Here is a 72,089-nt window from a genome sequence, read left to right on the forward strand (position 1 = left end):
AGTCCCACTCAGCTGGACAATGGGGAGGCAGTTGAATGGATGGTCTCAATCTTAGGGACAAAGACATTCTTGAGTTTTGTTGGAGGTTAGGGCTGAGGGAGCAGGGGAAAGGGGTTTAAGAAGATGGTTGGTACTCCAGATAAGAAGCCAGGGGTTATTCCAGAGGAGAGCAGGGCCTGATAGTGATTGATGTGATCCAACATTTATCTCTCTACATTGCTACTATTGGACTAACAGATTTGTTCTTTTTTTGTTCTGGCAATTCTTGAATTCATAAATCATAACATTTTTATGCTGTTCTTGTGTTTCTCTCACATGTGTGGTCTGATGTACAGTGATATGGAATGGTTGGAATTGAATCCCACCAGTCATGTGGTTTTGATTAACTTGCTACATTCAAATGTCTAATAAAGTGTTTAATTTTTTTTAATTTTCTAAATTAAATAAAACCAGTAGAGAAAGAAATAAAATACTGTAGCCACTAAACTATTCAGTTACAGGGACTTAAATAATGGATTTTTATCTTTTTTTAAATATTGGACAGTTGCATTATGTAGAAATTACTCAATAAGAAAATGCAAAGTAATTAGGATTTTTAAGTCTTTCAAAAATAACATTCTACTTAGAAAATCTTTACAAAATCATTACGGTGCTGAAATGACACTGTGGAAGACCAGCCTAAGAACACTTCATGTGTTTGAAATTCTTCTCAGCACCGTCATAGCGGAGACATGAACTTGTTTATTTTAAACCAGTGAATGCCTCCGATAAAATGGCAAAAAAAGGAATTTGAACAATGGGTTAAACATTCTTTCTCTGATATCCCACAGTGCAACTTCAAGCCTTATACGGTAGAAATTCTCGTTGGCAATTTTACCATCTGAACTGTCCTTCTATCGAACTCCTCTCGCTGCTATTTTAATAGCGGCATTACCGGTTTATTTTAAATTGGTTAACAGCTCTCTTAAAATAGCAATGGAATTTGATCTGAGCATATTAAGCATTCTTATTATCACTGACAGTTATTCTACCCCTAATCTTCTATTCATGCCTTTTTAAAATAAACTGCCCATCAAGCAACATTATCTTTTGTTTGCCATACAATGTTCTTGAACTGATTTTAAACAAAATCGAATTTTAGGTGTAGTATGATGATTTTCACTTGCTAGGAGAAATTCAGATCCCACTTTCAGCTACATTTTGTTGATCCAATCTGGAATGCAGATCTTTTAGGCGAACACTGGTTCTGGTTATTTAAAGGGACGTGGCTGTAAGCTGTGGGTACTGCTTAAAATAAAGCCCAAATAAACTAGGTGCAAGTTTATACCTTCCATTAAATTATATTTTTATTGGTAGCTAGACAGGTTCCATTAGGCAAGTCTCTCCTGTGAAGCATCTTAAGCACTGTTACATTAAATGGCTGAACAATAAACAGTTTTACAATGCCTGCTATTTCAGCCTACCCTAATGAGGAAACAAGCTTTTGGGCACTGGCGCTGAACTTGCAGTGAACATAATTTTCATCACATGAGTGTACAAGTTGAATTTCGTATCCAGATGCCTCAGACATTACCCATACCTAAAAAAATGATTATAGTGAATTCACACTGAGCTCTGCTAGATTATCACCGGTTTCTGGTAAATTTGTACCAAACTATGTATTATACCAGGTTATAGTGAGTTGTGTTGAGTTCAGATAAATAATTATCATTTTGTGGTGAGTTACTGTCACATTTACTTTTCCCTTGCAATGTTTTAGATTCTCAAGAATTACATAGCAAATATGATTAACAAATTTGCTCCAGTGAAAATCTTTCTGGTGTGTATTGTTTTACAGAGTTCATGTAAACACATTATTTGATGGGGCAGCTTCATTTATATAAGTAGCTTAATTCTTTTCAATATTTGCAGACAAATACTTTATCAATTTCACTTACGGAAATTGTGAATAGGCAAGTCGGTAAGCTCGTAGCACTGATGTCAACACTGTGGAAGAAAAAACATTTCTCCTTTCATTTCCAGGTGATTTCACAGAATTGTTCCCCCCAAAAAATCTTTTCCATGGTTCCTGTGGCTAATCTCTATGATTAATTTGAAATTTCATGCTGGCTTTACTAAATCAATCACAACCCTTTGCACATTTCTGTCTGCCCCTCAAATCCTTTGTCCCTTTTCTTGTTAGTGACATTTGCCCCCAACTGTGTGGATGGACATCACTTTCTTCCCTTTTTTAATGCCATACAAGATTTGAATAAATTGATAAGATCAGATAAATAAGATTAGTATCCGCTTCTTTAAGCCGCTTTTACACGCTGCAAGCTTTATGAGTATTTGTGGTGTCACAACAAGAGATCTGCTGATACGGGTAATTTCTGCTTCTCTCCAGTAGAAACCAATATTTGTGCTTATTTATTAATGTTATATAGAAGTTGTGCATTAAAAAGCACAGAAAGATACAAAGCTATAACAGTGTACAATGATATTAAAAAACTACAGACTATTCTCAGGAAAGATAACAAGTCATGCTAATAACTGACAATCACAAACTGTTTGATTGTACATATGCCAGTTCACTGCAATGTTTGTATTAATACCCAGAGTGGGAAATTCACTCATAAAACCATTCTGGGACCAAGAGAAGGCACTTTTACCTGCAAGGTCCATTCCTGGAGAAATAACACGGTGACCCAGAAACTCCATGCCCTGTTTCTCCTGTTTACCTTTAATACTTGCTGCCACATCAGCTCACTGGTAAAAGAGAGGAAACACAGCTTTATGCATTGGGTTTTGAGTGGAGAGTCAATGGCAGCTGGCCAGACTCGCAAAAATGTTGGGCCCGATTTTGTGGATTGTGTGGGAAATGGTCGGATTCCCCAAATGTGGGGTTCTGACCCGAAAAAAAATGGGTCAGCCAGCTGCACGCAATTTTCCCTCAAGTGGCCAATTAATTTCCAGCGTGTGGACAGCCTTGCTAATTGTCCATTTCTAGTCAGAAAGCCCCACAGTATGATGTCATCATTCGTGGTGCTTTCAAGGTCCACAGCAAGCATTGCTTCCTCTGTTGTCTTCCAAACGAACCATACAGGATGGCAGAGGAGCCTGCAGCAGCTGTGGCCAGTGCCAGACCCCGAGCTGCCTCCAAATTTGACAAAGCTTCACTGCAGGCATTATTGGGTGGGGTTAGGGCCCACAGGGACATCCTCTTCCCTAGGTCAGGCAGGAAGAGGCCTACAACTGAGACCAATGCTGCATGGATGCAGGTGTCAGCAGATGTCAACTCGAATGTGCATGTAACCTTGGCATCACATCTCTAACTCCTTCCTCTACTCCCCCACAGGACCATCCAGAGCTCCCGTCCCCACTGTGGAGGAGGAAGAGGCTGTGCAGCCAGACTCCTCAGAGTAAGCTCCAACCTCTGAGGGCGCAGCGTCAGCAGAAGTAAGCGCACCCAGCACCAGCGCAGACACTCACACCTCGGGGGGACCTTCGGGACATAGAGTAGTGTTGTCACCTGGTGTTTCACAGCTCACAAGTGAGCCTCAGCAGATTCTGGAGACATGGACAGCAGTGGAGAGTCCTCGTCAGAGGGCGCAGGACTCTGCCAGCTCAGCTCAGCTGCACTGCATGTCGACCTTCTGCCTCTGGTCCATCTGCAAGAGAAGAGGTGATGGATCTCCATGCACAGATGCAGGAGTCTCTGGCAGGTTTTGTCTCCAGGGTCGCTGCGAGTGTGGAGCGAATGGAGGAGTCCATAGCGACCATGAGCAGAGCCTTTGTGGAGTCATTGGCGCATGAACGCATCACCATTGAAAGGTTGGCAACCTCCATGGAGGACATAACTCGCCAGGGTACGGAAAACATGGTGAGTGCTCATAAGAAAATGACATCTCTTGAGGAGCGTTGGCCATCTATTGAACAGAGAAACCAGACCATCATGGAAGTCCTTCTGAGTAGGACTGCCAGTGCAGATATGGGTCCCCATGGCCCCCTAAAGTGCCCCCTTCTGGCCTGTGCAGCTTCAGGTGAGTGAGCAGCAGCCTGGTACTCCTGGTGCTCATCCTGCTGTTCTTGGTTCTGCTGCTGCCGCCTCTGCTGCTGGAGATCCTCTAATGGCAAGAAGGGAATGAAAAAAAGGTGTCCCATGCTTCTGGTAGATGCCTCCGCTGAGGAAGCGCTGAGTGAGGGTGGCGAGAGGGGCTTCCCAGGAAATCATATTGGAGAAGTGTGTGAGGCTCCAACCTTCCACAGCTGTGCCTAAGCCTTGAAGAAGTAGCTCCAAGCCTGTAACAACAAGGCCCTTCAACATACAAATGCTCTCCGATTAAATCGCAGCTTTCCCGAATGACCTGCAGCTGAGAGCAAGCAAGCCGGCAAGCTTCACGCCAGGTTTCATCAGCAGGGTTCCCTGTAGGCGTCTTTAGCGTGGGGAACCCTTGAAAATTGCAAGGGCCCCTTAAAATGGCATTAAACATGCCAGTAATTGGTGATTAGGGTCCTGACGGCCAGCCCCGCCAGCGGCAGGCGGGACTGATTCGGGTCGCAGAGAAATGGTGGTCAGAAAGTTGGACGGGGCGGGGAACCAGGCGGGGTGGGGGGTCTCGACCCCCTATTTCTGTGATTTTCGGCCCCCGCCCGCCTGAAAACCCGCCCGACGGCTGGCAGAAAATCGGGGCCGTTGTCTCCATTGATGTTGGGTCTCACTAGTTTCTGCACCTGAAATTGCAGAGTATAATGGAAGAATTGTACATCTGTCATCCTGGCACTCTCCTAAGGCAAAACCGCCTTGAATTTATACCGCTGCAGATATTAATTCTTTCCAATGTCATTAAGCAAGCAGAGAGCAAGTCGCCATTGAGCTTACTATTCACGACCAACCTTCTGCCACCTGAGACATGTAGGGAAGATCATAGGCTGGCACTGTCATGAAACTACATCTCTGTTTATTTAACAGGAATCTCAAGACCTTATGCATGGCTCTCTCAGGGCAAACCCTAACCCCCTTTTTGTCCCCAAACTCAGAGCACTGAATATAATCGAATACAACAAAAGCAGTTTATTGTAGCACAGTAGCCAGGACCACTCAGCTCCAGACCTCATTACAGCCTTGGTCCAAACATGGACAAAAGAGCTGAATTCCAGAGGTGAGGTGAGAGTGACTGCCCTTGACATCAAGGCTGCATTTGACCAAGTGTGGCATCAAGGGGCCCTGGTAAAATTGAAGTCAATGGGAATCAGGGGAAAGATTCTACACTGGCTGGAGTCATACCTAGCACAAAGGAAGATGGTTGTGGTTGTTGGAGGCCAATTATCACAGCCCCAGGACATCGCTGCAGGAGTTCCTCAGGGCAGTGTCCAAGGCCCAACCATCATCAGCTGCTTCATCAATGACCTTCCCTCTATCATAAGGTCAGAAGTGGGGATGCTGACTGATGTTTGTACATGTTCAGTTCCATTCGCAACTCCTCAAATAATGAAGCAATCAATGCCCGCATGCAGCAAGACCCGGACGATGTTCAGGCTTGGGCTGATAAATGGCAGGTAACATTCGCGCAACACAAGTGCCAGGCAATTACTATCTCCAACAAAGGAGCGTCTAACCACTGCCCCTTGACATTCAATGGCATTACCATTGCCAAATCCCCCAACATCAACATCCTAGGGGTCACCATTGATCAGAAACTTAACTGGACCAGCCACTGTGGCTACAAGAGCAGGTCAGGGGCTGGGTATTTTGCAGTGAGTGTCTCACCTCCTGTCTCCCCAAAGGCTTTCCACCATCTACAAGGCACATGTCAGGAGTGTGATGGAATACTCTCCACTTGTCTGGATGAATGCAGCTCTAACAACACTCAAGAAGCTCAACACCATCAAGGACAAAGCAGCCCGCTTGATTGGCACCACATACACCACCTTAAACATTCATTCCCTTCACCACTGGAGCACCATGACTGCCCATCATTACCTTTTGGAACAGAACTCCATCAATGTTGTTAGATCCCACTTAATGCTTCCAAAACTCATCAACCCCTTTATTGCTCCTAGATTTAATTTATTCCTTAAGTGCTCCCTCAACCTAGGCCCACCAGTGCTCCCATGTTTCATCTATTCCCGGTACTCCTATGTCGCAGCCCACCTCACTGCTTCCATTGCTCCCCTAGTTTCACAGTCCCATGAGATGCCCCCAATGCACAAATCCCTTGCCTTGGTGCTCATAGGGCTCTTACCCAACTTGCAAATATTCCTGTATGCAAATCCCCTCCCCCTCATGAGTGTTTCCAGAGTCCAAAGTTCTCCCAGGCCTTAGATCACCATCTCGACTGAGACACAAATAATAGGGTAAAAATTCTGATGCACTGTTCCTTGGCACTCATCAGGAGCACATATGGCAAAATTACACACTACCAGCCCATAATTTTCCATTCATTAACTTTAATGGACAAAAATCACAGGCTGGAGCAATTTTGTGATATATACCCCCAGCATGCTCCTAGGGATGTGGCATCAGAACCTTTATCCCAAGGACAAAAAAGTTGGATCAGATTAGAGAGGTATAGACACCACAATAAGTAAAGTGTGTGAAATAAATATCACGTTGCAACTGTAAAAATGACATTAAACATTTGAAATTAATTTGCTTTCTTGAAAGTTAAATTGCTGCCTGCAACCTTTTAAACAGATAATGCATTTAAAATCCACGGCAGATGGATTTGATTTCTGATAGACCTGAAAGGCATCCTGTGCCATCTCCTAAATCATTCCAAACATTCCCATTAAAAGTTCTCACCAAAGTACACTTGTAAAGGCTGATTAAGGACGGCTGCTGCCCTAATCTGTAGAAAATGTTTGATTTACTCAAAGGAAGTTTTTATAAGAAGCCTTCTCCACCCCTTTTATAGGCTTTCCTCAATAAACATTTAGACAACAGTACAATGTTTGAAAATGGTGTGTTTTCTCCCCCCCTCACACCTCTCTGAAGTGCCTTGGGACATTTTCTATATTGAAGGCAGTATATAAAGGCAAATCATTGTGAAAGGAAGCCTGCTCGAGAGAAGGTGGAAGCCAAACAGGAAGACAATGAGATGGACAAAGAAAGAAATAGAGAGTGGGAAAGATGCTGAGACACAGGAAGAGAAGGTAAGTTTTAGATCACTGAAGAGAGCCATAGAAAATCTATTATAATACTACACGGTACAGTGCTTCTGTCATAAAATAATGTAGCCGGTGACTCATGAGCAATGCCATTAGAGATCCACTAGTGGGGGGAGTTTTCCACTTCTATGCTCCTCAGCCCATCAGTTTCTGCCCATTAAAATGGTGGGCTGGGAGGAGAGAAGCAAAAAATCCCAGCCGTAATTTTTAATTATATGTTACCTTGAACTTGGTCATGGTGGGACCAATAAATGCTCTGACTCTGGTCCTCCCTGCCCTGGAGCATTGGCTATTTGCACACAATTTCTCTCTTGCCTGACTCATATCCGTTACGGACTAGCAAACATGCTGTGGAATAAATTTATGGGTCTAGGCCTCACGGAGTTAGCACGCATCTATTTATTTTATAGGGGTATTTTTGTTGTATTTTCTACAGAAACAGCAGCAATTAATGCACAGTACACTTTTGTGGGGATAACCTTTTAGAGCTTAATTCAAACAAAGGTTCAACTATTTTTCTCTATTTTTCTCTAAGTTGAGGTTTAACACACCCATGGCTGTTGAATATAATTTTGGTCTGCTAGATATTCTGTGTGCGCCAATATTTGTGCATCCTATTAATCATCTTAATATGTAATAAATATATGGAGAATAGCCTGAGGTGACCCTACTTGGTTCACAGTTACATCTTAGATGGCACATTATTATGCACATGGCATGTGAATGACCAGCTGACTAGAAACCAACATAACATGCCTCACATTGAAATTGAGCAGAAACGTATAGTTCAGATGTTTAAAATGAATGGCAATTACTTAATTTTATATGAATATCATCAAAGCTATGTGATCAAACCTGGAGATCTTACAAAACACAGCATGTAACCTTGAATTAAAATTGTTTCAATATCTTTTTCTACTACCTTTGGTTCAAGTTATCAACCCTTAAGCAATAACCTTGACTATTTCTGTGTGTACAAGGTACAGTTCCCACCACTTATATCGGGCAAATTGGTGCTGGCCAGTTTGCTACTGGAATACATTACCAGCTGGTGTGCTGGGTATTGACTCTGTATGCCTTCAAGAGGTAGGTGGAGCAGTTCTTGATGGGGGCAGAAAGAAATTAAATGCCTTTATGGATATCACTTGGTCCATGTGATCTCCTGGAATGGTTTTGATCACCCAAGGGGGTCAGAGAGGAATTTTCCAGAGTATTTTTTCCATTATTGGCCCTGGTTTTTTTTTCATCTCCCAGGAAATGACATGGCTGCGGGGGCGGGGGTGATGGCTTAAAAATGGCTGGCCAGCAGTTGAATATACGGGGAGAGGGGCACCTCAGCCACCCCTTTGACACTCAAAGCCCGCCTGGTGTGATACTTAGGCGGGTTTGCAAATGGGCGACCAGCCTGACTGCCTAAAGCAGGCGTAAGGCTGCTTAAATATGCAAAACAGTGTGATTAGCGCCATTATTTTACCTCCAGCAAGCAAATGAGGCCTGCCCACCAAAATCGATTGGGCTCCCTGCCAACTGTTGTCACTCCGTCCACCGCCCGCCCGATGTGCACTCAAAGTTGCTGCTCGGGTGATTTGGGTGTCCTTGTGCAAGAAACACAGAAAGCTGGCATGCAGGTACAGCATGCAATAGGGAAGGCAAATGGCATGTTGACCTTCATTGCTGGGGGGTTGGAGTATAAGAGCAAAGAAGTCTTGCAACAGTTGTGCGGGGCCTTGGTGAGACCACACCTGGAGTACTGTGCAAAGGTTTGGTCACCTTATCTAAGGAAGGATATATTTGCCTTGGAGGCGGTGCGACGAAGGTTCACTGGATTGATTCCTGGGATGAGAAGGCTGTCCTATGATGAGAGATTGTGTGGGATGGGCCTATACTCTCTGGATTTCAGAAGAATGAGAGGTGATCTCATTGAAACGTACAAAATTCTGAGGGGGATTGACAGGGTAGATGCTGCGAGGTAGTTTCCCCTGGCTGGAGTGTCTAGAACTAGGGGGCATAGTCTCAGGATAAGGGGTAGGCCATTTAAGACTGAGATGAGAAGGAATTTCTTCACTCAGAGGGTTGTGAATCTTTGGAATTCTCTGCCCCAGAGGGCTGTGAATGCTGAGTCTTTGGGGGTGATTTTCATTCAGAAGTCAGGAAGGAGGCGGGACTACAACTTTCGGGGTTGTAGTCCTGCCTCCATCGAAATGCAGCCAATCCACGTGATTTTAACTTGATTGACCTTGTTGAGCCCGCCCAGCGGGCTCGGCAGGCCAATTAATGGCCACCCGGCAACAGGTGACATCACAGGCTGAAATTTCATCTGTCAAGACGTTTTGACAGATGAAATATCAGTGTTTCACAGCTGTTTGACTGACTGACAGTCTTACTTCAAACATGAGTCCTTCTACACAGACTCAGTTAGAAATCTCACCGGCACAGAAAGCTGCAGGCTGTCACTTTTGACAGTTCACAGCCATTCTACTTTAAGAACATAAGAACATAAGAAATAGGAGCAGGAGTAGGCCAATCGGCCCCTCGAGCCTGCTCCACCATTCAATAAGATCATGGCTGATCTGATCCTAACCTCAAATCTTCTATCACTCTCCATCCACCCGAACCCATGTGATCTCCCGGGAGAGGCGAAAAACCAGATAAAAAACCCAATGGCCAATTTGGGAGAAAAAATCTGGGAAATTCCTCTCCAACCCATCTAGGTGATCGAAACTCGTCCAGGAGATCACTCTGTCCCTATATTTTCTACAGTACTTACCTTCTGTAAAGGCGATCTCCACCCCAGCCAGGAACAGGAATAAAACCATCTCCTGAAATCTAACACAGAATTAGAACACAAGAAGTAGGAGCACCGGTGAGATGAGGGACTCCCCGAACCTAGAGGAAGGAAGGCTGAAAAGGTAAGTACAGGTAATTTAAACTTCTTTACACACTTTAGACACACCAAACACACTTACCGTTGCACTCATGCACCCATCACTCACCTGAACACCAACATCTTGACCCCTCCAAGTCCTTCAACCCGACGGCCAAACTCCTCTAACTTGGCGTGGTTTGGAGCAGTCGGGAATCCCACACTTCAAGCTTTAAAATAGGGATGAGGTTAAAAACTGCCTGTTAACTACCTGTTAACAGGCAGTTAATTGGCACTAATCCCTTCCCGCCTCGGGTAGGCAGGTCCCAGTGCGGGGCGGGTACCTGCCTCCTTTGAAACTTACATGGAGGCGGGTTGGGGGCGGGATGGTGTCGGGACCCCCGAATTCGGGACTTAAACCCCCCTCACGCCTCTAATCCCGACTCCATGGGTCAATGAAAATCGACCCCTTTGAGTCTATTCAAGGCTGAGATAGATAGATTTTTGGACTCTCGGGGAATCAAGGAATATGAGGATCGGGCGAGAAAGTGGAGTGGAGGTCGAAGATCAGCCATGATCTTATTGAATGGTGGAGCAGGCTCGAGTGGCCACATGGCTTACTCCTGCTCTTATTTCTTATGTTCTTGTGTTCAACACGAAGATCAAAACCATTGTAGGTTCCAGATATATGTTACGCATATTTAACTGGGTGTCCAAAAAGAGTGCAATTGCTCAGAACGTTAACAGCTGCTTTTGGAATTTAAGAATTCTCTTCTTTTCAATATGGTTACATTTATTTGTCAAAGAATTATAGAATCACTAGTTGATCTCTTGTGATGTTGCACACAGACATTATGATCAAATGCAGGATTAGACCTCCTTGTCCTGCCTACCCATCACCCCGGTTCTTGCCGACCTACATTGGCTCCTGATTCCTCAGTGCTTCAAATTAAAAATTCTCCTCCTTATGTTTAAATCCCTTTCATGGCCTCACCCCTTCCCTATTTCTGAAGCGGGATACTCTGGCAGGTAAGCTACTCATTGTTTTTCAAACTAGGTTCATCCTAGAGGCAACAAGGGGGAATGCCATATTAGATATAGTAATGAGCCAGATTTTGTTAACAGCCTAACTCTGAGTGAACATTTATCCAATAGCGATCATAATGTGATCGAGTTCAGCGAAGCATTTGAAAGGGAGAAACACAAAACAGCTACTAGGCCTGAATTTTGGCAGCGCTCAAGGGGCGGGCTTAGAGGCGGGACATCCAGAAAAATCGCAAAGATTGACAGCGGGTTGGAAACCCGCTCTCAACCCGACTTCAAGCAATCTTCCCAGGTGTCGGATCCCTGATTTGCGCATGGACCCGACACCTAGCGGCAGGAAGAGGATTATAGCCATTTAACGGCTTGTTAAGAGGTTGTTAAAAGGCAGTTAAGGGGCTTTTTGCAATTTTGACAGTTCTACTGTGGGCTTCCCAACGTCCAGAAACCACGCCAGGTAAGTGTGGTGTGCTGTGGGTCTACTGTAATGTTTCTGCATTGATGACAGCTGCAGAAGTGGTGTGAAGGATCCAATGGTGCACTAGTGAGTTTCAGAGGTAAGAAAATGTTGGGAAAATGCATTTACACTTTTCTGTAGATGACAAGTTTTGGATTGTAAGTGTAGTCCCATCTCATTGGGAGAACCTCTCTCACCAGTGACAGATCGCTTCTGTAACCTCACCTGCAGCTGCAATCTGTTCTAGCCTAAGGAGGGAGTCACTGGAGAGCCTGGGTGCAACGGCTCACCTTTGTACAGTGATTGTCAGTGTTTGCAGCACCTCAATGCTGTCAAACACGGAGAAATCAGCTGTCAAAGAAAATTGTGCATGGCCCCTTTAAGAAAACCGGCAGATGACGCGCAGTCAACTGATGTCATCTGACACTGGCTTCCTCTTAATTGGCCAGCAAGCCCACAGGATGGGCGTAACAAGGCCAATTGATGCAAAATCATGTCTGTGCATCTGATGTCATTGGGGGTGGTACTGGAACACGGAAGGCAGCTGTCCCGCCCGCAAGCCGCATCGGACCAAAAAATCGTGGCCTAAGAGTCTAGATTTAGGTATGGCTGACTTCAACAGGATGAAGCAGAGACTGTCCAAATTAAATTGGGCAAATCGGTTAATGAATAAAACATAGAAACATAGAAGATAGGAGCAGGCATAGGCTATTCGGCCCCTCGAGCCTGCTCCGCCATTTAATGAGATCATGGCTGATCATCCAAATTCAGTACCCTGTCCCTGCTTTCTCCCCATATTCCTTGATCCCCTTAGCCTTAAGAAATATATCTAACTCCTTCTTGAATATATTTAATGAATTGGCCTCAACTGCCTTCTGTGGTAGAGAATTCCACAGGTTCACCTCTCTCTGGGTGAAGAAATTCCTCCTCATCTCTGTCCTAAATGGCTTACCCCTTATCCTTAGACTGTGACCCCTGGTTCTGGACTCCCCACCATTGGGAACATCCTTCCTGCATCTAGTCTGTCTAGTCCTGTTAGAATCTTATAAGTTTCAATGAGATCCCCTCTCATTCTTCTAAACTCCAGCGAATACAGGTAGACTACCCTTTATCCGGACTTCCGAAAACCGAAACCCTCTAAAAACCGAAGGTTTTTTCGTTCAGCGTAAGTCGTGCGTACGACTTACGCTGAACGAAAAAACCTTCGGTTTTTAGAGGGTTCCGGTTACGGAAGTTCGGATAAAGGGTAAGTCGTGCGCATGATCCCCCCGCCGACCCCGCCAGCCCCGACAACCGCCGACCCCGCCAGCCCCGACAACCGCCGACCCCCCCGCGGACCCCGCCGGCCCCGACAACCGTCGACCCCGCCAGCCCCGACAACCGCCGACCCCCCGCGGACCCCGCCGGCCCCGACAACCGCCGACCCCGCCAGCCCCGACAACCGCCGACCCCCCCGCGGACCCCGCCGGCCCCGACAACCGCCGACCCCGCCAGCCCCGACAACCGCCGACCCCCCCGCGGACCCCGCCGGCCCCGACAACCGCCGACCCCGCCAGCCCCGACAACCGCCGACCCCCCCGCGGACCCCGCCAGCCCCGACAACCGCCGACCCCGCCAGCCCCGACCCCCCCGCGGACCCCGCCAGCCCCGACAACCGCCGACCCCCCCCGCGTACCCCGCCGGCCCCGACCCCCGCCGACCCCGACTGACTTACGCTGAGCGTCAGCGTAAGTCATGCGCACGACCCCCCGCCGACCCCCCCCGCGGACCCCCGCCGACCCACCTTCCGAAATCCGAAATTCTCCTTTATCCGAAACTCGGCTGGTCCCGAGGTTTTCGGATAAAGGATAGTCTACCTGTATAAGCCTAATCGACCCAATCTCTCCTCATACATCATTCCTGCCATCCCAGATATCAGTCTGGTGAATCTTCACTGCACTCCCTCCATGGCAAGAACATCTTTCATCAGATAAGGCGACCAAAACTACACACAATACTCAAGGTGTGGTCTCACCAAGGCCCTGTACAACTGCAGTAAGACATCCTTGCTCCTGTACTCGAATCCTCTCGCTATGAAGGCCAACATACAATTTGCCTTCTTAATAGCCTGCTGCACCTGCATGCTTACCTTCAGCGACTGGTGCACAAGGACACCCAGGTCTCATTGCACTTCCCCTTCTCCCAATCTATTGCCATTCAGATAATAATCTGCCTTCCTGCTTTTGCCACCAAAGTGGATAACCTCACATTTATCCACATTATACTGCATCTGCCATGCATCTGCCCAATCACCGAACCTGTCCAAATCATACTGGAGTGTCTCGGCATCCTCCTCACAACACATACGCCCACCCAACTTTGTTTCATCTGCAAACTTGGAGATATTACATCTAGTTCCCTTGTCTAGATCATTAATATATATTGTGAATAGCTGGGGTCCTAGCACCGATCCCTTCAGTACCCCACTAGTCACTGCCTGCCACTCGGAAAAAGACCCATTTATTCCAACTCTTTGCTTCCTGTCTGTCAACCAGTTCTCTATCCTAGTCAGTACCTTACCCCCAATCCCATGTGCTTTAACTTTGCACGCTAATCTCTTATGCGGGACCTTATCGAAAGCCTTCTGAAAGTCCAGATACACCACATCCACTGGTTCTCCCTTATCTATTCTACCATTTACATCCTCAAAAAATTCCAGTAGATTAGTCAAGCATGATTTATCTTTTGTAAATCCATGTTGACTTTGTCCGATCAACATCAGGACAGAAGATCAGTGGGAAATGTTAAAAAAAGAATTTAAGGTGATACAGAACCAGCTTATTCCCCTGAGGGCAAGAAAAACCCAGCCATGGACAACTAAAGAGCTAAGGGACAGCAGAAAACTAAAGGAAAAGGCATACAAAAAATAGCACAGATCCTGGCGAATGGGAAAGACACAAAGAACAGCAAAGGGTCACAAAACAGATAGTAAGAGCTACAAAAAGGGAGTATGAAAAGAAACTTGCAATGGATATCAAAATCAATATGAAGAATTTTTATCGTTACATTAGGAAAAAGAGGGTGGTCAGGAGCAATGTTGGCCCCTTAAAAACTGAAAGTGGTGATATTGTCAATGACAATGGGGAAATGGCAGACATGTTGAATAATTACTTTGCATCAGTATTTACAGTAGAAGAAGAGGATAGCATGCTGGAAATCCCAAAGAAACTAATATTAAATTGGGGACAGGCACTCAATAAAATAAACGTAGGTAAAATAACAGTAATAAAGAAAATAATGGCACTAAAGAGTAACAAATCCCCAGGGCCAGATGGTTTCTTTCCCAGGGTTTTGAAGGAAGTAGGTGAGCAGATTGCAGATGCCCAAACTATAATCTTCCAAAGTTCTCTAGATTCAGGAACCATCCCTTTAGATTGGAAAATTATGCATGTCACTCCATTATTTAAGAATGGCGAGAGAGGGAAAACAGGGAATTATAGACCGGTGAGACTAACATCTGTTGTCGGGAAATTGCTAGAGTCTATAATTAAGGATAGGGTGATTGAACACCTCAAACATTTTCAGTTGATCAAGAGAGAGCCAGCATGGATTTGCGAAAGGTAGGTCATGCCTGACAAACCTGATTGAATTTTTTGAAGAGGTGCCTAAAGTAGTGGACAGGGGAATGTCTATGGATGATGTTATTCATATGGATCCAGAAGTTATTTGATAAAGTCCCACATAAGAGACTGTTATCTAAGGTAGAAGCCCATGGAGTTGAGGGCAAATTATTGACCTGGTTAGGAAATTGTCTGAGCGGCAGGAGACAGAGAGTAGGGATAATAGGTAGGTACTCAGATTGGCAGGATGTGACTAGTGGTGTCCTGCAGGGATCTGTTTTGGGCCCTCAACTATTCACAATATGTATTAACGACTTGGATAATGGCATAGAAAGTCATATATCCTAATTTGCCAATGGCACAAAGATAGGCAGCATTGTAGGCAGTGTAGATGAAAGCATAACATTACAAAGGGATATTGATAGATTAAGTGTGTAAAGGAATAAGCCATATAACCTATTCAGAAAAATACACCATCTTATGAAAGAATTCTGGCCTTATTAAAACATGACAAACTGGGTTTGGAAATTTAGAAACCGAACTATGAAATAGCTCTGAAAGCATTCTGGCTATTGAGATAAGATAGTTGTTGACCCTGAATAAATAACCGTATTGAAACAGAAGGTTAAGGGCTCAGACAGGCTGAACTTTTTGGAACGAAACAATGGTTCACCCTGGATAAGGTGTTCTAATTTACACTTCGTAAAGAAGCACATAAAGTAAGAAACATCTGCCCTCGTAAAGATGACATAATGTAAGGAACACCTGCCATCACACCGTTTTTTTTAATATGGTAAACTTAGAACACCTAGAGATGAGACACGAGTCTGGCTGAGGTGACAGTAAGAGTTGCAGAAATAGGCAGAAAGATGACTAGAGATAATTAGCTTGCATCAGCAGAAAACCGTAAAGGAAATACCACTGGAAAAGGGTATAAATATTGAACTCTCAAATGGGAGAGTAGACTTGCTTTAATCAGGCAAAGCGATTCTCGGCTTCGGAGGCAGCTCTATAGTCTACCACTCTTTGTACCTCGGGGATCAAAGGTATTTGATTTTGGTGGATATCCTGTAGACCTCAAGAAATGTAAAACTGTAATGAAGTTAAGATTTGAAAGTAAGGTTCTCTGATAATAAGATTGTAAGCTTTCTCTTTTTGGAACCGTTAATGTTGCGATTGACTCACCAACAGTAAATAACATGTCAGTTCTTTAATAAATCTATATTTTTAGAATAGTCTCACATAAGACTTCTGTATCAAAAACTCGCAAACTCAATCTCTGTACACTGAGGAGTTGCAGAATTCTGGGGGAGTTTTCCGGACCCTCATAATATCCGGAACGTTACAGTCTAGCTAAACTTATTAAAAGTGCTATCTGGAGGATGGTAACATTTTCAGGTTGTTCCTTTCCTTTAGGGAGAGATAGTCCGGACCTTTAGACCCAATTAAGCGTCTTTAGGATTCGGCTACCTCAAACTTTAGTTGAAAGTGAACGTCTTGAGAAATACGCCTGATCCGGGGTAGCGCTAAAGGGGCTAGGACTAGTAATTATCCCTTCAAGTGAATGGGCAAAACTGTTGCAAATGGATTTTAAAGTAAGCAAATGTGAGGTCATCCACTTTGGACCTAAAAAGGATAGAACAGGGTACTTTCTAAAATGGTAAAAAGCTAAAAACAGTGGATGTCCAAAGAGACTTGGGGGTTCAGGTACATAAATCATTAAAATGCCATAACAGGTACAGAAAATAATCAAAAAGGCTAATGGAATGCTGGCCTTTATACCTAGAGGACTCGAGTACAAGGGGGCAGAATTTATGCTGCAGCTGTACAAAACCCTGGTTAAACCACACCTGGAGTTCTGTGAGCAATTCTGGGCACCACAGCTTAGGAAGGATATATTGGCCTTCGAGGGAGTGCAGTGTAGGTTTACCAGAATGATAACCAGACTTCAAGGGTTGAGTTACAAGGAGAAATTATACAAATTAGGGTTGTATTCCCTGGAATTTAGAAGATTAAGGGGAGGTTTGATCAAAGTTTTCAGGATATTAAGGGGAACAGATAGGTTTGATAGAGAGAGAAACTATTTCCGCTGGTTGGGGATTCTAGGACGAGGGGGCATAATCTAAAAAATAGAGCCAGACCCTTCAGGAGTGAAATTAGGAAACACTTCTACACACAAAGGGTGATAGAATTTTGGAAATCCCTTCCGCAAACGGCAATTGATGCTAGATCAATTGTTAATTTTAAATCGGAGATTGATAGCTTTTTGTTAACCAAAGGTATTAAGGGATTTGGGCCAAAGGTGGGTATATGGAGTTAGATCACAGATCAGCCATGATCTTATTGAATGGTGGAACAGGCTCAAGGGGCTAAATGGCCTACTCCTGTTCCTGTGTTCCTATGTTCTACCTGTCTGTACATTGCCTAGCGGGACTATCCGGGGCTCAATGAATAGAATTCCAGGCCTCAGGGACAAGTCGATCACCTCACCCCCAGAGCTTCAGCATAAACTAATCAGGGAGACTACTGAATCCTGGATATATATGAGTGCATGTTATCATATCTGAACTGCCTTTCAGTGGCTGTGGACCCAAGTCTCAAAGCTCTATCAACAACTGTGCAAAGGACATCTGCTCTTAGTGTGGTAGAAGGACTTACACAGGGTAGCTTGCAAAGTGCCTTCAATCTTTTAAGTCCTAGATGCTCAAGTCCAGTGCTACATGTTAGACTTATTCATCAGCAACTGCTCAGTCCAGGTCTTCCCGTAGAGGCATCTGATGCTGCTGCAATTGACAAAACAGCTATGAGTGACTGATGAGCTACTTCACTTCGAAGCTAACCGTGTGGAGGTTCATTGGATAGATCCAGATTCAGGTAGTTATTTGTCTAGTGCTATTTTATATTGACATTTCATATTTAATTCTACACTGAAGTTAAATGCTACTTTTATTTTTTCTGTATTATTATGCAATTACACACAAAATATATATTTACCTTTTTATTAAACACTTGTTAAATTCAATTTTTCTTAATCACCGATGCACTCAATGTATTTTTGTCTTAACCAGTTGCCATTTCATGTTAAAAAGGAAGGATCAGGTTGCACAGTGGCCAGTACTTTCAGCTTCTGGATCATGCAGTAATCATTCATCTTCTGTCTTTATTTCTTTAATATATGAATGTAGAAGGCAGGTCTCAGGAATCTAATTTGTTTATTTAACATGTTGCATAGTTGAAAATATCAAATTCTGTTAATAATGCAATTGCTTCTTTAAATAATATGTATCATATAATGAAATCTGAATTATAATTAAAAAACGGTTCAACCTTTAATTAAAGTCACCATTGATGCATCATAGAAAGGGAGAATGAAAACGTTATTTGAATGACTCACAACAGATTTATATTTAGGCAAAATATAATCTTATATTTGTCAACAAATGTAATTTTGATACTGTGAGTTATTGGCCCAGTAATTCGGGTCCCAACGCGTGAGTACGCACGGGGTACCCACGTGTGGACCCGATGGAAGTGCCAGTTTCTTGCATGCACAGCGCATGCGCGGGAAAACGGCACTTCCGGTCCCCTGAAAGCAGAGGTTAAGAGCTGAAACGCGTGCAACGTATGAGGCAGCGCGTGCGCGTTGAACTTTCTTTTTTTGACAGGTTTGCCCGTGCGTGAAGGCCTCCACTTTTTACACATTAAAAAAGCAGACGTAAGGACTTCATTTTAAAAGGTAAGTGGTCAATTAATTAAAATTAGAACATTTTTTCCACAGGTTTATTATTTTTAAATACTTTACAGTAAGGTAAGTGTATTTTTAGCTCCGATTTTTTATAAAATTATTTTTTTCAAAAATTTAAATTATTGTTTAAAATGGTTATTTAATGTTATTTATAGTTGATTTAAATAATGTGATTTTTTAAAAGATTTATTTTAAGGTTATGTACTGTTTTGGGCGCCCGGAGTTTTCATGAGTTTGACAGGTCTTATGTCAAACTCATGAATGGACTTTTCCCTCCTCCGGCTGGTTGCCCAGTGCTCACGTGATCCCAGCCGACGCATCGCACTAAGTACGCCACTGGGTCACACAAGCACAGCGCGCCGGGAGCTGGAACGGGCCACAGACAGGAATTCCACGCAGGCCCAGGCCTCAACTGTCGGCGCGCTATGTAAGTATAGGTCGGGGGCTTGCACCCGCGGGAAGCCCCCGACACGAATTTCTGGGCCATTACATTCTATTCCTCTTTTAACTTAGTACATTTGTATCACCCCAAACAGTAGGATAATAAGAAAGACTTGCATTTATATAGTGTCTTTCATGACCTCAGGACTTCCCAAAGTGCTTTACAGCCAATGAAGTATTTTGGAAGTGTAATCACTGTTGTAATGTAAGCATAAGACAAATATGGGTTATTCAAATTACTTCTGTCCCCTAATAATAGTTTTAAATGGTGTGTTAGGTAACTTGACTTGTACTATTAAAGATGGGTTTGGGTTTGGGAAATCGGGAGGCACAGTAGCTTACCAGCCCTTCACCTTTAGGGCCTCGGTGTAACACTAGTTTATACTGATGAAAGTCTCTTTATCAGCTTTAAGAATCAACGGTGAAAAGAGTTTATGCAGTCCTATTGGTGCCGGGTCTTTTCCCCTCCCATTGCAACCCTTCCCCACCATGTGCAAATGACGGTGGGAAGGGGCGCAGCTTGGTGCTCGCTTCCCTACTGCCCCAGGCACATCTTAGAAAAGGAACATCTCATTAGATGGGGCATTGAGGACTGGCCAGAGCTACTGCAGACCCAAAGGCTACAAGGGACCTAGAGCAAGTGGTGGCTAAATTTTCTCAAAGTATATTTGAAATGTATTTAAGTATAATTCATATTTTTAAAGTACTTTAAAACTTTTTTAAATTATATGGGGGAGAAATTCGGTTGCTTTGCGCCTCCCGTTGGCGCCCTAAGAGGGCCCTAACAGAAAGGCTGAGTATTATTTAAATGATGGTAGATTGGGAAATGTTGATGTACAAAGGGACCTGGGTGACCTTGTACACCAGTCACTGAAAGCAAACATGCAGGTGCAGCAAGCAGTTAGGAAAGCAAATGGTATGTTGGCCTTCATTGCAAGAGGACTTGAGTACAGGAGCAAGGATGTCTTACTACAGTTATACAGGGCCTTGGTGAGACCACACCTGGAGTACTGTGTGCAGTTTTGGTCTCCTTACCTAAAAACGGATATACTTGCCATCGAGGGAGTGCAGCGAAGGTTCATCAGACTGATCCCTGGGATGGCAGGACTGTCGGATGAGGAGTGATTGGGTCAACTAGGCCTGTATTCACTAGAGTTTAGAAGAATGAGAGGGGATCTCATTGAAACGTATAAAATTCTGACAGGGCTAGACAGACTGGATGCAGGGAGGATGTTTCCCCTGGCTGGGGGGTCTAGAACGAGGGGCCACAGTCTCAGGATATGGGGTAGGACATTTAGGACTGAGATGAGGAGACATTTCTTCACTCAGAGGGTGGTGAACCTGTGGAATTCTGTACCACAGAAGGCTGTGGAGGCCAAGTCACTGAATATATTTAAGAAGGAGATAGATAGATTTCTAGATGCAAAATGCGTCAAGGGGAATGGGGAGAGAGCGGGAATATGGTATTGAGATAGAGGATCAGCCATGATCATATTGAATGGCAGAGCAGGCTCGAAGGGCCAAATGGCCTACTCATGCTCCTATTTTTCTATCTATGTTCCTATCTATCCTCTGCTTTGAGGAGGAACAAGAGGAAGCTCATCAGGAAGATCAGCAGGATCACCATAGAGATGCTAGACTCCACTGGCGTAGTTGGTGGCCTCCTATCCCTGCCCGCTGCCCACACCTCCCAGTCTGCAGAAGCAGGCAGGCTACTTCGCCATGGCTCCTCAGCAATACTTGCGAAGGCTGTGCTTCCCCACAAAGCAATAACTTTGTCTTGTTGTTAGAAGCAAATCCCTCCTCCTGGTGAAATCATTAAAGATTGCATCCATGCCAATGGCATGGTGCTGTTGCTGTTCATGGCCTGAACCATGCCCAGTGTGCCAGGGCCTTCATGACCTTTCTTCCCTGGAGGGAAACAGTGCATCCGACCTTTGCTCCACTTTGTGCAGAGGCTGCTCAGAGGCCTTGTCATTAAAGCAGGGTGTCCTTATGCAACCTGTCCTCTTCAGTGGCACTCTAAAGCAGTGAATACTGGTATATCTGCTCCGCAACAAAATCTCACTCCTTTGGCACTGCCAATTTAACAAATAGCATTCCAAAATATTTTACTGCAAATTATGGGTTCACTGTTTCCTCCACAGACTCTCCCAAGACCCCACCAGCTCCTATAGCAGGTACAGGCCTTTAAGGCACTTTAATTTCCTATTTTCCCATGACTGCACCCAATAGGAGACCTTAGCACCTGACCACAAAAAAAAATTGTATCATAATTAGCTCCAGCAGGAAATCAAGACACAAAGAAATGATGCCAGGCACAGCACTACTTCTGTGCGCTGCATACACGTTGCAATATTTTGTGGACCCTAAGAAAATATGTTCATATAAAATGTTTTTTCTCAGTATTTCAAAGCAAATATTAACCCATTTATTTTAAACAGACTGTTAAAATAGTGGACAAATGATTGCCACAGAAATGTGTTATTTGTTGATACACTAATATCACACAGTATAATTTCAAGCCCATTGACTTAATGGAGTAAAGTGCCACAAAGTACAGAGGATTCTCGGTACATAGTGACATTGGAACAGGCTTGGTTGAAATATTCCAAAAGGGAACCGGATCAATTCTTGATTCATCAGGGGCCAGCAGGAAATTGGTCTGGATGGGAAAAATATGAAAGCATAGTCAGATTGGTTCTTGAAGCAGAATAACAGATGAGAGTAAATTCGATGAGTTGATTGTTTTTCTTTATTCTCTTGTTATGTGTTTAGGCGACTTTCTTACCTGTGAAAAGGCTGTGTTGCGTGTGTGTACATACACCACCTTCATAAATAATATACCACTGCAAGTAATTTCATGTAAGGCACTTGTCAAATAAGAGCAGATATATATTTGTCAGGTTAGTACACATATGTCTGTGGTATTAAAAATGCATGCAACGACACAAACTAAACAGCTTGTAGAAAACCAAATCTCTGTTTAAAATTTAATATTGCAATTTGTAAGATGAGCTATTGTAATTAATGGAATATTAAATACACTCTCAAGGATGATAGAACGCTGTAGCTTATCAAGTAACAAGCTTATATGGCACATTTCTAGATAGCAAAGATCCTTACAGATATACATATTATTGTAGGTAGGGAATAAGCTCACCATCAAAATGACTAGCTGGTTGAAAAATAATTTACCAGAATTTCTATTTTCTAAAACAAGAAAATTCAGATTAAAAACCAATTCATGCACCATGTATTATGTGTCGGCTTCTGTTTACGTGAGTGTAGTGTCAAGTTTTACTGAATTAATCTAACAGTTTTAATGGACTACTACAAGTCAAAACAAGTGTCCCCAGCAACAAGTCAACACAGTTTGATTGTATGGCAAACATCACAGTTTTTTCTAAATTTGGCATCCAGTATAACATGCACAGTAACAATGGTGATATGTGTCTCAGAGTGAATAATGCAACAGTACAAATCCAGGAGCTCTTTAGGCCAGTAAAATAAGTTTCAGTTTTCAGTAAGTACCAAGCAAATTAGATTGGGGTAAGGTTAGCATATACTTATCATAACACATTAATTATCTTTTAATAATAGTTCATATTAATTTCACTTCATTCTGTGATTGTGAGTGGGTATGAGACTGGTTACACTTTAAAATTAACACACAGTTGTAACTCATCCTAATGATTAAACAGGGCAAATTGTTTTATTGGTTAATCGTTTTGCCGTTAACAATAGGCCTGTTTGACTAGCTGCCTGACAGTAGAGACATAAGCATAAGGGGTTAATTTCCACCAAGGGTTCTCCCGCTCGTCTGCCATAACTTGGGAGGAAGGTAAATGGTTAACACCATTTTTCCAGGGTTCCTGCAGCTATTCCATTGTAGTTACGGAGGATAAGCAAAACTCCTGTGGAGATTAATCCCTATAATGCAACATTCAGGACTTTTTTTTGATATTCATCAGTTCAATTTAATTTTTGGTTTAACTTTTTTTGGAAGTCTTTATTAGGTTCTGATTAAAGTCATTTTTCTGCAATTATTTGTTATGCAACTTAATTTATTAAACTGAGACATAATATAATAAGATTAAACAGCGTTGTTAACCTCTCTAAATGGCCGAGAATGAAGTGTAGCTTTATTTTATGTTAAAGTAACAGGTGTGGTCTCAAGAAAACAGGAAGCAACGCATACAAATTAAATATAACAATAATAAACACATGGGCCTGGAAATTCGTGGACTTACCGCTCTCCGTTAAGGCCCGTTTCTGGGGAAAAAGTGGTGGCCGCCTCACTTGCGCCCTCATCTGGTGCGGGACTCGGCGGCTGCCATTTTGGTGAGTGCCATAGCGCTGCCATTAGCAGCGCTGGCCGTAGAAATGTATATCAGCAGAGCGTGACGTCAGTCAGCATGCAACGCCAAATTGACACCACGCTCTACAAAATTCAACCTTTTCACTTACTTTACCATGGGGTCCTAAGCACGCTCAGAAAAACGTACATGCAGGCCTACAGAGATGGTTCAGTGCTTCTTAATGGGACACACCCATCTTTCTATCTTTCTGGTAAGTTTGAATTTAAGCTTTTGAACTTTTAAAAATCTTTTATTGAAGTAGAGGCTTGGTGAAATACATGTTAAAAGTTTTTAAAGTTTGCAGGAAGTGCTGCTAGATGCATGCAAGGCTTCAGATGGTAAAGGAAGGGCTCTGAGAAGACAGAAAATGCTGGAAATACTCAGCAGGTCAGACAGCATTCGTGAAGAGAGAAACAGAGTTCACGTGGGGCAGAATCATACCTGGAAGGCCGGGTTCGAGGCGGGACTACTGGTTTTTGGGTTCCAGTCCCACCCCCAGTGATGTCTGATGAACTGACGTTATTTTGCCCTGATTGGCCTTATTAAGCCCGCCCTGTGGGCTTGCCGGCCAATTAAGGGAAAGCTGGTGTCAGATGACGTCAGTTGATGATGCTTCATCTGCCGGTTTTCTTAAAGGCATATGCACCACACTTGTTTGACAGATGATTTGACAGTGTTTGACAGCATTGAGGTGCTGTCAAACACTGACAATCACTGTTCAAAGGTGAGCCCTTTTACCCAGGCTCTCCAATTACTCTCTCCTTAGGATAAAACAGATGACAGCTGCAGCTGAGATTGCAGAAGCCATCTGTTACTTCTCCTGATGAGATGAGGCTACCCAAACACTTCACAACTTGTCACCTGCAGAAACATCTAACCACATTAAAAATTACTTTCACAAGTTTTCCTTACCTCTGATACTATCCTGTGCCCCATTGCATGCTTCACACCACTTCTGCAGCTGTCATTCCAAACACCAACATAACAACAGACCCACAGCACGCCTCACTTACCCTGGTGGGGTTCCCCGACATCGGGAAGCCCGCAGCAGCAGTTGAAAAATTGGAAAAAGCCTCTTAACTGCCTGTTAACTACCTGTAATCCTCTTCCTGCGGCTAGGTGTTGGGTCCCTGCTCGGTTTGGGACCCACTCCCATTTTTGGAGATTTTCCCAGCAGTCCCGCCTTCAGACCCGCCTCCTCATGGTTGGTAAAATCCAGCCCATGCACATCTCAGGTCGAGATGCTGCCTGACCTGCTGAGTATTTCCATCATTTTCTGCTTCTATTTCAGATTTACAGCATGCGCTCGCAGAGGGAAGACATAGAAGAGGAAGACGCAGAAGAGGAGGAAGCAGAAGAAAATGATGTAGAAGAGGAGGAAGCAGAAGAGGAGGAAGCAGAAGAAAATGATGTAGAAGAGGAGGAAGCAGAAGAGGAGGAAGCAGAAAAGAAGGAAGCCAAAAGACTGCATACAATTTTGGTCACCACATTACAGGAAAGGTGTGATTGTACTAGAGAGGGTACAGAGGAGATTTACGAGGGTGTTATCAGGACTGGATCATTTTAGCTATGAGGAAAGATTGGATAGGCTGGGGTTGTTTTCCTTGGAACAGAGGAGGCTAAGGGGAGATTTAACTGAGGTGTATAAAATTATGAGTGGCCTAGATAGAGTGGATAGGAAGAACCTATTTCCTTTAGCAGAGAGATCAATAACCAGGGGGCATAGATTTAAAGCAATTGGTAGAAGGATTAGAGGGGAGTTGAGGAGAACTAGTTTCACTCAGAGGGTGGTGGGAGTCTGGAACGCACTGCCTGAATGGGTGGTAGAGGCAGAAACCCTCATCACATTTAAAAAATACTTGGATATGCGCTTGAAGTGCTGTAACCTACAGGGCTACGGACCAAGAGCTAGAAAGTGGGATTAGGCTGGGTAGCTCTTTTTCGGCTGGCACAGACACAATGGGCTGAATGGCCTCTTTCTGTGCTGTAAATTTCTATAATTGTATGATTCTTTGATTCTATTTAGCCTGATTCAGCTTTAAACCATTACTATCAGTAGTTTTTGCCGGCAGGTTTAAAACCAATTCAAAAGCCAACTGGCAATATTTACTCTGTAAAGGAGGAAGATTTCAAATATACTTAAAGTGTACAACAAAATAGAAAACTCAGAGGGGTAGAGTTTCCACTAGGTTGCGCTGGATATTCACCTGAAATTGGCCAAACCAGTGTAAAAGGTCGAGGAATTTCAAGCTCAAGTTACGCAGAAGAGGAGGAAGCAGAAGAAAGGAGGCAACTCAGACAGCCCCTTTCTGGCCGGGTTATCCAGGATGGAATCATCCGCCTGCGGTACCAATGACCACAACCCAAATTCCATTTCAACATTTGTCCCACACCTTCCCTTCCCTCTGTTACTGACCATCACAGCATCCTCTTGGCCACAATGCTGAACTAAAAGCCACCACAAAGCAAACTTTCCAATCCAACTTTATACATATATGCATACACTATTACATCAAGAAATCAACTAAGCATCCTTGTGCATTCCCTTAGTGAATGCCTTTGCCTATCCTACTGATGTCATACAGTGCTACCCCAGTGGCTGCAGCATGGCTGGTGGTAGGCTGCTGAATTTCAGTGGGGGCACTGCAGATGGCCTTGCAGGATGATGTATAGGAGCTGGTGGCTGGGAGTGTGAAATCGAGAGATGGGGGTCAATTTTCTGGCCGCCGTCGGGCGGCTTTTCATGCGGCCGGCAGCTGAAAATCGCCGAAAAAGCGGGTCGGGACACCCCCCTGCCTGATTCCCCGCCCCGTCCGACTTTCAGACCGCCGTTTCCCTGCGACCCGCTTCAGACCCGGCCGCCGCTGGCGGGACTGGTCGTCAGCACACTAATGACCAATAATTACCTTGTTGAAGAAGATTTTCCGGGGCCGTTGTGACTTTGGGGCTTTCCCCACATCAAACATGCCTGCGGGGAACCCCGCTGATGAGACCTGGCATGAAGCTTGCCGGGCGCTTGCTTGCTCTCAGCTGCAGGTCAATCGGAGAAGCTGCGATTTAAAGGGCCAGCACTTGCATGTGGAAGGACCTTGTTGTTGCAGGTTTGGAGCTACTTCTTCAAGGCTTAGGCACAGCTGTGGAAGGTTGGAGCCTCACACACTTCTCCAATGCGATCTCCTGGGAAGCCCCTCTCGCCACCCTCACTCAGCGCTTCCTCAGCGGAGGCATCGGCGAGAAGCATGGGACGCCTTTTTTTCCTTTCCTTCTTGCCATTAGAGGATCTCCAGCAGCAGAGGCGGCAGCAGCAGAACCAGGAACAGCAGGATGAGCACCAGGAGCACCAGGCTGCTGCTCACTCACCTGAAGCTGCACAGGCCAGAAGGGGCCAGCGCTTGGAAGTGGCTTGAGAGCACCTTGCTGCACTTTAGGGGGCCATGGGAACCCGTTTCTGCACTGGCAGTCCTACTCAGAAGGACTTCCATGAAGGTCCGGTTTCTCTGTTCAACAGATGGCCAATGCTCCTCAAGAGATGTCATTCTCTTATGAACACTCACCATGTTTTCCGTACCCTGGCGAGTTATCTCCTCCATGGAGGTTGCCAACCTTTCCATGGTGATGCGTTCATGCGCCAATGACTCCACAAAGGCTCTGCTCATGGTCGCTATGGACTCCTCCATTCGCTCCACACTCGCAGCGACCCTGGAGACAAAACCTGCCAGAGACTCCTGCATCTGTGCATGGAGATCCATCACCTCTTCTCTTGCGGATGGACCCAGAGGCAGAGGGTCGACATGCAGCGCAGCTGAGCTGAGCTGGCAGAGTCCTGCGCCCTCCGATGAGGACTCTCTACTGCTGTCCCTGTCTCCAGAATCTGCTGAGGCTCATTTGTGAGCTGTGAAATACCAGGTGACAACACTACTCTATGTCCCGAAGGTCCCCCCGAGGTGTGAGTGTCTGCGCTGGTGCTGGGTGCACTTACTTCTGCTGACGCTGTGCCCTCAGAGGTTGGAGCTTCCTCTGAGGAGTCTGGCTGCACAGCCTCTTCCTCCTCCACAGTCGGGACGGGGGCTCTGGATGGTACTGTGGGGGAGTAAAGGAAGGAGTTAGAGATGTAATGCCAAGGTTCTTCTGGTGACTCCCAGCGAGTTGGCATCTGCTGACACCTGCATCCATGCAGCATTGGTCTCAGTGGGAGGCCTCTTCCTCCCTGACCTAGGGAAGAGGACCTCCCTGTGGGCCCTAACCCCATCCAATAATGCCTGCAGTGAAGCCTCATTGAATTTGAAGGCAGCTCGGGGTCTGGCACTGGCCACAGCTGCTGCAGGCTCCTCTGCCATCCTGTATGGTTCGTTTGGAAGCCTTCCGAGGATGCAGTGCTTGCTATGGACCTTGAAAGCACCACGAATGATGACATCATACTGTGGGGATTTCTGACTCGAATTGGGCAATTAGCAAGGCTTCCCACATGCTGGGAATTAATTGGCCAATTGAGGGAAAATTGCGTGGAGCTGGCTGACACTTTTTTATGTGTGTCAGAAACCCCACATTCGTGGAAACCCGACCATTTCCCACACAAGTCGAAAATCGGGGCCATGGTGTTTCTTCTTCACTCTCCTCTCCCTCTTCTTGGTCAACCATTGGCTGGGCAGGCTACATTTCTTGGGTGTGTGAAATGAGGAAGGCACAAGGGTAGAGTTGTGGTGAGGGGAGGGCAGGAAAGCAAGAGGTGCATGCGAGAAGGAGGATAATGTATGAGGATACCAGCATCTTGTATCCTTTCAGCCCTGCTGCTGGCCAAAGGGCTCAGCCATGCCCCTGCCAAGAATGGCCAGCACCATCTCCTCCAAGGTGATGAGGTGAAGCTAGGAAAGGGAGGTGTGCCTCGTGTTTGATGCAGATTGTTGGTAGGTGAGTGATAGGGGTCGTGCACTGAGCAGTGTGTGAGGTTAGTGGTGCAGTTGGTAGGAGACGGCTTTTAAAGATCCATTTAATGACCTTCACCACTGGTCTTAGGTCAAGAAGCTTCTTTGGGCACTGGAGCCAGGTGGTGAGGGTGACACTGCTGGCAGTGATGGCCTTGGTGATGTGGTCCCACATTCTTCTTTCTGGAGGGCCTCCTGGCCCCTGTGGGTAGAGGACCACTCTTGCAGTGTTGAACCCCTGCGCAAAACTGGAGTGCTGCATGCAAGACCCTGGGTCTCCCTTCCCTGGCTTGTTGAGCCATTTGTGTTAGTGCTGAAGCATTTTTTTAGGTGCGGAAGGCATTTCAGTTTTAAGAGCTGAAGACTGCCATTTGGGAATTATTTTTAATGTTTACTTTTTTTTCAAAAGGGCAGTTGAGCTCTAAGAGCTAAAAGCTGCCTATTTTTAAATGATGTTTATTTTTTTCATTTTAGTAGGCAGTCCCCCTTTAAGAGACCAACACTGCTTTCTAAAATGACTTAAGTCAATGGGCCAGAAATTAGGATCGGGTGCTTGCCGTGCGTGCAAGCCCCCGATCTGCACTCACCCTGCGCGCTGACATCTGAAGCCCGGGCCTGCTTGCATTTCCTGTCACTGGCCCGGTTCCGATGTCGGCACGATGTGCTTACCTGATCCAGCGGCGTAGTTAGTGCGATGTGCCGGCTGGGATCAGGTGAACACTCTGCAGCCAATCAGGGGAGGGGAAACTCATTCATGAGTTTGATAGTAAAGACTGTCAAACTCATGAAAAGTACGGGCGCCCAAAAGACTAGTTTAACTTTAATTAAAATTTTAAAAAACATCCCAATAATTAAATAAACTATAAATAACTTAAAAAAACTATTTAAAACAATTAATAAAATTTTTGAAAAAATTTTTTTTTTACGAATTCGGGTCTAAAAATAAACTTACCTTACTGTAAAGTCCTTAAAAACAATGAAGCTATGGAAAAAATGTAATAATTTTAAATAATAGACCACTTACCTTCAAGAATCCACTGCTTACGCCTCCTTTTTTCATTTCCAAAAAGTTCAGTCCCTTGCACATGCGCAAACCTGTCTAAACGAAGGAAGTTCAACGCGTGCGCGCAGAGTCCTGCGCGCACGCGTTGGACCTCTTAACCCCTTAGTTCGACGGAGAGGAAATGCCGGTTTCCCACGCATGCGCTGTGCATGCTGGAATCCGGCACTTCCAACGGGCCCACACGTGAGTACACCGCACGTACTCACGCGTTGGGACCGGAATTACTGCACCAATGTTGTTCTTGCTTCAGGGACGCTACGGCCTGGCTACATTAGGCCTTCTGCTGAAAGTAGTGCTAATTTAAATTAGCAAGCAGCACCAAAATACTGGTGCTGCCTGCGCTATCAATTTGGGCGGCCGTTAACTTCATCCTGAGGTGGCACCGGCAGGTTTCCAGCGTACTGGAATTTCTAGGCCATTAAGTGCCATCAACATGATGAAGGGCCATGGATCTGAAACATTAACACAACCTTCCTTTCTCCACAGATCCTGCCTTACCTGCTGAGTATCTCCAGCATTTCCTGTTTTCATATCAATCATGAGTTCCTTCACTATTACAAGCTAGCAATGTCTTTTACTTATGAAGCCTTAAGTTATTTGTTCCAATGCAGAAGTTGTGAACAGATAGACTGCCATTAGCAGCCATCTCGCAAAAGGACACATGGTGGGAGGTTGGGAAAATTCCAGAAAAAGTAATCTGCACTCAGTCAACATTTGAGAAAGGAAAGCTTCTTGCAGAAAACTGTATGAGATGCTGTGAATAACATCCAATACAAAATTATTCACGAGCAGGTGTAAATTCTCATGATCTCATTTTCATGACATCATCATCATCCAATTTAGTACTTTATTTTGGATCATGCTAAAACAAAAGGGAACCAGAAACAAAAACCTGACCTGCCCTTGTTTCCCCAACCTATCTGGTAGAATTGAGCTGACTGAAGCTGTGTCTAAAAGTCCAAACAGCTCTTCCACTATGTTTGGCTGGTGAGATCAGCAAAATTTGTTTCCATTTAACCATTTTCTTCTCTCTGCAGAAACCATGGAAATTCAAGAACTAAATTGAAATTGATTTGGAGCCAAAGTTTTGCATTCCTATTTCACAGAAGGAGGTAACAACTCTGTTGTCTGGTTGAAGCAGGTTTGGATTCAATGGATTTGAAGCCAAGTAGATTGAAGGAGTGCTAACACGCATGAGATTATCATAGTGCATTAATTATCTTTAATAATAGGTTGATACTACTTTTACTTTATTTTGTGATTGTGTGTGGCAGAGGCTGTGAGTGGTTGCAGGTTAAAGCTAACGCATGATACGAGCAAGATAAATCTGCTTTCTTGATTAATGACCTTCCCAACACCAGTAAATCTGTTTGAACTGTCTGCCAAAGAAATGTTAGATGCAAATCTTTTATATTCCTGATTTCTCAACTTTGTTATTTTTTAGGAGGTGGTTTTCATGGTGCATTATTTATCATTCTCCTTAAAATAGTTTTTGCTAGTGCAAACATACCCTGAAAGCTTTATGGACGAGCTACCTAATCTTGGATCTCATTAATGAAGAAACTGGCTACGAGGAGGTAGGAGAGCAGTTTGATCATGACTTTCCCCCTAGATTCCCCTTTCTCTCATGGAATGGTATGCAGCTGCCATTCAGCAATTCCTGACAATTGAAACTGAGATTGGGAATTCAATAGATTCCATGGGAGTGCTTGTTGGTGCTGCATTGTACCACCATGCTTTCTTCAGCTGATGGCTGTTAGTTGATTTCAAATTTTGAACAGTTATCCTTAAATTTTTATTAATGTGACTTTGCCTGTAAATTAATAAAAAATATAACTATTATATATAATCAAAAATCAAAGGCCCTAATTGTTTGAGAAATGTTTTATATCATATTATACATGCACTGTTTTGCATCAAAGCTGCAGGAAGAAATGAATAAAATTATACAATAAACAATAAACATGCCCATAATATATTAATCATACTACATCGCAATGACCCAGTGAGATCCTTCACTGCTTACCCCTTGAATTCTTTGATCACATCCTGAAGATACCAATAAGAAAACTCCAAGAGACTTTACTATTGGAAGGCGCCCAATTGAAAGACCACAATGTCTGTATCCTGGAAAAAATTAAGCTGCAGAGATTTACAACCATCTGGTAGATCACGAGGAAACAATGCATCTGAGCGAAGATCATATCCATCCAAAGATGTTGCAAAGACATTCAGAAAAAAACTGCATATGGAAATAAATAAGTAATCAGGGGTAGAAAGAAGTCACCTTGCCTGGAGCCGTACATCATTTTTGGAGGTAAAATCAACCAAATAATGGATATTTACCAGAGCTGTAAATATGATATCATCTCTATTCATGTATAGCAATTTATTGCAGCCAGTGAGTTAAGCTGTCCAATATTAAGTTAGATGATGTTGCATTGCCCCTTCAACTCAAGTGTATCATATAATGAAATTCAAAACTGTAATTTTAAAGAAAGCACAGCTATGGATTAAAGCAATGATGATGTATCAGATTCTTTATCATGGCGAGGGACAATGAGGATCTGAGGTTGAATGCCTCGCAGCTAAGGAAAAAATAATGTCAGCAAATCATGGTGCAAAACAGTGGGAGATATTCAACACAACTTTCAATTTTACTTAGATAACTGAAGTATTTGACCTCAGAAAAGGTGACACTGTCATATTTAAATAAGAACTACACTCTATTAATTGTCCTTGTCATAAATCCCAACTTCTACAAGAAGTAACTCAGGAAGTACTACTGAACGGCCAGCTGAGGGCGCCACCCGAGGAGTATAAATACTCGGGCGTGGGCCCACCTTGGCCAGAGACAGTCTGGAAACAGGAAGCTAGTGACTACTAACTAGACCTCCATGTTTTGTTACAAGTTGATTAAAGCCTTGCTTTATGTACAACCAAGTGCGTAGTGAGTCTTTATTACGTCAATTTAATCGACTTGTTATCGTCTCAACGCCTTGGGTGATTCGGAACAACCAGCTGCAACTCGAACTGCAGAAAGGGACCTGGGCAAGAAACTGATCCATTATGGAAAAACTCCTTAGACCCGCTCGTCTCGACCTGGACCTGAATGCACCTGCGGCAGCGAAGGTATGGAAGCATTGGTTTCGTACCTTTAGCAACTTTCTTGAAGAATGTGGGTGGGTGCCTCTAATAAGTTACGAATGCTTATTAACTACGTATCCCCTCGTATAGACTACGACGCTGCTATCGAAATTTTACAGAAGCTATATGTCAAGTCCCCCGAATGAAATTTTTGCTCAACACCTACTGGCCACAACTCGGCAGCAGCCTGGGGAATCACTCGATGAATTCCTCCAGAAACTTCGCAGGCTCAGCAAAGATTGTAACCTTAAAGCGGTTACAGCTGAACAGTATCAAGAGGAACTAATCCACGATTCCTTTATCAATGGGATTGCGTCCCCTTTTATACGTCAGTGCCTGCTGGAAAATAAAACCCTCAATTTACTGGCTGCTTATGACCAGGCGTGTTCCCTGGACTTGGCCAAGAAGAATGCAGACACTTATCTCCCACGACGTGCACGGGTGGCGGCTATCACCCTTAATAAGTCTTTCGATAGGTCTCGGGTGGATGCCCCCGCTGATGATGACTCTACTCTAACGGACGACGACCCTACCCTAGGGGCCTTTGCTGATGATGACCCCGCCCTAGCAGCATCCTGGCAATCAGGAAGAAAGTGTTTCTTTTGTGGAGGTACGTTTCATTACAGAAAATTTTGCCTGGCTCGTAATGCGACCTGCAATCATTGCAGCAAGAAAGGACACTTTTCCAAGGTATGCCAACAAGAAAGGCCACTCCTCTAAAGTATACCGGTCGAGAGCTCCTGTTAGCTTCACAGCTGCTATCTATGGAGCTGCTCCTCCCCCAAGAACCACTGCTAAGGCTACAGCTGCCGAAGGAAAAATTACTCCTCCTCCCATCACAGCTGTTTTTCCCCAAAGTTTGTCCCATACAGCTACGAAGGTTTCAGTAAATGGGCACACTCTAAGCACACTAATCGACTCCTGCAGCTCTGACAGCTTCATTAGTAAACAGGCTGTCAGCAAATTAAAACTGCGCATTTATCCCTCAGACAGGGAGATTGCAATGGCTCTGACGTCTCTGACCATCAATTCTTCTGGCTTCTGTCTTGTCAACCTCATCCTCAATGGTCGCACGTATCCCTCCACCCGGCTCGGAGTACTCGAAAACTTATGTAGCGATGTGCTTCTGGGACAGGACTTCCAGAAGCAGCACAAAAGACTCACTTTTGAGTTTGGAGGGTCAAAGCCAGAGCTTACCATTTCTAAGGTGCTGTTTTGTGCGCTCTCGGCAGCCTTACTCGGTGAGCCCTCCCTGTTTGCCAATCTCTCCCCCCGCTGTAAACCCATAGCCACCAAATCACGGCGCTTTAGCCAAGACGACCGAGCATTTATCGAGGCAGAAATCTCTCGCCTTTTAGCTGACGGTATTATCGAACCGTGTTCATCCCCCTGGCGGGCTCAAGTCGTCATTGTGAAAAGCCCTTTAAAACAACATAAGAAACGTCTGTGTATTGATTATTCGCAGACTATTAATCAATATATCGATCTGGATGCCTACCCGCTACCACGCATAGATGACATGGTCAACAACCTTGCCAAATACAAGGTATTTTCAACCTTCGATTTAAAGAGCTCATACCATCAGGTACTGCTGAAAGACTCTGACAAAAAGTATACGGCCTTTGAGGCCAATGGTCGGCTTTATCAGTTTCGTCACCTTCCATTTGGGGTCACCAATGGGGTGGCTGTCTTCCAACGGGCAATGGATGGCCTAGTCCAGCAAGAGAACTTGACGGATACCTTTCCGTATTTAGACAATATCACTATTGCCGGCCATGATCAAAAGGAGCATGACGCCAATCTTCAGAGATTTTTTGACGTTCTCCGTCGTCGCCACTTAACGTTAAATGAATCCAAATCGGTGAAATCGGTGCCATCAGTGAACATTCTCGGCTACTGGGTGGGCAACAGTGTTATTAAACCGGACCCAGAGCGACTTTGTCCACTTCAGGAGCTCCATCCCCCTACAAATCTCGGCTCTCTTCGTCGGGCACTTGGCATGTTTGCTTATTACGCAAAGTGGATACCTCACTTCTCTGATAAAATACAGCCCCTGCTTCATGCGAAGTCTTTTCCATTAGAAGCAATGGCTATTTCTGCCTTCAACCTCCTCAAACGACAGCTGGAGAAAGCCACGCTTTGCTCCATTGACGAAAACCTTCCTTTTGTGGTCAAATGCGATGCATCGGAGGTGGCGATCTTGGCTACCTTGAATCAAGGTGATCGGCCCATGGCATTCCTATCCAGAACCTTACAGGGTAGCGAGCTCCATTACCCCCCAGTCGAGAAGGAGGCTACAGCCATCATCGAGGCTGTACGCCAATGGAGTCATTTTCTTGCTCAGCATCATTTCACGCTCATAACTGACCAATGTAAGATTTGCAAAATTTGTGCATCTCCCCGAAGGTTATTATCGATAAAAGGGGCCCTGCGTGGACATTTTTTTAATTAAAAAGGGTACCCAAGATGGCATCCGTGCCTCGTGGCAGAAAGCCTACGGGTCTCCAAAATGGATTCTGCAGCACAGACAGTTTGGGGTAAATCGAACCTAAGGCTGCAGGTTTCCTGTGAAAAGAACTTTGTGTTTTGGGACCCAGACAAAACTGTGAATTATGTATTAGGCCGAATTGGAGGCAGATCTAAATTCAATGAGGCCTACAGTTAAAGTCTGCATACATAATCAGAAACAGATTAAACACATCCATCGAGGCTGGACCAGCCCATCAAGGACTTTCAGAACAATATGAGTCAATTATCGGGCCGGTAGATGCAATTACCGGCCATCTAAAAACTGTCAGTATAGATTGCTACCATTATTTTAACTAGCCCACCAAAATTATAACAAAGAACTAACCTGATTTGGCGCGCAGATAAGGGTTTTTCGACGAAGCTATAACTGAAGGCCCCCAGGTAGCAATCGGAAGAAGAAGGAACTCCTGCTCTGCTCTCCTGCCGCTCTGCTGCTGTCGGTACAGCCGCTCCCCGGCTCTTCGGCCCCTCGCCCTCGTGGCTGCCGCTCTTCCCCCATCCCGCGCTTACCCCCTGGCCTTTGCCCGTGCCCTCTTCCACTCCATCTGGACTCGCCCCGACACCGGGTCGGGCGAACACGGGCATTTCACGCCAGGCGAAGCGGGACGCGACGAGGGGAGGAGGAGGGAAGACCACCCGGGGAAGACCAACTGAGGGTAGGCTTTGACTCATCGGGCCTTCAGCCTCAGCCGACCTGCAGCTATCTTCATGCAAACTCAAGCTGTCGGCGAAGAACCATCCCTGCAAGGTAAAGTACCCAAGCAGAGACTGTAACTTTGGGGTACTCGAACCTGGACAACGCCCTTACAGTACCCGGAGCCCACGTGACGATGGCAGGCTCCAGAGAGCACCAAGAGCAAACCCCGAACCCAACCGCTGTTTTGAGTCTAACAAACCCTTTTGATTGGTGAGCATGAATTCTGACCCCTCATAGCTTAACCTAGTTAGATATAGGGGGTGGGATAAGGATAAGGGGATTGTTAAGATAGCTGTTTTCCCTCGATGTGCCGTGTGTTCCCCATTCCCTGTATAAGTATAGTATTATTATGACTCTCTTGTAATTTTTGCCTGTAGAAGTGTACACTAATAATTTTCCAGAAGATTGTATCGAGTTATCCTCTTCAATAAAATCTTGGTTTTGTTTGCATCCAACCACCTGTCTACTCGAGTCTTCTCTGTATCGCTGCCTGTATCTAAGTCCGGTGTCCAGAACCCAGGGGGTGAGTGATTCGAACCGCTCAAGGAAGGTAGTCAGAGGCAAAGCTGACTGACCCGAGCACGATTTTCGTGCGCTTCCGGTTATCCAACATGAAGGCAAATTCAGTTGTTTGCGCCTCCCATTAGATCCTTAAGAGGCTCATTACTGGTCTCGTTAGATGTGCTCCTATCTAGTTATCCAGCCAGCTAAACACTCATTCAAATAATTCCTCGAGAAGCGGGTTTGCTGTTTTGAAGCTTTACTTGAACAAATTTGTGAAACTGTAAACAAAGACAAAGTATGTTTTGTACATAGAACTGAGTACTATACATTAGATGTTACATAAGATATAAACATATTTATAACAATAGAATAGACTAATTGTATAACTAAATAGCACTGGAGCTAAACTTCGGTAACTAACACTAATAATTCTTATAGACAAAGTATTGTCAAAATACTACACTGACAAGGTTGCTATCCTGCTATTAAACAAAGATACTCACAGACATTGCATCTTGCCTAGCATATAAGATGAGATGGCACAGGATTGAGAATCCCTCATGTGAGATTCTCCATAACTCTGCCAGGTTCTTCCTGGAATACTACTTCCGGGTCAAAACAGGAAGGTCAAATAACCTATTGCAGTATACTAACACTGCTATACACTAACTACCACTAGAGGGTGCTACCTGCATGTAATAAGTCCAGAACACTCCACATCTGGGGTTGTTAGCGACTCCACATTGTCCAAACTCTACTTTTCACTGGAGTCCTCTGGTGACAAAAGAAGGACCACCTCAGAGACAGTCCGTCGGTGTCAACGATAGGATGCAACTTCCGTAGACTGCTGTGAGAGGTAGGTTGCATTCTGCTGCTATGCACTTCAACTCTTCTGAGTAACACTCGTGTTGGACGCTCTTCATCACAAGGATTTTGGCTCTCTTGAGCTCCTCTTCAGAGGGACTCTAATGACAGATGTGCCACCCATGGCAGCTACTCTCTTGTGTAGACAGGGAGAAGGTATGAGCTATGTGGGTTAGGCATGCTACTGTCTTTATGAGAGTCTTCCATTTGGGGAAACGCTCGAAGCGTTTGGTGCTCATCAAATCCTTAGAGATTTGAGTAATGTTCGCTGTGACTTGTGGGCGTATCTCGGAGTCAGAAACACGGTTGAGGAGGTTGAATGACTCATTGAGTTCGGAGGAGTGCAGGGACGGATACTGACAAAAAGCAGGTCCTGACAGCCAAGTCGTGCTGCTGAGAAGGGACGCTGTTACAGATCTAGACCCATGGTCAGCTGGGTTCAGGTCTGTGGGGACATACCTCCACTGGTCGGGATATGTGGACTGTCGAATACGTTGGACCCTGTTGTTCACGTATTCGTAGAACCGTCTACTTTGGTTATGGATGTATCCTAGCACCACTTTGCTGTCTATATAATACGTGATGCTGTTGAACTTCAGATCAATCTCCTCTACTATGAACTCTGCAATCTCAACTGCTAATACTGCTGTGCACAGTTCCAATCTGGGTATGGTGAGGTCTGGCTGGGGTGCCAACTTGGCCTTACCAAAAACGAAGCCGACTTTGCTTTGTCCATCTTGAGTGGTGACCTTCAGATAAGCCACACCTGCAATGGCCTTAGCGGATGCGTCTGCAAAGACACAAAGCTCCTTGAATTGGGCATTTGAGGGAGAGAAGGACATATAGGAGCGAGGTATTCGGATCTCCTGTAAGTCTTGAAGTGAGTCTCTCCATCTGTCCCACTCTGCTTCCATCTCTTCAGGGAGGGGTGAATCCCACTCTTCAGCACATGTGGAGAGTTCCCTGAGGAGCAGCCTGCCTTGTATGGTGACAGGAACTAAGAAGCCGAGAGGGTCGTATAGGCTGTTGACTGTAGAGAGCACTCCTCTACGTGTGAAGGGTTTCTTGTCATCTAAGGCTTGGAACGTGAACGTGTCTGTTGCTATGTTCCAAGACACTCCTAGGCAACGCTGTAGGGGGAGGTCATCAGTGAAGAGGTCTAGATCTTTGACGTCCTTAGCACGATCTTCAGGGGGGAATGCCTCCATCACTGCTGGTCTGTTAGAGGCTATCTTGTGTAACCTGAGGTTGGATAGTGCAAGTAGTTCCTGAGCTCGTCCAAGGGTACTGATGGCCTTTGCTTCGGTCGGGAATGACTTCAGTGCATCGTCGACGTAGAACTCTCATTCAATGAACCCTCTCACATCACTGCCAAAGCCGTCTTCTTCTTCCTTGGCAGCCCTCCTTAGTCCGTATATGGCGACAGCAGGGGACGGGCTATTCCCGAAGATATGGACACGCATTCTGTAGTCCACAATGTCTCTGTTGGTGTCGTTGCGATACCACAGGAAGCGGAGGAAGTCTCTGTGGTCTTCTCTCACCGCAAAGCAGTGAAACGTGCTGGATATCGGCAGTGATGGCGACGGGCTCTTTCCTGAATCTCATGAGTACCCCCAAGAGGCTGTTGTTGAGGTCGGGCCCTGTGAGGAGTACATCGTTGAGAGAGACTCCCTGATATGGTGCACTGGAGTCAAACACCACACGGATCTGTTCCGGCTTTTTGGGGTGATAGACTCCGAAGGAAGGGAGGTACCAACACTCTTGGCCTTCCTGGAGTGGAGGAGATATCTCTGCATGATCGTTGACAAGCATTTTCTTGACAAACTCTAGGAAGTGTGCTTTCATCTTCGGCTTCTTCTCTAGTGTGCGACGGAGTGAGTTAAGACGATTATAGGCATACTCCCTGTTGTTCGGCAGCTGTCGTCTGGGGTTCTGGAAGGGTAAGGGTGCAACCCAGCTGTTAGAGCTGTCATGAGAGATCTCATTGTCCATAATCTGGAGGAATCTCATGTCGTCGATCGATGGAGCAAGTTTGTGGTCATTGGCGGTGCGACAGAAGACTGACTGACCCGGGTTCTCTCCAGTGAGCATCATCTGTGTGCTGTTTGTGGAGATCAGCGCTGGGGGGTTCTGAGGTTGTGCCGTATGACTGAACTTCTCTGTCACTCGGATCTGACTACTGCATGGGGTAAGGTAGCTTGGACGACCATTCTCCAAGATGGAAGTCTTGAGCGTGCTCACTTGAGATGGCTTGTGAGCACCCCTGAGGCACATGTCTCCAACAACGACCCAGCCGAGGTCTAGCCTTTGGGCGAAAGGGGCGTCATGTGGACCGTTGATCTGTTTCCTTATCTTATGTACCCTCAGGATGTCCCTTCCCAACAACAGAAGTATGTCTGCGTCTGGATCAAGAGGTGGGATCTCGTCTGCAATGCGTCTCAGATGACGGTGGTGATGAGCTGCATTCAGAGTGGGAATCTCAGAACGGTTGTTGGAGACTTGATTACATTCGATGAGTGTATGAAGGGGGAGACTAATCTTCCCGTCGGCTGACTCAACAACATAACCATAGTCCCTTCTGCTGGCTGTCTCTGAAAGTCCAGCACACGTCTTCAGCGTGTAAGGCGGCGGACTTCCTTTGACCCTGAAGATGTTGAAGAACTCGGATCTTGCTGAAGAACGATTGCTTTGTTCGTCTAATATGGCATACATCTTTTCAGATTCCTGGCGACGTCCTACAGGGTACACATTAACGAGGCATATCTTGGAGCATGCTCTTGCGCTCACTCATTCTCCACACACCTCGGTGCACTTGGATGTAATCTCCGGATAGGCGGCTCCCTCTCCCTCCCTGCCGTGCTCTGAGGCGGGAGGAGACGACTCTGACTTCCAAGGAGCTGGGCCTGGGTGGAGTGCTGAAATGTGCCGATCACTTTCACATTCTGTGCATTTTGCATCTACCTTGCAGTTCTTAGCGAGATGGTTCATGGAGGAGCAGCACTTGAAACATATGGAGTTCTCTTTGAGGTACTGTTTGCGGTCTTCCAGGGACTTCCCTCTGAAGCCTCTGCACTTCTTTAATGGATGGGGCTTGTTGTGGATGGGGCATTATTTGCTCATATCCTCAGATTTCTTCTGATCCCTTGTGTTCTCGGTTGAAGGCACTTACGTTTTGTGGACAGATATTGGTGTCTTTCCATGTCTGTCAAACTTGTCTCTCCTGGCAAGTGCTGTGTGGGAGGAGAAGAGGTTGAAGCTGGGGTCGGTCCTGGCTTTGGCTTCTTTACGGATGAAGTTGGCAAACACAGAGAATGGAGGAAAGGTAACGTTGTGCTTTAGCTTGAACTCTGACCCGAATGATATCCACTTCTCCTGCAGATTGAATGGAAGCTTCTCAATGATGGGACCTACCCCTCTGGAAGTGTCTAAGTACGATAGACCGGGTAGCTAGCCGTCCTGCTTTGCGGCTTCGAGTTCCCACAGCAGATCTCCAAGGTCGCGGAGCTTCTGGGGTTCCTTATTTGTCAACTTTGGAAAGTTCTCCAACCTGGCAAAGAGAGCCCTTTCAATGGCTTCATGTGAGCCATAGCTTTCTTCCAGCCTCGCCCAAGCCATCTTCAACCCCCCTGGCGGATGTCCCACATTGACCGCTTTTATCCTGCGTGCCTGTCCGGCGGACTCTGGGCCGAGCCATTTGATAAGGCGGTCGAGCTCTTCTCCTACCGACAGGTCTAAGCCCGATATGGCACCATAGAAGGAGGACTTCCACGCCCAATAATTCTCTAGCCTGTCATCAAACTTGGTTAACCCTGTAGTCACCAGCTGGCTGCGTGCCAGGTATTTGGCAAGGTCGTAGGTGCTGGGACCTGTGCCAGGGTTGCCTTGAGTAGGGGCTCTGTTGGGGGGTCTCAAGGAAACGAGAGGGGGTATCCTGTTGACTTTCTCTCTTCAGCGCTCCATTCCTCTGCACCGTGTCCTCTGTTTTGCAGGGGAGGATCCTGTGACTTGAGGCACGCTGTCCATTTTGACCTTGATTGGTGCCATGGGGCATGTTATATGAAGTGCTTGAGTCTGTAGAGATGTGCGGGTCTTCATCCCTCTCTCTCGTAAACTGTATGTCGGCTTGGTCGCTCACGTAATCTCTGGTGCGCTGTCGTCGACTCTGCCGCGGAACGGGAATTAAAGGTTTGTTAGCTGTCTCAGGATCAGCTTCCACTAAAATTGCCTTGAATGCTTGTGCCTCAGCTAATGCAGCATCTATCTCTTTTTCTTCCTGTAGAGCGTCTAATGTGGCTTGGAGACGGGCCTGTTCAGCCTGGCGACCAAGTTGGAGACGGGCCTATTCAGCCTTGAGACGGGCCCGGTCGGCTTTTATTTCAGCTTTGAGACGGGCCTGTCCAACTTTTATTTCTATTTCTTTTTCGGCATGCGCAGCTCTGGCTTGAGCTGCTTCTAGCTTAGCCCGTGCTTTGGCGATGGCCATGCTTACCCTAGAACCACCTGACGACCGTGAGCCGGCTGATGACCGTGAGCTGGCTGATGACCGTGAACCAGCTGGCGATCTAGAACCAGCTGACGATCTGTAGCAACGAGAACTTATAGACCGATTGTCACATTCTACAGTTTCATCTAACTGTTTAAGGTCTTCTACTCGCTGAGTAGCATTTTCGGTATTATCTTCTGACATGTTGATGTGAGGTAAGTGTGGTGTACAAGGTGAAGACTTAAGCTGGCTCTGTCGTGATGGCCTACTCTGAGTCCTTGCTGCTCCACGTGGAGGATCTCCTCTCTTCACAGCTAACCGTATTGCTGTCTTTTCACTGTACTGGTCTCGCTAGACGTGCTCCTATCTAGTTATCCAGCCAGCTAAACACTCATTCAAATAATTCCTCGAGAAGCGGGTTTGCTGTTTTGAAGCTTTACTTGAACAAATTTGTGAAACTGTAAACAAAGACAAAGTATGTTTTGTACATAGAACTGAGTACTATACATTAGATGTTACATAAGATATAACAATAGAATAGACTAATTGTATAACTAAATAGCACTGGAGCTAAACTTCGGTAACTAACACTAATAACTTCTTATAGACAAAGTATTGTCAAAATACTACACTGACAAGGTTGCTATCCTGTTATTAAACAAAAATACCCACAGACATTGCGTCTTGCCTAGCATATAAGATGAGATGGCACAGGATTGAGAATCCCTCATGTGAGATTCTCCATAACTCTGCCAGGTTCTTCCTGGAATACTACTTCTGGGTCAAAACAGGAAGGTCAATATACCTATTGCAGTATACTAACACTGCTATACACTAACTACCACTAGAGGGTGCTATCTGCATGTAATAAGTCCAGAACAGGCGCTAATGGGCCGCAAAGCAACTAGCACCCGGGCGCGGTGATGTTTGCGCCACTAGGCATTTTGTGGCGGCGGTGCTAAACAATATTGCCATGATCTCCTGCGCCGGCAGATCATGACATCAGTCGAGTACGCAACGCCCCGGTAGCGCCCCGGACCGGATATTGAGTGGCGCCCCCTGCCTTACCGCCTGCTGCTAGCAACAACATGTTGAGGGGAGCGTTTTGCAGTCAGGAAGGGACTGGGGGAGTGCTATTTAAAGGTGACCACTTCCTACCTTTTTTTGTTGTTGACATTTTTGCACCATGCATTTTGAGAGAGAGAGAGGCTTCTGGAGAGATTCAACGCTGTGTGAAGGAGTTATGGGTACTGAGCAGCACTTTGCAGGTTCATTTTGATTTGCACATCCTTGTATCAATTTAAAAGAGATTGTGGGGGCTGCACTCTGAGCTCTTTCCCTAGGTCTCTCCATTGTTCTTTCCAGCAGATTTGATGTACAGGTCCCTCCAGGCCGAGATTCAAGTCTGCAATGAGCAGGATGTGGATGGAGAGCAAAATCAACCCTCCCCTTTAAGATAAAAACAGAAAATGCTGGAGAAACTCAGCAGGTCAAGCAGCATCTGTGAAGAGAGAAACAGAGTTAACGTTTCAGGTTGATGACCTTTCGTCAGAACTCCCCTTTAAGAACTGGCTGGCGCCAGTGTGCCTGTGTTCCATTTGCTGACTGACATCACATGAGCTTTGCCAGCGCTCTGAGGTAGCGCTTCGCTCCTCAGCCTTTACGCCTTAAGACAGGTGTGTAGCACCTGATTTAGCGCTCCAATCACCTCCAGGGGCGATAAAAGCCAAGTTTGCCGTCGGAGGCGATAATTAGCGCCAGGCTCTAAACTTTGCGCACGGCCGATAATGGCGCCCCAAACGGGGCAATACCGAATTTTTCTCCCTTTTTTTCTAATGAAACATGGACTCCTACATGAAAACAAATTTGACTTATTCGCCTTCAATCTCTCAGCCAGTTAATCAATGAGTAGTTGAATTACATAGGCCAGGGAAGTTCCAGGTTTAATCCCTAATCGGTGCTGATTTCAGCTGGGGCATTGCAACAACTAGGCAATAGCATCCTGGAATTATTAACAATATACTTAAAGGCTTGTTATATTTCATAAGTGTTCCCTTAAAGAAGCTTATGAAAAGCTAATGACTCATACTACATTAATGTTTTTAACAAAAATGATCATAAATTTATTTTGACTTTTGAGATGTTAAAAAATATTCTTTTTTTGGTAACCAGTCATCTACTTAATCAAAACATTTGGCACTTCACCAGAATTATTTTGTAATTTGAATCATATGATTATGATAATTGAACTCAGACATTTTGCTTTCCATGCGACATTTCTTGAGCCTTGAGTAAATATATGAATTTTTTATTTTGGTTTAACCATGTTGCTATCTTAAATTTTGTTACTGTTACAGCAGCAGTCTATTCTGATCTCCACAAGGTAGAACATACTTTCCACTATTTTGTTTCCCCCGTGTGTATCAAAGTAGCTTAAAGCATTGATTCATTGATGATATCGAGCTAATAAGATCAATAGCTAACTCTGCTCCTAACATTTCCTTAATGATTGCCTTGGAAAACCCACAAGAAGATTGTGATTTCCAGCCGATGTTCCCTGCAAGCACTATTCTGAACTAGGAGCATCCTACGACAGAATCAAGCCTAAAATGTTATCCTGGTGTAATGACTTGCATCTCTTGTTACCAGCTTATAATATGACATGATACAGTGATCCTATTCTGTCACCAATTATACTTGCTGCTAAATGTTTTCCTCTTTATTGAAATTTTATTTCAAAATTAATTTAGTCACATGAATACAAGATTATATTCATTCGTTTTACAGCGGTGGCCAATCTGACCGTTCTGAAGCCAAGTTTTCAGATCAGACTGGTCCAGGAAATGAAGATACACAAATGTTCCCAAAAGTACCTCTTTATATATTTCTCTCAATAATTAATGAGAATGTATAGCAACATAAACCGTGGGACAAAAGAGTCCCAGGAGGGAAATCATTACTGTTTTTGAAAAGAAGATTCAGTCACACAGATCTAGAAATGCTGAGCATTATTTTTACTAAGAAGGCATTACATCAAGTGATATTGCGTGGCTAACGTCTATAGCCCTCTTAATAACTTTACGGGAGCAATGCCAGCTATTTAACTGCGTATGACTTTTGAAAACATTTTCAGCTATTGATGCCGAACTCATTTGAATCATGTAAAGTTGGATCTTCATGTTGCCACTTGTCTGCACGTCAGCAGTAACAGCTTCGCTTGGCTTGACTTAATCCCTCACACATCATTGTTTACTAGTCAACTTTCAATCTGCTGTCAGGATGATATCCTGTCAGTTTCCATTTAGTTTGATAGGCCAGTTTTCCTTGTGCAAGCTGAGGCAGTGTTGGACTGTCATCAGCCGTCAAACCATTAAAATCTCTTTGCTCATTGAGCTAGGAAGTGGAGGATTATTAATTTAAGCTTTTCCATTTTTTTTTTTACTTTTTTACACCACCTAATAACTTCCGACCTAGCTAATATAATTTACTTAGATTAAAGTGCCTTTGTTTAACCTTAAAGAAGGTTTATATTTCACTTATATTTCAATACCCATACGTAACTTGCAGATGGGTTTTTATATCATTTAATTATGCTTGAATGAGCCATAATTGATGTTCAATATAATTAATGTAATTAATGTATATTTGAATGCACCATACTTAACTTTAAGAGGGTTCTTTATGTAATTTCCTTACTCATTTTTGAATGTTCAGCAGAGCTAATATAATTTATTTATACGTTACTGCCCTACAGTCTACTTTTCAGAATTTGTGGTTAATGTTCATCGAAGAATGTGAATAGAGCAACTTTCTTGGTCGTGTTTTTAATTTCTATTTTTAAGTTATTTATTATATTTTCTCCTCAATCTTCTCCTCCACCTCTGTAAGCTTTTGACTCCTTGCTGAGGTCAGGCTCCATGGGCACTAGTTTTTTTTAAAGTAATTGGTAGAAGGATTAGAGGGGAGTTGAGGAGAAATGTTTTCACCCAGAGGGTGGTGGGGGTCTGGAACTCACTGCCTGAAAGGGTGGTAGAGGCAGAAACCCTCATCGCATTTAAAAAGTACTTGGATATTCACGAAGTGGCGTGGCCTACAGGGCTACGGGCCAAGAGCTGGAAAGTGGGATTAGGCTGGATAGCTCTTTCGGCCGGCACAGACACGGTGGGCCGAATGGCCTCCTTCTGTGCCATAAATTTCTATGATTCTAGTGGTACCTAGCACCACCCCTGGTGTCTCCAAGTGGCTATCATTCATGTATGATCCTTGATAGTGAGTGTTGGTGACCTATTTGACTGTAGGAGGTGCATCTGGTCACCTCCAATATACATACATACTCACTTTGAGCAGTGGTCGTTGGATAACGATCAGGAGTGGAACCATGGCTTATTTATCTCTCTAACCCAGAGTACTGAGGCCAATTGTAGCACCTGTGTATAGAAATTGAACCAATATAACAAAGATTGCAGCTGTCTGTGAGAGACAATTTGTTTTCCAGATTGTTGAATTCCAAGAATCTAAGAAATACAGCACATATCCAGAAAATGGAAATCAATTATCTCCTGTAGGTTATTTCTTCTTTTCTCAACAATTCTCTTCCCTCCACTCCTGTCGTGGGAGAGAGTTCTACAAATACTGATTGCCCTCCAGTCCCTTCCAAGGCCATTATTCATGTATGAGCCTTAACAATGTCTACGGACTACTAGACCTGTCGTCACCTGATGCCCATACACAAGTTTTCCCAGCTGGGGTTACTGAAGACAGAACAGGAGCGGGAAATCTGGTCGACATTCCTTTCGTAGGGACACTGAGGCTAATTGTTGTGTCCCGTCCCCTGCCCCCGCTCCCCCCCCTGGCCCCGCCCCCCCCCATCATCACCACAGCTGAGATGAGCTAACTCCATTCAGTATGGAGTTGGAATCTGGCTCCTTCCTGCTCTGTAAGGCTCAGCTGCTTACTGGATAAACTTGCTGAGCCACTGGAAACGCCTTCATTCTTTTTCAGGGCCATCAAAGTGCAGGATTTAATTTCTGGGGAATAGAACAATTTTCAGGTTTTACCATTCATAAAATCAGAAACATTAGACCACAGATGGAAGTCATTCAGCTCTTTGATTCTTTGCCGGTGGGAAATCTTCAACTGATGCTATCTACTCTAATTCCATTTCCTGCTTTTTCCTGTATCCTTTTATATTCTGCCTTTTCAAATAACATCAGATTCCATTTTAAATGATGCTCTACTCTCTGCCTCAATAGCCATTTGTGGTGAAGCATGCCATGTCCTAATGACCCTTTGTAGGAAAAGAGTTCTTCTAACTTCCTTTTCCTTCTTGGTGATAATAATTTCAAATATCCCAATATCTATGATTTGCCAACCAGCTAAAACAATCTTTCATTGTATGCCCTCAAATCTTTTACCATTTTGAAAACTTCTCTTAGATTCCACCCTTGAACTTCTGTGTTTCAGTGCAAAAAGCCACAGGGGGAAAATTTCGTAGCGCCGCAGTTCTGCAGGCCTCCCTCCCCCTGATCATGAAAAAAAATGACCGCCCGGCACCTGCCCTTTAATTATTGTTGCCCCAGCCACAGGAATGCCCCCCTGACCCTGTTGGACATAGTGTCCACTGGTAGGTCAGGGGGCGCAAGCAAAGTTTGCGGCTGAGGCACAAGTGGGGCGCTTCGCCATGGGGTACTACCGGCTACCGCCGCTGCTATCCTTCTGCTGAATTTTGTGGGAGGTGTTAGCAGTGCCGCGCCTGAGCGCTAGTTGCTTTGCGCCTAACATTAGCGCCCCCTTGGGCCGCTAACGGGAGGCGCAAAGCAATCGAATTTTCCCCCCATAATTCCTCAAGCCTTTTTTCATAATTAAAACCTGTAATTCCTGCTATTAATGAAATGAATTTTCACTCTACTCTTTCCATGGCTCTTATACTCCAGCTGTTGTCTAACCAATGTTTTGTAAAGAATACATTTATGTAACATCTTCCATGACCTCAGGATGTCCTAAAGTGCTTCACAGCCAATAAAGTATATTTGAAGTTTTGTCACTGTTGTAAATTAGGGAAACGCGGCAGTCAATTTGCACACGGCAAAGTCCCACATACAGATTAATGACCAGATAATCTGTTTTAGCGATGTTAGTTGAGTGATAAATGTTGGTCAGGATACTGGGAGAATTCCTCTGCTCTTCTTCAAATAGTGTCATGAGATGTTTTACATCCAACTGGGAGGGCAGACAGGGACTCAGTTTAACATCACATCCAACAGTGCAGCACTTTCTCAGTACTGCACTGCAGTGTCAGCCTAGATTACATATATCAAGCCTTTTGAGTGGGGCTTGAGCCCATGACCTTCTGAGTCAAAGGTAAGAGTGCTACCACTGAGCCAAGACTGACACTTTGCCCAAAGTCAGCATAACTTCCTTACTTTAAACTTAATGGCATTATGCAAAAAATCCAGAATCACATTTGCCTTTTTATGGCCTCCAGACAAATCAAACCTGGCAAATTACCACCCCATCAGCCTTCTCTTTATCATCAGCAAAGTGATGGAAAGAGTCATCAGCAGTGCTATTAAGCAGCACTTACTCAGCAATAACCTGCTCACCAATACTGACTTTTGGTTCGGATAGAACCACTCGGCTCCAGATCTCTTTACAGCCTTGATCCAAACATGAACATGAGTTGAATTTTAGAGGTGAGGTGAGAGTGATTGCCCTTGATATCAAGGCAACATTCAGTCAAGTGTGGCACCAAGGAGCCCGAGTAAAACTGAAGTCAACGGGGATCAGGGGGAATTTCTCCAGTTGTTGGAGCCCAATCATCTCAGTCCCAAGACATTGCTGCAGGAATTCCTAGGGGGCAAAATTCAGTTATCTGGGATCCAGGAGGTAGTGGTGGAGGAGCTTCAGCCATTGGCCTTGTCCAACAGGTATGAGATTCTTGCTCCCTGTGCGGACGAGGCCAGGGACTGCAGGGAGGATGAGCAAACTGACCACAGCACCATGGTACAGGGAGCCATTCAAGTTGGGGGGAGCAAAAGGAAATGTTGTAGTGATTGGGGACAGTGTAGTGAGGGGGATAGATACTGTTTTCTGCAGCTGATAGCATGAGTCCCGAAGGCTGTGTTGCCTGCCCGGTGCCAGGGTTAAGGACATCTCCTCTGGGCTGGAGAGAAACTTGGAGTGGGAGGGGGAGGATCCAGTTGTCATGGTCCACGTAGGTACCAATGACATAGGTAGGACAAAGAAAGAGGTTCTGCTGAGAGAGTATGAGCAGCTAGGGGCTAAATTAAAAAGCAGAACCACAAAGGTAATAATCTCTGGATTACTACCTGAGCCACGAACGAATTTGCATAGGGTAAATAAGACCAGAGAAATTAACGAGTGGCTCAAAGACTGGTGTGGTTTCGAGTTGTGGGGCACTGGCACCAGTACTGGGATAAGAGGGAGCTGTTCCGTTTGAACCATGCTGGGGCTAGAGTCCTAGCAAATAGAATAACTAGGGCTGTAGAGAGGGCTTTAAACTAAATAGTGTGGGGGGGGGATCCAGGTGAGTGGGAAAATAAAAAGTCAATGAGAAATGAGAAAGCAATAGAGCAGGCTAGAGATGGGGGAAATAATAACTAGAGTGTGACAGGAAGGGACAGAATGTTTAAAAATAAGAGTGTAACAGAAAAAAAAGCCAAAACAAGGAAAAATGATAAAAAGACAAAGTTAAAAGCTCTATTTCTGAATGCACGCAGCATTCGTAACAAGATAAATGAGTTGACGGCACAAATAGATACAAATGGGTATGATCTGATCGCTATTACAGAGACGTGGTTGCAAGGCGACCAGGGCTGGGAACTGAATATTCCAGGGTATTTGACAATTCGGAAGGATAGAAAGAAAGGAAAGGGAGGTGGTGTGGCTTTGTTGGTAAAGGATGGGATCAGTGCAGTGGTGAGAAGTGATATTGGCTCAGAAGATCAAGATGTAGAATCAGTTTGGGTGGAGATAAAAAGTAATAAGGGGAAAAAGTCTCTGGTGGGTGTAGTCTATAGGCCCCCGAACAGTAGCAATGCTGTTGGACAGAGTATAAATCAACAAATAATGGAGACCTGTAAAAAAGGTACGGTAATAATCATGGGTGATTTTAATTTCCATATTAATTGGACAAATCAAATTGGCCATGGTAGCGTGGAGGAGGACTTCATACAGTGCATCCGGGATGTTTTCCTAGAACAGTATGTAATGGAACCAACCAGGGAGCAGGCTATCTTGGATCTGGTACTATGTAATGAAACAGAATTAATAAATGATCTCATAGTAAAGGATCCTCTAGGAAAGAGTGATCATAGCATGGTTCAAATTCAGTTGGACGGTGAGAAAGTTGTATCCCAAACCAGTGTCCTGATCTTAAACAAAGGCAATTATAATGGCATGAGGGCAGAACTGGCTAAAATGGACTGGAAAAACAAATTAAAGAGTAAGAAAGTTGAAATGCATTGGCGGACATTTAAGGAGATATTTCATAACTCTCAACAAAAATATATTCCAGTGAGAAAGAAAGATTTTAAGAGAAGGGAGAACCATCTGTGGCTAACTAAGAAAGTAAAGGATGGTATCAAATTGAAAACGAAGACATACAATGTTGCCAAGATTGGTGGGAGACCAGAGGATTGGGAAATTTTTAAAAACCAGCAAAAGATGACTAAAAAAATAATAAAGAGAGAGAAGATGAATTATGAGAGTAAGCTGGCAAGAAACATTAAAACAGATAATAAGAGCTTCCACAGGTATATAAAAAGGAAGAGGGTAGCTAAAGTAAACATTGGTCCCTTAGAGGATGAGACTGGGGAATTAATAATGGGGAACGGGAAAATGGCAGAGACTCTGAACAAATATTTTGCATCTGTCTTCACTGTAGAAGACACTAACAACATCCCAATAATGGATAATCAAGGGGCCACAAGGAGTGGGGAACTAAAGACAATCACTATCACTAAGGAAATAGTACTCGGTAAAATAATGGGACTAAAAGATGGCCTGCATCCCAGGGTCTTAAAAGAAGTGGCTGCAGAGATAGTGGATGCATTGGTTGCAATATACCAAAATTCCCTGGACTCTGGAGAGGTCCCAGAGGATTGGAAAACCGCGAATGTAACACACCTATTTAAGAAAGGAGGGAGACAGAAAGCAGGAAACTATAGACCAGTTAGCCTAACATCTGTCGTTGGGAAAATGCTGGAGTCCTTCATTAAGGAAGCAGTAGCAGGGCATTTAGAAAAGCACACTGCAGTCAAACAGAGTCAGCATGGTTTTAGGAAAGGGAAATCATGTTTAACAAATTTGCTGGAGTTCTTTGAGGAGGTAACAAGCAGGGTGGACAAGGGTGAGCCAGTGGATGTGGTGTATTTGGATTTCCAGAAGGCATTCGATAAGGTGCCACATAAAAGGTTACTGCATAAGATAAGAGCTCACGGAGTTAGGGGTAATATATTAGCATGGATAGAGAATTGGCTAACTAACAGAAAGCAGAGAGTCGGGATAAATGGGTCATTTTCTGGTTGACAAACAGTAACTAGGGGGGTGCCACAGGGATCGGTGCTGGGGCCTCAACTATTTACAATCTACATTAATGACTTGGATGAAGGGATCGAGTGTAATGTAGCCAAGTTTGCAGATGATACAAAGATGGGTGGGAAAGCAAGTTGTGCAGTGGACTCAAAGAATCCGCAAAGGGATATAGACAGGCTAGGTGAATGGGCAAACATTTGGCAGATGGAGTATAATGTGGGAAAGTGCGAGGTTATCCACTTTGGCAGGAAAACTAAAAAAACAAACTATTATTTAAATGGAGAGAGATTACAAAATGCTACAGTTCAGAGGGACCTGGGGGTCCTTGTGCATGAAACACAAAAAGTTAGCATGCAGGTACAGCAAGTAATCAAAAAGGCAAATGGGATGTTGGCCTTTATTTCAAGGGGGTTGGAGTATAAAAGCAGGGAAGCCCTGCTACAACTGTACAAGGTATTGGTGAGACCACACCTTGAGTACTGCATACAGTTTTGGTCTCCTTATTTAAGGAAGGATATACTTGCATTGGAGGCAGTTCAGAGACGATTCACTAGGTTAATTCCAGAGATGAGAAGTTTGACTTTTGAGGAAAGGTTGAGCAGGCTGGACCTATACTCATTGGAATTTAGAAGAATGAGAGGTGATCTTATTGAAACATATAAGATACTGAGGGGGCTCGACAGGGTAGATGCAGAAAGGATGTTTCCCCTCATGGGGAAATCTAGAACTCGGGGGCACAGTCTCAGAATAAAGGGTTGCCCTTTTAGATCTGAGATGAGGAGGAACTTCTTCACTCAGAGGGTCATAAATTTGTGGAATTCTCTGCCCCAGAGAGCGGCGGAGGCTGGGTCATTAAATACATTTAAAGTGGAGATAGACAAATTTTTGCAAGATAAGGGAGTGAAGGGTTATGGGGAGCGGGCAGGGAAGTGGCTTTGCGCCCAGATCAGCCATGATCTTATTGAATGGCGGAGCAGGCTCAAGGGGCCAAGTGGCCTATTCCTGCTCCTATTTCTTTTGTTCTTATGTTCCTTTGCACCTGTCGTTATCACCTAGGGGGTGTGAAAAAAGCACCTCCCGCGAAATTTGGCGGGGCGTTGCTGAAGCACTACCCGATAGCGCCGTGCCCCTGCAGAGCCTCTGGCGATGACATCATCACCATGCGTGGGGACCCCTTAGCGCCCCGCTGCGTCCCCTTGCCACCCCGCGGCAGAAATTCGGCTGCGCCCCGTGAGGCTGCTGCCGCGGTGTCAGCGTCAGCCTCACGGGTCGCAAGCCGGGCCGACCTCCGCTCGTGGGGCTGTAGTTAAAGCAGAGGTGCGGCCATGATCCTCCGCCATTTTCTTTTATTGGCCGACCTCCAGGTCGGCCCACCGTGGTGTGGTCCTGGCCTCCATCACGCAACCCAGCGCCGCGACTCAGCGCTGGACTGCTGCCATGGTACCATGCTGCCCTGGTGGCCTAGTTGGGGCCATTGGAGACCCTGCAGAGTGCGCAGCAGCCCTCCCCTTTAACTGAAAGGGAGGGGCGTTGAAACGCGGCAGCGCTCCGCGTAGCCTCCACGGAGCACTGCCGATTGCGCCCCCGACATCACCTTGGTTACCACCCCACCAAGATGTGGAGCGCCCGACATTGCGCTCCACTTCCTGGGCAGGGCAGTAAGATGAATTTCGCAGCTGGGGCGGGGCTTCCTCGCTGGGCGCAGGATGTCCCACCTCACCAGCGTTACCGCCCTGAAATGGGGCGCTATTGAATTTCGCGCCCCTAGTGTCCTAGGCTCAACTATCTTCAGCTACTTCATCAGTGACCTTCCCTTCATCATAAGGTCAGAAGTGGGAATGTTTGCTGATGATTGCACAGTGTTCATTTACAATTCTTCAGATAATGAAGCAGTCTATTCCCGCATACAGCAAGACCTGGATAAAATCCAGGCTTAGGCTGATAAGCGGCAAGTAACATTTGAACCACACAAGTGTCAGGTAATTACCATCTCCAACAAGATAGAGCATAACTACCTCCCTTGACATTCAATGGCATTACCTTCACCAAGTTCACCACCATCCACATCCTGGGGGGGTCACCATTGACCAGAAATGGAACTGGACCAGCTGCATAAATGCGATGGCTACTAGAACAAGTCAGAGGCTAGGTATTCTGTGGCAAGTGACTCACCTCCTGATTCCCCTAAGCTTCTCCATCAGCTACAAGGCACATCAGGAGTGTGATGGAATACTCACCACTTCCTTGAATGGGTGCAGCTCCAACAATACTCAAGAAGCTCAACACTATCCAGGACAAAGCAATCCACTGGATTGGTATCCCATCCTCCAGCTTAAACATCCACTGCCTCCACTATCTGCATACTGTGGCTGCAGTGCATACTAACTACAGGATGCACTTCAACAACTCACCAAAGCTTCTTTGGCAGCACCTCCACTACTTAGAAGGACAAGAACAGCAGGTACATGGGAACACCATTACCTCCAAGTTACACACCATCCTGATTTGGAAATATATTGCTGTTCCCTCATTGTTGCTGGGTCAAAATCCAAAAACACCCTACCTAACAGCATTGTGGGAACACCTTCACCACATGGACTGCAATGGTTCAAGAAAAAGGCCCACCGCAACCTTCTCAAGGGCAATTAAGGATGGGCAATAAACTCTGGCCTTGCCAGCGACGCCCACATGCTGAGAATGAGTTTTTTTTTTAAATCGCCTGTACCTTCCCTCTGTTAAGTAACTTACCTTTTGGGGTATACTTCCTTTCACTGTTCTTTTTCCCAAAATGTACTACTGCACATTTCACTGCTTTGAACTGCCCACTCCACTAAGCTATCTACATACTCCTGCTTTCTTCCTGACAGTTTCCTTGTACTTATATGCAAACCATTTATATAAATGGAAAACAATAAGAGGTCCCAGCTGGGATCATGAGACATGCCATTGCCTACATCTCACTAACCTGGAAATCTCTATCCTTATTTTTTGCCTTCTGTGTTGTAGACATCTCTCTAATCAGTGTCAGCTTTAAGCATTCTTGAGTTAGTTTAGGCAGTGTTGCTTTTCCCCAAAACTTTCCATTGACCCAAACTTTAGAATACCATTATCCATTACTTTTTAGTTTCCCACACCAACCATTCATGTGGCTTCTCTCAGCGAGACTGTCAATTTATGAAGAATTTTGTACTCGATAGGAACTGGGCCATTTCAATTCATCTAAGAACTTTACAGTGAGCAGAGAGAGAAGATTTTTATCTTATCAACCTGGATTCAATTTGTAAGTAATTTCAGAGGAAATTTAAGTTCAATGATAGCAATTATAATTTGTTTTTGTGGTACAATACAACTTTTGTTTGGTTCTAAACAAAAAGATGTCCTAGTGCTTAAAAACCCAGATGAACCAGCTGCATCTCACTTAACATTCATAGTTTTACTCAGTTTGATACAACCAAAAATGATGAATGACCTTTTAATTTAATTGAAGCTATAATCACATTAAAATTGTCCAGTTTGGTAGAGGCAGTCTGCAGAAATAAACCATCCTGGTACTGACATCTAATTCAGTCCAAACACTGGGAGAACCAAGGTTGGATATTGGGAAAGATACAGCGTGAAACACAAGGACTAAGAGTGGAATAAACACTCAGACAGTTGTGAGGAACCTTGCTTGACCTTAAACATTTATTCAAAATGGATGAAGCCCACTGAAACTGAACTTTTATATTCTGCACATCCTGAACTACAATATCGAAACAAGTACCTCACAGTATAGACACAAATGCTAATTCCTCCCCACCAGCCTGAATACCTAGGTGAATAACATTTTGCTTTGAATGGAAAATGGACTAATGCTTTTTCTACGGAATTAGTAACCTGCTAGTGAAATCATGGGAGCGCACAATTTTCAAATCATAGAATCATAGAATGGTTACAGCACGGAAGAATGCCATTCAACCCGTCGAGCCTGTGCCGGCTCTCTGCAAGAGCACTTCAGATAGTCCCACTCCCCCGCCCTTCCCCGTAGCCCTGCAAATTTATTTCCTTCAGATACCTACCCAACTCGCTTTTGAATGCCGTGATTGAATCTGCCTCCACCACCCTTTCAGGCAGTGCATTCCAGATCCTAACCACTCGCTGTGTAAAAAAGTTTTTTCTTACGTCGCCTTTGGTTCTTTTGCCAATCACCTTAAATCTGTGTCCTCTGGTTCTCTACCCTTCTGCCAATGGGAACAGTTTCTCTCTATCTACTCTGTCCAGACCCCTCATGATTTTGAACAACTGTATCAAATCTCCTCTCAATCTTCTCTGCTCCAAGGAGAACAACCCCAGCTTCTCCAGTCAATCAATGTAATTGAAGTCCCTCATTCCTGGAATAATTCTCGTAAATTTTTTCTGCACCCTCTCTAAGGCATTCACATCCTTCCTAAAGTGTGGTGCTCAGAATTGGACACAATACTCCAGTTGGGGCCGAACCAGTGTTTTATACAGGTTCATCATAATTTCCACACTTTTGTACTCTATGGAGGAAAAATTCGATTGCTTTGCACCTCCCGTTAGCACCCTAACGGGGCACAAAGCAACTAGCGAAAGGGCGCAGTGCTGCCCATGCATTGTGCGATATTCAGCGGGAGGTTAGCGGCGGTGGTTGCCCCGCCGGCAATGACGTCATCACCGTGCGCAGCGTCCAGCTCGCACCACGGCCGCGATTTTCGGGAGCGACCCCTGACTTACCGCCGGACGCTATGTCCACCGGGTCAGGGGGGCCGTCCTGAGGCTGGGGAGGCGTTATTTAAAGGTGAGGTGCGGGGTGGCCATTTTTGTTGCTGGCCACCTGCCAGCACCTGCCTGCGCTCCCATCCCCGGCCTCCTGAACCGCCCCCACCCCACCCCCCTACCCCCCGCAGAGTGCCGGCTGCGCTCCAAGAGCCCGGCACTTCCCTTGAGTGCCAAGCTTTGTTGCCGGCACTCCTGATCCCTACACAAGGCCCCTCCCCTTTAAGAAGGGGAGAAAGGCCTGTAATACCGCAGCACGTAGCGCCGCGATATTTCCTCGCAGCGCCCCAAGAGGGATGCGGGGCGCTTCCAGTAGCGCCCCCCTTCCCTCGTGGGGCGCTACCACTCAATTTCCGTCGTGGTGGTGCTAATTTTTCCCAGGGCACTAAAAGTGGTGCCCCGGCAAAGTTAGCGCCCCCAAGGGGACGCTACTCAGTTTTCAGCCCTATACCTCTATTCATGAAGCCCAGGATCCCGTAAGCTTTTTTAACTGCTTTCTCAACCTGCCCTGCCACCTTCAATGATTTATGCACACATATCCCCAGGTTTCTCTGTTTGTGCGTCCCCTTCAGGATTGTACCCTTTAGTTTATATTGCCGCTCCTCGCTCTTCCTACCAAAATGTATCACTTCACACTTTGCTGCGGTAAATTTCATCTGCCACGTGTCCGCCCATTTCACCAGCCTGTCTATGTCCTCCTGAAATCTATCACTCTCCTCCTCACTGTTCACTATAGTTCCAAGTTTTGTGTCATCTGCAAATTTTGAAATTGTGCCCTGTACTCCCAGGTCCAAGTCATTAATATATATTAAGAAAAGCAGTGGTCCTCGAACCAACCCCTGGGGAACACCACTGTATACCTTCCTCCAGTCTGAAAAACAACCGTTCACCACTGCTCTCTGTTTCCTATCACTTAGCCAATTCTATATCCATGCTGCCACTGTCCCTTTTATTCCATGGGCTTCAACTTTGCTGGCAAGCCTATTATGTGGTACTTTGTCGAACACCTTTTGGAAATCCATGTACACTACATCAACTGCATTACCCTCATCAACCCTCTCTGTTACCTCATCAAAGAACTCAAGCAATTTAGTTAAACATGATTTGCCTTTAACAAATCTGTGCTGGCCTCCCTTAATTAATCCACACCTGTCCAAGTGACTTAATTTTGACCCTGATTACTGTTTCTAAAAGCTTCCCCACTACCGAGGTCAAACTGACTGGCCTGTAGTTGCTGGGTTTATCTTTACACTCTTTTTTGAACAATGGTGCAACATTTGCAATTCTCCAGTCCTCTGGCACCACCCCCGTATCTAAGGAGGATTAGAATATTATGGCCAGTACCTCCGTGATCTCCTCTCTTAATTCCCTCAGCATCCTGGGATGCATCCCATCCGCTCTTGGTGACTTATCTACTTTAAGTACAGCCAGTCTTTCTAATATCTCCTCTTTATCAATTTTTATCCTATCAAGTATCTCCACTACCTCCTCCATTACTATGTCAATGATAGCATCCTCTTCCTTGGTGAAGACAGATGCAAAGTACTCGTTTAGTACCTCAGCCATACCTTTTGACTCCATGCATAGGTCTCCTTTTTGGTCTCTAATCGGCCCCACCCCTCCTCTTACTACCCTGTTACTAGTTATATGCCTATAGAAGACTTTTGAATTACCTTTTATGTTGGCTGCCATTCTATTCTCATACCCTCTGTTTGTCCCTCTTATTATCTTTTTCACTTCACCTCTGACCTTTCTATATATAGCCTGATTCTCAGATGTATTTGCAACCTGACATCTGTCATACGCGCTCTTTTTCTGCTTCATCATATTCTCTATCTCTTTCGTCATCCAGGGAGCCCTGACTTTAGTTGCCCTGCCTTTCCCCCTAGTGGGAATGTACCTGAACTATACCTGAACTATTTCCTCTTTAAAGGCAGCCCATTGTTCCATTACAGTTTTGCTGCCAATCTTTGATTCCAGTTTACCCGGGCCGGGTCCGTTCTCATACCACTGAAATTGGCCTTCCTCTAATTAAACATTCTGGCCTAAAGAGGGCGCAAATCAACTAGTGCCTGGGCGCGGCTCCGCCAACGCCTCCCATGAAATTCAGCGGGAGGTTAGCAGCGGCAGTAATCGTTAGCGCCCCGAGGCACTGCGCCACCGGCGATGACATCACCGCCGTGCGCAGCCCCCCGCTCACGCCCCGGCCGCGATCTTCAGTAGCACCCCCTTACTTACCGCCGGACACTATGCCCGATGTTAAAGGGGAGATGCCGGGCGGTCATTTTTGTTGCTGGCCGCCTGCCAGCACCTGCCTTCTGTGCCGTACCCGGCCTCCTCTGAAGCCCCCCCGCAGAATGCTGGCTGCGCTCCGTGAGCCTGGCACTTCTCTTGAGTGCTGGGCTATTTTGCCAGCACTCCAATCCCTGGTAGCCCAGCTGGGCCCCGGGTTGTGCTGCGCTAGGCCCCTCCCCTTTAAGAAGGGGAGGAAGGTCTGCAGTACCACTGTGCGATGTGCAGCAGAGCATGGTGCTGCGGCACGTTGTGCCACGATATTCACTCGCAGTGCCCCAGGAGGGAGGGGGAGCACTTCCAGTAGCGCCCCGTTTCCCTCTTGGGGCACTACCATTGAATTTCGGCCGTGGGGGGCGCTAATTTTTTGGGGGCGCTAAAAGTAGCCCCTATGATCACTGTTCCCTAAATGTTCCTCTACTGACACTTGCTCCACTTGACCTACCTCATTCCCCTGAACCAGATTCAGCAATGCCTCCTCCCTCGTCGGGCTGGAAACATACTGATTACGAAAGTTCTCCTGAACACACTTCAGAAATTCTTCCCCTTCTGTGCCCTTAACACTATTACAATCCCAGTCTATATTAGGATAGTTGAAGTCCCCCATTACTACTATTCTATAGTTCTTGCACTTCTCTGTAATTTCTCTGCAAATTTGCTCCTCCATATCTTACCCACTGTTTGGTGGTCTATAGAATACACCTAGTAGTATAATGGCACCTCTATTATTTCTTAACTCTAGCCATATAGATTCTGTCCTTGACCCTTCCAGGACATCCTCCCTCTCCAGCACTGTAACATTCTCCTTGACCAATACTGCCACACCACCTCCTATCTTTCCTTCCCTATCTTTCCTGAACACTTCATGACCAGGAATATTTAATAACCAATCCTGCCCTTTTTTGAGCCAGGTCTCAGTTATTGCCACATCATATTCCCACATGGCTATTTGTGCCTGCAGCTCACTTACCTTGTTTACTACGCTTTGTACAATCACATACATACACTATATGGGCAATTTCTGGGAATGTGATTTTGTTAGCTGGTTATTAATTATGCAGAAAATTGAGCATTCTCTCATTTTAAGACAAGGTGCATTTTACCAACTATAAATCCAACATTCAGTTAGTATTTTTCTGATCCCATGCAGTTGCTATCTACTCATAGTGCAGCATGAATGGTGTACAGTCTATTCAGAGATGATTTAGCCTCTCACCGCACCTATCTTAATTATACTTTCTCTGAGCTCATTCGAGTAACCAGATTTCCACAATCAGGTTTCGTCCGATCATATTTCTGCAAACATGCTTCTTATTGCTAGTGCTTCCAAAAGTATATGGGATGTCTCCTCTGAACAGGCATTTTATTGTCTCCTTAACTGCGGCAAGTTCTATATTCTGCAGGGATTATGACGGGGTGACATCGTTGATGTAAAATGATCTCACACGAAAAGGCTGAATCATTCATGGTTTTAAATAAAAATGAAATCCTATCACATCTTGTCTTAAATGATGAGGAAACTCTCGAGGATAAACCCTGATTTTGTTTCTGTCTATTTGGGTTGATACAAATTTTGATATGTATTTATCCCTGCTCATATTCACGATCAGCATTTTTACAAAAAAAGTTGAATAAAACCAAGGTTTAATCACAGTAAGTGATTAAGATTTTCCCATATTGATTATAGAATTAATTTTTCATGGATTAAAGGACGAGCATGCATTGGAATATTTCAGGCCCACTGCTCGTGATTTTCCAATATGTGCTCAGGATATACAAAGACTCAGGAAATCTACCGTCAACACTCAAAAGGGGCACTTTTCGTTTTGAGCGATTTTGGGGCAACTGATGCACATGCAGCTGTCACCCAGAGGAGTTGGCATGGGACCCGATTGACTTTGGTCCTGGGTGCTAAATTAGAATGAGGTCGGCAGGCTGCAAAACACGCTCCCCAATAAGCAGCTCAACATTCTGGAAGGAGGAATTCAGGCAGGGCAGCTGAATGTTAAGGGTCTGCAACAGCATCTTAAAGAAGAGGTTTTTTAGTGCTGGGAATAAAAATAAGCAGCACTTTACTGCAGCAGGCTACATGTGTGCAAAACCAACAGCAGCAAATACATGCCGCCCAACTTGTATTGCCCATTGTTAGTGTGCGGGAGCAGGAACTAGTGATCGCCAAGCTGGTTGAGATGGATATAACATCAAGGGTCTCAGCTGTCTCATGTGACCCTGATTTATACATGCTTATGAGCCTCATGCCTGTCTCCAATGGGAACTCTGGCTACCGAAATGAAGGTTCACCCGAAAATCGACACAAACGGCAACTTGGTGGTATATCAGTGATACTACAGCTACATAATTTTGGTCCTATTACCGTCCCATTTATAATTCCAAACAGGTCGGTAGTGATATGAATATCACCAGCAGATACTCTTAACCTACATGATAATTTAAGCCCAACCTGCCTAGCAGTCAGAATTGTCCCACAATAGACAAAGAGTGACCTGTGATCAATTTTATCTCACATCTCTTGCTGCGCCATCTAAGCAACAGAGGTGATGTCTGAACAATAATTGGATGAACTGCCAGTCAAGAACAGCATCGAAGGATAAAAATAGACAAAGATATGTCATTTTGGAATACAACTGATTGGGGTGAATAACTTGCATCATAATATCAGACACACTTCTGGTCCTTGCCGTGCATTTTGCTGGAGTTCTGATGGGAGTGCAATGGAAGGGTTCTGGAGTTGTGGCCGCCTTGTGTAAGAAATGGGAAAATTCTTACTGTGCAATGGAGGGATGATCTTGAAATTAGGTTGAAGGTATCTGTTAAGAGTAGAGTAAAGGGAGCTTTAACCTAGTTCAAATAGTGACTAGCCGACAAATCCCTAGGACCAGGGGACAAATTCAGACCCATCATTTAGAACTCATGGACATATAGGGATGGATTTTTCCAACCTCAGCAGATCCGTGGTGGGCGACATCCGTGGCACGTGGGGACCTCGCATCTGTCTAGATCCCAGCCTCCAACAAGATTTTCCATGAATGGGGCTTGTTAAGCCCGCCCTGCAAGGTTCCCAGCCAATTAATAGGAAGCGGGTCTGATGACGTCATTTGATGACGCATCATCAGCTAGTTTCCTTAAAGGGACCACGGCCACATTCATTTTAAAATTTGTGCTGTCAGTGTTTTGAAGCATTGAGGTGCTGCAAACATAGACAAACAGAGGTGCACGGCTGCACCCAGGCTCTCCCATGACACCCTCCATATGCTTATGGAGGGAGTCACAGCATGCAGAGAGGTTCTCTTCCCTTCCAATGGGCGGAAGACACCTCCCCAGGAGACCAACGCAGCCTGGTTGCACATTGCACAGGAGGGCACAAGCAGGGATGTCGTCAGGAGGACCTGGTTGCAGTGGCACAAATCTTTCAATGATCTCAGTAGATCACGAAATGTTACTGCAAAGCCACACTCAACCTCATCCTGCTGTGCAATGTGCAATCAGGGTCAGGGTTAGGGTTAGCGTTAGGCCACGCACCACATCCCCATCACTCTGCCTTCCCTACCCTACTCCTGCACATCCTTACACCAACTTACCTTACACCTCCATCCATCCCTCTCTACCTACGTTATCACTTCCCCATCTCACTAGCCACCCCTCACACTCACCCTCATCCTAGTCCAATCATTCAAACTAACAACACACAAGGGTAGGCACTTGTGTGTTTTATGCAATGTTCATGTAAAGTTTCTGTAAATGTGTTGTCAAGCATTGAAATCTTTATTTTCAACACTTTGCCTTCTTGGACAGATTTGTGTACACCTTTGGAAGTGTCTTAATGAGTTTCAGTGAATGGTGAGACGTAACGTTCCCCCCCATCCCCCCGACCCCATCCCCAATCATGAGGAGTGTGAAAGGAATGGCTTGGACATTGTAGGGATGCTTTATAGTGCTGGTGTGGGGTGGTGCCAACCTGATGCATCCTGTGGCAGCCAGGGTGTACAGTGTTAAACGAAGTAAATCTGGACATGGTGAGGCCATCGCTGGCGTCCCAGGCAGCAATGTGCATGGGTGTTGATGCCCTGTGTCCTGTGCAGCATCAGTTGATTGCGGAGGAGGTTGGTGTGGATGTTGGTGCTGCTGGTGTGCCTGGTGATGTTGGTGTTGGGGCTGATCATGGAGGAATTCTGAGGACCAAGGTGAGATTTTTTCAAGGGCACCGATGCCGATGGAATAGATGGCAGGCGAGGTTGAGATGACAGAAGCGATCTGTCATTGGTGAGAGAGGTTGTTCCAATGAGGTGACACTGGATAGAGAGTTTGCTCCAAACACTTGCTAGCTGCATAAAGCTCAATCTGTCTTCCAAATGCAGTAAGCAACAGCTTCTAACCTTGGAAAGCAAACAGCTATGAAATGGGAGCTTTTATACAACATTTGCAGCTGTCAGGTTAGTAAATCATTTCATGCTGACACAACACCCAACCTACTTACAACAACAACAACTTGTATTTATATAGCGCCTTTAACATAGTAAAACGTCCCAAGACACTTCACAGGAGAATTATAAGACAAAAAATTAACACCGTACCACATAAGAAATTAGGGCAGATGACCAAAAGCTTGGTCAAAGAGGTAGGTTTTAAGGAGCATCTTAAAGGAGGAAAGCGAAGTAGAGAAGTGGAGAGGTTTAAGGAGGGAGTTCCAGAGCTTAGGGCCTTAGGCAGCTGAAGGCATGGCCACCAATGGTTGAGCGATTATAATCAGGGATGCTCAAGAGGGAAGAATTTGAGGAACGCAGATGTCTTGGGGTGGGGGGGGGGGGTTGTGGGGCTGAAGGAGCTTACAGAGATAGGGAGGGGTGAGGCCATGGAGGGATTTGAAAACAAGGATGAGAATTTTGAAATCAAGGCATTGCTTAACTGGGAGCCAATGAAAGCACACGGGTGATGGGTGAACAGGACTTTGTGCGAGTTAGGACACAGGCAACCGAGTTTTCGATCAGCTCAAGTTTATGTAGGGTAGAATGTGGAAGGCCAGCCAGGAGTGCATTGGAATAGTCAAGTCTAGAGGTAACAACGCACACCGGGAAACTCGTGGAAAAGCTGGTAAAATGGTAAGTACATGGTAAAATCCTGCTTAACTACCTTTTAACAAGCTTTTAACTATCTAATTTGGCTGACCCGCCGCTTGGTGTCGGGTCTGTTCAGGAATGACAGACCCGACACTTGGGAAACTGACACGGGCTACCAACCTGCTGTCAAAATCAAAAATCAAACAGACCCGCCTACAAACCCGCACTTTGAGCACTGGTAAAATTCCGGCCATGGGGTGCATTTTTAGTGTCACAGTGAAATAGTGTCAGCTTTTCTGAAATGCTAAATTTGGATTGTAAACAAAGACTCAGATAAACTCAGATAAAGTGAAAACCTTCAAGATCTCTAACTGCAGTGTAAACACAGTCTTCATCAGTTCAGGTACCAAATTATTATTTCCTATCATGGTCAAATTTTCATCATTATAATGCCGTGACAACAAAAGCTAACAGTGTAAATCACCATTTATCTTATTTCTGACCCCATGGTACACCTGACCTGGAAGATCTTGATAAGCACAGCAGGTGCAAAAAAAGAGAGAATGTTCCATTCCCCAGTGCTAACGTTCCTCACCTTAATGAGCACAAACTTCATCTCCCACCACAAAGTGATACACGATTCTGTTTTGAAAATTTAAGCAATATGGGAAAGGAGCGGCAGAAAAAGAACAGAGAAAGAGTCCAGTAGTTCCCCTTCAAGCAGCTAGAATTTCTCAGCACATAGTATAATCCAATTTGGGACATAAGTTTTACTGGCAAAGATTGTCTGACAGAGGCTGAAATCAGACCTGTCAGCGTATAATAGCAATGGTCTGAGTTCTGTAAAGGTCTATAAACAACCACTCGGTAAACTTTGTACCAAAGAGAAATGTTACCAATTTAGTTGAAGGGTGCATTCGTTAGGGAAATACCCACCACAGATGTGTCTCAAACCTCGGGCTGTAGTTGGTGGATAGGTGCGATTCAGATGAATCACTGATTACAAATAAGTTGATCCTTTATGTTTTATTCAGTCATTTTACCTTTTTTCTATAAGGAGGAAAAGGCTACATCAGACAAGTGATCAGGAAGATACAGCACCACCCCCATTTTCTGAAAATGAACCCAGCTCTCTAGCGTCATCCAGTTTTCCAGATGACTGGACCCATCAGCAGCAAGCTTTCGAACCAAGGGATAACAGATGCCAGAGTTTGACCAACAACTGCTGCTCCTTTACAAACAGCAGCTTGATCTACTGGAAGTTCTCCGGAGATTTACAGCCATTAGAATGAGCTAGTGCAGGACGTTCACGATTAGGCTAAGAAATCTGTGGATTAGTTTAGCACACCAAAAGTGCATCAAAATGCAGAAAGGGTATGGGTTAACCTGCAACTGCACAAGTTGCAAAACCTCAGCCACATATGTTATGTAGCATATGTGCTGAATTCTCAGTTCCATAAAAGGGATCATTCTAAACTTCTTTTAGTGGATATTTCACTAGATATTTCTCATTTGTGCCTTTTATTTTAAGCACTGTTGCCACCAGCTCAATTGATTACAAACAGAATTGTACCAGTACTTGGTTAATACCTCTATAATCCTCCATCGCCCTTCTCAACAGTTACCAATCCAGCTCTCATTTGATCCTGAATCAACTATTTTCACTGGGATTCTGTTCCTTGGTCTGAAAATTTGCTGCTGATGGGTTCAGTCATCTGGAAAACTGGGCAGCCTATTTTTAACGAGTGATCCTGCATTTTCCTGATCACGTAGTCATTATAGCTTCTGTGGGCATTTGCACATTGGAGGCGAGAAGAGCAAAAGAACGATAGATTGGCATTATCGTAGCAACACGGTGATATAAATTTATCCTCAAAATTATAATGTATATGGTCCTGATTTTAACAGGTCATTTCCAACATATTGTTGGCATGAGAATGGTACTTTAACTTTTTGAGACCTGCAAGTTAGCATGGAGCTTGTTTCCGCCAGGTTTCCACCCCGTAATGCCTGTGTTACTGTTTCGGAGCACTGCTGAGGCCTTCCCGCGATGTGGCCTGGAGCTCGCCATACTAAATGGCAGTGAGGAAGATCATTGCCTACAGTGTAGGAGTAGCTTATACGCAGGAGTTACAACCCCAGTGCACCATGAGTAATAAGATGTTGTCAGCATCAGCTGATAGCAGCAGAAGTGCTTTACACTGCAGCCAGGAGAAGCTTTCAAGAGTGATTACTTGGTTTGCAAGACAGATTTTGGGGCATTTTTTGTATGTTGTTCCTGAAGAGAGCTGGCCTTCCCTCAGACATCCTAAGAGTCTGTTAGACCACGGGGTTATTCTCCCACCTCCACCCCATCATAGGAAGAGGTTCCGAGTGAAACTCATGGGATTCTCATTGGGCACTAAACTATTCTCTATTTTAATGGAGGATGAGGAAGAGTAGTACAGGATGGAGGACGAGACAGAAGACAATGTGCCCGACAAGAGATTACCTCCCCACCTCAAAGAATTTACAGGCCATGCAGATCTTATGAAGATTTCAGTATGGAGCTCTGTGTGAGAAGCGTGTGGAAATCATCCAGTTTGGCATGACAGCAAAGCAGCAGCATGAAGAGCAAAACTAGAGGCCATCAATCAATGTTTCCTCTTATTTTTTTTGGGTGCAAGGTTCCTTTAAGGGGCTGGGCAGCCTATACACAGATTCGGGCAGAAACTTTACATTGAAAAAGCCAGTCCTGGGCATGGCCGCGCACCTTATAGGGAACGTTGCCATCAATATCAGATAGTCACAAAGAAATCAAATAGAGAATTCAGAAGAAACTTCTTTACACAGAGTGTGGTGAGAATGTGGAACTCACTACTGCAGGAGTAGTTGAGGCGAATAGTATAGATGCATTTAAGGGGAAGCTAGATAAGCATATGAGGGAGAAGGGAAATAGAAGGATATGCTGATAGGATTAGATGAGAAAAGATGGGAGGAGGCTTGAGTGGAGCATTAACACTGGAATGGACTGGTTGGGCTGAATAGCTTGTTTCTGTGCTGTGTAATAGGGCCATTCAGTTTTATCACATTGCATTTCTCAAAGTTCAAGGTGCAATAGATAGCACTCATGTAGCATTGCGAGTTACTACAGTCAACTCCCTCAAATTTTGTAATTGAAAGAGGTATAATTCGCTGAATGTCTAGATTGTGTGTGGCCAGCAATGTTTCCCTAAGATGTGCGGCCACGCACCAATTACGAGGTCCCGTGCAGGCCGCTCACCAGTTGCTGCCGTTGGAAAAGACACCGCACATCAAATTTAAAGGGACTGTGCACCAATATTTAAAGGAGCCATGGCCACATTTCATTTGAAGGTTCATCTAGGAGTGTGCAGGCACACTGCACAATTGGACTGCTGCAAACATTTCCGGTGATGACTGCACAGAGACAGAGGGCTGTACCCAAGTTCTCCGATGACTCCCTCCATATGCTTGTGGAGGAAGTCAGAGCACACAGGGAGGTCCTCTTCCCTTCTAATGGGCAGAAGAGACCTCCCCAGGAGACCAAAAGAGCCTGGCTCCAAATAGCTGAGGAGGTAAGCAGCAGGGATATTGTGAGGAGAACCTGGTTGCAGTGCCGCAAATGTTTCAATGACCTCATTAGGTCAGGAAGGGTGAGTACAAAGCCACACTCAAATTCATCCTGCTGTGCCTCTCATTACATCCCCATCACTCTGCCTTCCTTCTTAGGCAGTCCCTCGGAACCGAGGATGACTTGCTTCCACATTAAAAATGAATTCGCAGGTGACTGATGAGTCCAATGCGGGACCTACAAAATCTATCACAGCTGGGGCAGACGGTGGTTGAAGGGGCGGGTGGGTGGGGTGCTTGGGTTGACGTGCGCTCCTTGCGCTGCCTGCGCTTGGCTTCCGCTTGCTCCCGGCGAAGAGACTCGAGGTGTTCGGTGCCTTCGCGGATGCTTCTCCTCCACTTTGTGCGGTCTTGGGCCAGGGATTCCCAGGTGTCGATGGGGATGTTACACTTTTTCAAGGAGGCTTTGAGGGTGTCCTTGAAGCGTTTCCTCTGCCCACCTGAGGCTCTCTTGCCGTGCCGGAGCTCCGAGTAGAGCGCTTGTTTTGGGAGCCTCGTATCAGGCATGCGGACAATGTGACCTGTCCATCGGAGCTGATTGAGCGTGGTCAAAGCTTTGATGCTGGGGATGTTGGCCTGAGCAAGAACACTGACGTTGGTGCGCCTATCCTGCCAATGGATTTGCAGGATCTTGCGAAGGCAGCGTTGGTGGTACCTCTCCAGTGCTTTGAGGTGCCTGCTGTTCATGGTCCATGTCTCTGAGGCATACAGGAGGGCAGGTATCACTGTTGCTCTGTAGACCATGAGCTTAGTGCCGGGTTTGAGGTCCTGGTCTTTAAACACTCTCTTCCTCAGGCGACCGAAGGCTGCACTGGCACACTGAAGGTGTTGCCTAACCCTGTTGCTGCACATCCTTACTCACACCAGCATACCTTGCATGTCCACCCATCCCTCTCTCTTTGTCTAATTACTCACATCCCTATCTCACTAGCCACCCCTCACACTCACCCTCATCCTAGTGCAATCATACCAACTAACACACAAGGAGGCCACTTGGCTTTGGCACTCCACTCCATCATAGTCTCCCTCTAAAGATGTAACCCATTCATTCCTTAGACTCATTCCATCACTCTCACTCAACCTTCTCTTCTTTTCCTCCTTGCAGGAAAAGAGAGCCCACAATAAGAGGGAGAGGGAGAGAACCGGAGGTGGAATGCCATCATTGGCGACCCTAACATCAGCAGAGGAGGCTGCCTTAGAAGTTTTGGGAGTCGCTGAACAGCTGAATGTGGGAGACGGAGAGAGGGGGCATCTCAGCAACCTGGTGACAGAATTACATATCATACAGCTATATGGCATACATCAGTCACACATATGGGGTTGTGGGTTCAAGTCCCACTCCAGGGGCTTGAGCACAAAAATCTAGGCTGACACTCCAGTGCAGTGCTAAGGGAGTGCTGCACTGTCAGAGGTGCTGTCTTTCAGATGAGGCATTAAACCAAGGTCCCGTCTGCTCTCTCAGGTGGACATAAAAGATCCCATGGCACTATTTCGATGAAGAGCTGGGGAGTTTTCCCGGTGTCCTGGCCAATATTTATCTCTCAATCAACATAACAAAAGCAGTTTATCTGGGCATTAACACATTGCTGTTTGTGGGAGCTTGCTGTGCACAAATTGGCTGCTGTGTGCAAATTAGCTGTTGTGTTTCCTACATTCCAACAGTGGCTACACTCCAAAAGTATTTCATTGGCTGTAACACGCTTTGAGACGTTTGGTGGTCGTGAAAGGCGCTACATAAATGCAAGTCTTTCTTTCATTCTGTCATATGGGTGTACTGTGTAAAATTAAGTAAATCTGTCCATAATGAGCCTATCCCTGGCCTCCTGGGCAGCAATGTGTTCGGGTGCTGGTGGGATCTGGACTGCAGGTTCCTCCTGCTCCTCCCCTTCCTTGTCTTCCAGCTGATACTCCTCCTCCTCTGAAGAGGCTGTGCGCTTAGTGCCTTGCTCCTCATGCAGCACTAATCCTCGCTGCTGCGCTATGTTGTGTAGGGCGCAGCATACCACGATCATTCCGGAGACCCTGGCTGGTGCATACTGAAGGGCTCCTCCAGTCCTGTCAAGGCATCTGAAGCGTATTTTCAGCATGCCTATTGTCTGCTCTATGACACATCTGGTGGAACTGTGGCTTTCATTATATCTCTCCTGGACCTCAGTACTTGGCCTCCTCAAGGGTGTCATGAGCCATATCTTCAGTGGTTAGCCCTTGTCTCCAAGCAGCCAGCCGGAAAGTCTGTTTGGAGGAGCGAAGAGCTGAGGGAGGGTGGACTGGCGCAGGACGAAAGAGTCATGACAGCTGCCAGGGAATTTGGCACACACATAGAATCATAGAATGGTTACAGCACAGAAGGAGGCAATTCAGCCCATCATGCCCGTGCCAGCTCTTTGCAAGAGCACTTCAGCTAGTCCCACTCCCCTGCCCTTTTCCTGTAGCCCTGCAACAGCACCATTCCACATGCATGATGATCTTCCTATGGTTGCAGACCAGCTGCACATTGAGGGAGTGGAAGCTTTTGTGGTTGAAAAAGACTCCTGGGTGATGATGGAGTGCCCTGATGGCCACATGTGTGCAATCGATGACCCCCCAGTGGGAAGTGAGCTGGTGCGGCAAAGCCAAGCGCCCGCTCAGTAACACAGGCTTCATCAGTGGCAAAGTTGAAATAATTGGCTGACTGTGTGATGCATCTATGGGTGGCCGACTGTGAAATGCCGCAAATGTCTGCTGCAGATCCCTGGAAGGAGCCTGAGACGAAGACATTGAGGGCACTGGTGACTTTGACAGCCACTGGTAAAGCATGTCCAATCGCTCCTCTGGGCTGCAGGTCTTGCTCCAGCAATGTGCAAATGTCTGTGACGACCTGGAGCGATAGACTAAGCCTCATTTGGCACTGCTGCTCAGTCATGTTGAGGAAGCTCATCTTCTGCCTGTATACCCTGTATTGGGGTACCACCTCCGGCACGGTGCAGCTCTGCGCTGATGCCCTCTGTCCTGTGCAGCATCAGGTGGTTGAGGAGAAGGTTGATGGTGTTGTTGTTGGTGCTGCTAGTGTGCCTGGTGTTGCTGCTCATTGTGGTCCGATTCTGAGGACCAAGGTGAGACAATATAGACAGCACCCATGCTGATGGAATAGATGGCAGGTTAAGTAGAAATGATGGAAGCAATTTTTCCATGATATGATAGGTTCTAACAATGAGGTGAGGAGAAGGAGAAATTTTGGAATATTTCTTTAAATGTTTGCCACTGCTTATCTACTGTCATACCTTTTAATCTAATTTCCCAGTCTACCTTTGTCAACTCACCCCTCATACTTATTGGCTTTATTTAAGTATAAGAATCTAACTTTTGGCTTTAAGTATTTCACTCTCAACCCCAATGTGCAATTCTATCATATTATGATCACTCTTCCTCAGAGGATCCTTTACGATGAGATTACTAATTAACCCTGTCTCATTACACAATACAAGATCTAAAATAACCTGTTTCCTGGTTGGTTCCATGATGTATTGGTCTAGGAGACTGTCTCGAATGCATTCCATGAGCTCGTCCTCCAGACTACCTTTGCCAATTTGATTTGCCCAGACTATATGAAGATTAAAATCCCCCACCATTATTGCATTATCTTTGTTACAAGCTCCTAGTATTTGTTGATTAATACTCTGTTCAATGGTATAGCTACTGTTCGAGAGGCCTATAAACTACTCCCACCAGTGATTTCTGCCCCTTGTTATTTTTTATCTCCACCCATACTGATTCTACTTCCTGCTCTTCCGAGCCAAGATCCTTTCTCACTTTTGTCCTTTACTATCAGGGTTACCCCCCTGCCGACACCTTTTCCATTCTGCTTGTCTTTTCTATTTTTTAGGAGTCCATTCCATGGTCTTGTTGAATCTTTATCACCGGCAGAAAATGCTCAAGTGCCTTCAAGCAGCGCACTTTCTAAAACATATACTACACAGTTGAAGGAGGGATTCCCTACCTATATGAAGAAACCATTTGTGGCTAATTTCACCATTAAATTAGTTTTTAAATATGATGACTAAATACTTTCTTGCTGCTTTTCATTTTGTATTGGCTTTATAAATTGGACAACTGGTAGGTGATTAAAATAACACATTCATTTGTTAACCACAAAGATTTGTGCTGCAATATTTACTATTCCTTATATTTTATAATGAGAAAAAATATGTAAAGTAATTTGCAGATAAATAACAGGAACCAGAAACTACAGTAATTGGATTCATTGTGGCAATGCTCAAGTCACCAATTATTACTGAATAGAAAATACCTGGGAATTTGTATGTTCACACTTTAAATTTGAATGCTTAGTATCAGTTTTCAGCAAAATGTCCTTAACCAAGTGAAATATTAAGCATTATAAGATTCTGAATACCCTGAACTTTTTTTTTAATTGCTAAGTGTTTGCAGAAAATTTGGAAAGATTTTTTTTTCAGCTCTACCAGATTTATGAAAAATTGTCTGTATGAGAACTGAAATCCTTTAAAAGGCTAACTGATCTCCTGTGGCATTTCTCTTGGGCAACATAAAAAATAAAATGGAATTATCTGCCTCGGCAAGTGGCATCTGATTCCTTACTAATCTAGTCTATGTTAATCATATGACTTACATAGTGTTGCCAACATTCATGATTTTATTAGCTTTTTATTCCTTTTACACTGTTGTTTTAATTACTTTGATTCACCAATATAGAAGAGAAGGACGTAAAATCACCTGCCTCTATCCTTTCCATCCTGATGAATTGCATGCATTAAAACAATATCAAAACATTTATAAATATATAACAGAATCGCAAGTGTTGGCAACACTAATTAACATAGGACTGCTTATAAATCCAGTCCCAGACTACTGCAGGCCTAGACATCTCAGGGTGCCCTGTGG

Source organism: Somniosus microcephalus, chromosome 9 (genome assembly GCF_052327205.1).
Source record: "Somniosus microcephalus isolate GS21.2 chromosome 9, FLI_Smic_1.0, whole genome shotgun sequence".
Lineage (NCBI taxonomy): Eukaryota > Metazoa > Chordata > Chondrichthyes > Squaliformes > Somniosidae > Somniosus > Somniosus microcephalus.